The 72,089-nt window shown below is 33.9% G+C and overlaps 1 protein-coding gene and 1 pseudogene across 1 annotated transcript; both read left to right on the top strand.

The window, feature by feature from the left end:
- Positions 1-36,751: 36,751 nt before the first annotated feature.
- On the top strand, positions 36,752-39,306 carry LOC149544187 (protein DETOXIFICATION 32 pseudogene; annotated as a pseudogene).
- A 6,506-nt stretch (positions 39,307-45,812) lies between these two features.
- LOC149544186 (protein DETOXIFICATION 34-like) lies at positions 45,813-47,511 on the top strand. Its single transcript, XM_089795928.1, has 7 exons — positions 45,813-45,857; positions 46,005-46,045; positions 46,289-46,345; positions 46,539-46,777; positions 46,926-47,044; positions 47,221-47,307; positions 47,395-47,511. Exons 1-7 carry the CDS (start codon positions 45,813-45,815, stop codon positions 47,509-47,511), a joined length of 705 nt encoding a protein of 234 aa, XP_089652054.1.
- The last annotated feature ends 24,578 nt before the right edge of the window (positions 47,512-72,089 follow it).

The following is a 72,089-nucleotide window of genomic DNA, read 5'->3' as shown; positions in this document are numbered from 1 at the left end:
TTTGGGGATTTTTGACACTATGTCTTGACCACCCATTTTCATCATAACCTTCATTGATGACTCACAATTAAACTAGTCAATTTGTATAATTTCAACATGTGATAGTGTTTCTTACATGTGTTTGGGGTAGGTTAATATTTCATATTTTTCACCTCAATGAATTTGCCCACAACTTGATTTGACTTTGAGTGGCCATGATGTGGTTCCAATACCTAATTTTAATTTTGAGTTTTATTTTTTGTGACTTGAATGCAATTTTGATGCACTCCATGCTCATTTTATTCCCTTTTCAATTGTTGATGTATCCAGTATTGTCATCCTTGTCACTATATTGATGAATAAATGCATAGAGATTAATTTTTGAAATTATGGGTAAAGAAGGAATCGAACAAAATGGAACTTCCTATGAGAACATAAAAATGTAAACAAGAAAATGAAAACATTTGTAATATCTAAATATTTTTGAAAAAATAAGAAGACAATATCTATTAAGAAGGACCCACAAGGAATCTTGAATTAAGAGGCACACTCTTAAGTAGTCAATGTTTAGAGTGTGTTCAATAAGACTAACCCTTGACTCAAGAATAATCATTTGTTCAATTTCCATGTTTTGATATTATTTTTCTTTATTAGATTATTTTATTAAATGATCAAATTCATAATAAATTTACTTTTACAACTATTAAAATGTGCTCAATACTTATATCAAAACATTGAAGTTCCACCATGTATTAAAACAAATAAATTTATATTTATGGATGTTCAAAACTTTTAGAAATAGTTGATTTCGTGTAGAATTATAATTATATAACTATGATCATGTTTTATATTATACTTAGGCCAATTAAAATTTCATGAAGATCTATACAAATGTTCACATGTCATTCAAAGCAAAAACCACAAAGATTTTTTTTAATCTTAAATTAGGAACATAAGAACATGAAAGAAGTTGCGTAACTATCTCTTCTTATAAATAGGGCTCATTGTATTACTTCACCATTCGTAAAGGAAGAGGAGAAACATATTGATATTACTAATCATAAAATTAGTGTCAAAGAGTGTAATTTTAATAGACATGGATACTATGATTAGTTTCTAGTAGTGATGAAAGTTTGAGGAAGTCAAAGAGTTTATGGAAAATTACAGGGCCTACCATTTTTACTGGACTTTGTTAATATTGAATGATGTTAATCATGGATATTGTTGATATTGTGAAGGCCAACAGTCAAGTCTTCTTTTCCCTCCAATAATCGAGTCTCTTGGTTTCCAAAGACTCTTCATTTGTAATATTATTGGAGCCCTTTTATAAGCTGCTCCTGCTCATTTGTAACTTAACTTTTTCTTATTAATTCAATACTCTGTAGTCTGGATGTAGCCACTATTGTGGTGAACCAGGATAAATCTAGTGTTGTGTATTTCTTCTTATTTCAACATTTTCATTCTCTGTTTAATCCTTTCAATTGGTATCAGAGCACGAGGTGTGCAGGTTGGAAAATCAGTGTTGAATTTTTCAGAAAGGTGGAGGATTTGAAAATAGAGAAATTTATAGGCAAGAATTACAGCCTATGGAAAGTGCAGATGCGTTCCTTGCTGGTTAAGCAAGACTTGGCTCTTGCAATCAAAGGAAAGTCTAAGAAACCATCCACAATGACTAATGAAGATTGGCAAAAGATGGATGACAAGGCGATAGCATCCATTTTTCTCTCACTAGCGAAAAATGTCTTGTTCAATGTCTCAAATGAGACGTCAACAAAAGATATTTGGGACAAACTTCAGAATATGTATCAAATGGCGTCGGCTACAAACAAAATCTTCATTATGAAGAAACTCTACAAACTGAAAATGAAGGAAGGGATTGCAATGTCAAATCATATAAATGATTTGAACACCCTATTATGTCAAGCAAGCTCGGTTGGTATGACTCAAGATGACGAATCCAAAACAATCATCTTGTTATGTTCTTTACCTGATAGTTGGGATCCCGTAGTTACAGGTGTAAGTACTTCAAGCTCTACGAAGTCAAAGCTGGCCTATGATGAAGTTGTTGCCACTTTATTAAGTGAAGACATGAGAAGGAGTAACAAAGACTCCTCATGCGGTGATGCTCTCACTATGGTCAGCACTGAGAGAAGAGGAAGAAGCCATCATAGAGGAAATAATAATTACTATCAGCGAAGATCAAAGTCACCCAATCGTTCAAGGTCAAGAGGTAGGAATGGTGAATGCTGGTTTTGTGGTAAGCCTGGCCACACAAAGAGAAATTGTCGGACTTACAAGAAAGCACAAGAAAATGTGAGAAACATGGAAGCAAATACAGCCTATGAGAAAGATGAATGTGCTTTAGTTCTTTCTACAAGTGATACAAAATCAGATTCTTGGGTGATAGATTCCGGAGCTTCTTTCCATGCTACTTCATGTACGGATTGTTTCACAAACTACCATGGTGGTCAATTTGGAGAGGTATTTCTTGGAGACAACAAATCCTGAGAAATAGTTGGCAAAGGTGACATTTTGTTACCGCTGGAAAAAGGAGGGAAATGGTTGTTAAAAGATGTTCACCATGTTCCCAAATTAAAGCAAAATCTAATTTTGGTTAGTCAGCTCTTTGCCCAAGGATATTATCCATTCTTATCTCCGGATACTTGGAAAGTTACCAAGGGTTCGAGATTAATTGCCAAGGGAAACAAAGTTGGTAATCTTTATCTTCTTGAGAAGCCTACTAAAATAGGGGCTGCTATGACAGTCATGGGCAGCGATGCAACACTTTGGCATCAAAGATTAGGCCACATGAGCAAAAAGGGCCTTGAGATAATGCTCAAAAGGGATCAACTACTGGGTCTCCAATCAGAAAATTTGGAATTTTTTGAACATTGCCTTTACGGAAAGCAAAAGCGGGTCAGCTTCTTGAAAGATGGACATGATCTCAAGGAGAAACCATTGGAACTTGTACACTCGGATGTCTTTGGTCTGGTTGAGGTAAGCTCTTTAGGAGGTTCAAATTTTTTTGTTACATTCCTTGATGACTGTACTAGGAAAGTATGGATATATATGATGGCAAATAAATCTGAAGTCTTTTCTAAATTTAAAGTTTTCAAAGCTCTTGTTGAAAACCAAAGGGGCCATAAGATCAAATGTTTAAAAATGGATAATGGAGGTGAGTTTTGTTTGCTGGAGTTCGACAATTATTGTGCAAATAATGGTATTTGTAGAGTGAAAGTTGTACCCTATACCCCTCAAGAAAATGGGGTAGCGGAAAGACTCAATAGGACAATAATGGAGAAAGCTCGGTATATGCTTTCTAATGTAGGATTGGGAAAAGAATTCTGGGCTGAGGCATGTAATACAGTCGTATATCTCATTAATCGAAGTCCTTCTTCAAGGTTGAACTTCGGAATTCCAGAAGAGGAATGGCAAGGTAGAAGACTCTCTTATTCTCATCTTAAAGTTTTTGGTTGTCAGGCTTTTGCACATGTGCCCAAAGAAAAAAGAAGCAAGTTGGATCCTAAATCTGAGCCTTGCATATTTGTTGGCTATGGAGAGGATCAGTTTGGCTTCAGGCTTTGGAGCTTAACTGATAAGAAGATTATTAGAAGCAGAGATGTTGTCTTCAATGAGAAAACCTTTCGAGCATTAAATTCTCAGGAAATGTCTGAAAAAGAATTTGTGCCAATCGCTGCACAAAGGAATGTTGGATTGAATCCACAAATAGTTTCTAACACTATTTCATATAGTCCCACCTCTGTACTATTTCCAAATTTTTCATCTTCTTCCACTCCTAGGAACACAGGACATGATGATACTTCTACACAAGAGTTTTCTGATATCTCTTCTCATGACAGGAATTTGTCTCTCCATCACGATCAAGCTTGTGAAAGTTTTTCAAACCAAAGTACAAGGGATCCTCTTACTACAATGGGCTATCAGCCAAAGGACTATAATGCTCATCCACCAATGCAGGGTGGGCAAATAGAACTGCAGGACATCAATCTGGAGGATGAGAGTAATTCGCAGGCTGTGCCAATTGATATCCATGGCAATCCCGTCTATATACAGAGTACTCACAGTAAACATATGTCACTATATCCATTTGAGCACGGTGGAAACTCAAGCCACAATCTTGGCAATAAATGTGGGCAATTTCAGAGTGTAGGTCCAATTAATCCGCAGCCTACACATAATCTACAAGGGGCAAATGAAAACCAAGTTCAAACGCACGTAACAGAGGTGAATGTACAGGGTGCAAAACTCCATCCGCAATGTGTTAGAGTTGTTTCATAGGGTTTACAAATTGATTTGCAGGATGTTAATGTGCAGGGTAATCATGGTAGGAGCACAGACCAACATCTTGGTAATACCGGTTTTGAGGCACCCAATACAAATATATCACAGGGAGAAGGCACACTTCATAATAATCTATTCTCAAGCAGCAGAGAGGGCATTCAACATTTAAACCAGCAAACTAGTGTAACCAGTTCTCCATTTGAATTGGTTCAACCAGAGAACAAAGAATCCCAAATGAGAAGATCCACTAGAGAACGAAGAATGCCGGCTAAATTCTCTGATTATGAATTATTGTACGCTGAAGAAGCAGAGCCTTCAATTCTAGTTTCAGAATTTTCAGAACCATCTACATTCAAAGCATCTCTCAAAGATGTCAATAGTGATAAATGGCAAACAGTGATGCGTGAAGAAATGGATTCTTTACTCAAGAATCGAACCTGGGATTTGGTATCTCTTCCGCCTAATCGAAGACCACTTAGGAACAAGTGGATATATCGTGTGAAAGATGAAGCAGAAGGCAATAAATGCTTCAAAGCCAGATTGGTGGTAAAGGGATTTGATCAAAAATAAGGGATAGATTTCAATGAAATCTTCTCACCAGTTGTCAAAATGACAACTATCCGAACTGTTCTAGGATTAGTAGCTACATGGGATCTTGAATTAGAACAACTTGATGTGAAAACAGCTTTCCTACATGGTGATGTAGAAGAAGAACTGTACATGGAGCAGCCTCAAGGGTTCGTAAAGAAGGGACATGAACATCTTTATTGCAAATTAAATCGAAGCTTGTATGGCCTCAAACAAGCCCCAAGAAAGTGGTATGTAAAATTTGATCTCTTCATGACTGAGCATAATTTCACAAGATGTGAATCAGACCCATGTGTTTACTTCAAGAAACTTCCAAGCGGTGAGTTTGTCATCCTTCTTCTTTATGTTGATGATATGTTAGTAGCCGGCTCAAACAAAAGAATAGTTAATGAGTTGAAACAAAAATTGGCAAGCAAGTTTGCAATGAAAGACTTAGGGGCGGCTAAAAAGATTCTTGGCATGACAATCACAAGGGATAGGAAAAAGAGGGAAATCACTTTGTCTCAAAAACAATACATTGACAAAGTTGTTGAAAGATTTAGCATGGCTGAATCAAAAGTAACTCCTATTCCTCTTGCTGGTCATTTTCGATTAAGTTCTGAATTATGTCCTCAAACACAGGAAGAAAAAGAATTTATGGAGAAAATTCCATACAAATCAGCCATTGGTAGTATTATGTATGCTATGGTTTCTACTCACCCCGACATTGCTCATGCGGTGGGAGTTGTGAGCAGGTTCATGAGCAATCCCGGCAAAGCTCATTGGGAAGCCGTCAAATGGATACTAAGGTATCTAAAAGGTACTTCAGATTATGTTTTATGTTTTGGTGGAAACAAAGTTCAACTACAAGGTTACACTGATTCTGATCTTGCCGGAGACTTGGACAAACGAAGCTCTACCACTGGTTACACCTTCACATTTGCTGGAGCTACGATCAGTTGGGCTTCACGGTTGCAACATTGCATTGCTCTTTCTTCAGCTGAAGCTGAATACTTAGCTCTTTCTGAAGGTGCAAGGGAAATGATTTGGCTTCAGCGGTTACTTGGTGAATTGAAAGTTCATCAAAATGAATATAATCTATTTTGTGACAGCCATAGTGCGATCTTCATGGCACATAATCAGTCATCACAACGTTGCTCCAAGCATGTTGATGCACATGCTCACTTTGTTCGTCATGCAGTCGAAGAGGGCAAGTTGAATGTTGTCAAGATTGACACCAAGATAAATCCGGCTGATATATTCATGAAGGTTGTTGCCAAAGAGAAGTTCGAATGTGCTAGAACTTCTCTTGGGCTTGTGAAGAAAAGATAGATCATTCTTTGAGTAGGGTATTGGGTGATCAGTTGCAGCATTGGTTGTCCTTCAGGTGGGAGTTTGTTGATATTGTGAAGGCCAACAGTCAAGTCTTCTTTTCCCTCCAATAATCGAGTCTCTTGCTTTCCAAAGACTCTTCATTTGTAATATTATTGGAGCCCTTTTATATGCTACTCCTGCTCATTTGTAACTTAACTTTTTCTTATTAATTCAATACTCTGCAGTCTAGACGTAGCCACTATTGTGGTGAACCAGGATAAATCTGGTGTTGTGTATTTCTTCTTATTGCAACATTTTCATTCTCTGTTTAATCCTTTCAGATATATGTATAGGCCACTTGTGTAATGTTTAGTTGGTAGTTGTGGCTATTAAGGGCAATGTGTCCTATTTCATATTTTTTCCTCTAGATATATATCCGTATTTTTCCCTCTAGATATATAGATTTGAATATCTCCCTTACTATTCTTGTATATTCTCTCCTCCCCCATTACTGAATTTGGTAGCTTTTGAGTCTTCACTCATGTTCATAGTCTTTTCTCTCGCTATCTCTGTGCTTTGTATTTTGTAAGTTTGGGCGATTCCTCTTTATATACTAGGCCTCTATTATTACTTCTAGAAGTAAGTATATTAGTTTTATAATTCTAACTATATTTATAATATATTGATATATTTATTGATTGATTTATAATATTATATTAAATTATCTTGTATTATTTAATAATATGATCTATTGTTAACTTAACTGATTTATTTATTATTTAATTCTATGAAAAAATAAGGAACATGACATGATATTTTTCTATCATATTAAATACAATCATCATTTCTTTCTATTCATTCTTCGTCTGAGTGAGAGTAGAGTAAATACAATGAGGAGATTATAATAGCCATAAAGAAAGGTGAAACTATCAACATGAGATCAACCATTGGTTATTGGAATATGTCGAGTGGTAATGGGATTTTTGTGAGTTTTCTTTGCAAAGATTAGAATATATTTCATCTTTTAAATTTATTAAATTATATATTCTTGTATATTGAAGAATGCATGTTAAAATTGTTTAGATATTATTAATAAGACAACTTAAAATAAAATTCAATTGATTATCCTTTTTTTAAAGGTAATAGATAGGAGTTGATATTAATCTTAGACCTCATAGATGAGAAGCTAGTAACTTATTCATAACCTGAGGACTATTTTTCAAATCTATTACAAGATGCTATATACTCTATTGTCATTGTTGAAGGTGTGAAGATTTTACAAGAAAGACAAAAACAATGCTTCCAAAACAAGATTTTTTTTTGCCCAAACAAAGTAGAGTGGTGGATGCAAAGAGGTTATTGCTCTATATCCAACTATGTAGTAAAATTTATTCAAGTCAAATGGAGACAAAAATAAAAGTGTTGGAGTATGCAAAATATTATATTTCTTTCTACTATTTCAAAAACTAACTAGCACAACTGATATACATCTACAAAAAAAACTTTCCATTGCTATATAGAATAACATCTACAACACTGTAAGGCTTTGTATAATCTAATCTCACCTAGAGAAATCATCTCTATGGGGAAATAGATTCAACCAAATTTAATACCAAAATCTCTCTAATAAAACACAGTACAAAACAAACTAATTCAAGCTACAATTACAACTACTATTGTCCCATTTTAGTATGTTTTGTTCTTTCTGCTATATTGTCTTGGATGCGTATACATGCACCTTCTCTCTCTTCAAACTAAAATCATTTTTCTCTATTAGTAGTGTTGGAAACTTGACTACTAAGTTATTGAAATAGAAACTTCAAAATCTTAATCACTAAGTTATGGTGGAATGGGAAATTAGATTTTTGAACATGAATTAGTATTTTCCTATTGTCATCACTCAAGCTCCTCAAGCACTTGAAAAATCCTAAATTATAAATGAGATTCTTAAGAAAGAATTTGATGGATCTAGGTGAAAATCTAATTGATTAAATCAATAAATTCCAATATTTCCCCTTTTTTCCAAGCCAATAAAAACAAACAAAAAAAATATCATGCTTGATTTAAATAAAAAATACCTAAGTTCTTTCCCTAATCACTAAAAAATTTCAATGATTATGGGCTTGTTGAAGATATCTACTAGCTGCTGCTCAAAACTAGTAAACTCCATCTTTATTTCATCAATTTTAACTTGTTCATGAATAAAATCATATCTGATTTCTATATGCATACTCTTGCAATGAAAAATAGGATTCTTTATTAAAGAAATGGAAGAAATATTATCACAAAATATCATGGTTGCTTCTAGTTGTTCTTTCTTCAAATTAGCCAAGATCCTCCTAAGCCAAACCACTTGACATGCTGCTACATTTTCTGCCATATACTCTATCTTAGTTGTAGATTGGGAAACTATGGGTTGCTTCTTAGAAGCCAAAGAAATCATGCTAGAACCCATATGAAAAATATAACTAAGAGTACTCTTTCTATTATATAGACTTCCAACCCAACAACTATCTGTATAACCAACTAGCCTAAAATCAATTTTAGTAGTATATAAAATATCATATCCTTTGGTTCATTTTCCATACCTTAGGATTCTCTTACCATCTTACTAATAAGTGTTGTTTATAGTTTCCATAAATCTAGAATTTGCATAATGTCAGGCCTAGTTGTTTTTAAATACATCAAACTTCCAACCAAACTTTTATACATAGTTGGATTCACATTATTGGCGCAATCTTCCTTACTCAATTTGAGACCTACAATTGTTGGTGTTGGGGCTGCCTTGTTGTTCAACATTCTAAGCCTTTATAAAATATGACTTTCATACTTCTCTTGAGAAATAAAAATACCATCATTCATTTGTTCAACTTCTATACCTATAAAGTATCTCAAGACTCCTAGATCTGGCATTTTAAACTCATCCTTCAAATCTTGTTTAAAATCAACAACAAGGAAATCATCATCCTCGATAAATATGAGATCATAAAATCATCAATATATAAGACAACAATTAAAATCTTACCATCGACTGCCTTAATGTAAACAATAGACTTGTCGTCACTTTTTATGAAACTATTTCTTATAAATATGATCAATTTGATTGTAACATACTCTAGGCACTTGCTTTAGCCCATAAAATCTCTCTTCAACCTATATACTTTACCTTCTTTTCCCAAAACTTCATTACTATGTGGTTGATCCACAGACTTCTTCTTTCAACACACTATTAAGAAAGACATACTTCACATCCATTTGAAATACCTATTGGCCATTTGTCCCCGCATTTAGCCCATCACTAATAATCGATCTAAGAGATCTTCAATGGGCTAGATTCTTTGATGTGGGTTAACATGCTTTTTGGTTGGGTTAACATCTTGTGTTAAGTTAGTCTCTTGATGAGCTGAGTTAGCTTGGTTCCTTTATATACCAAGCTAGTTTAGTTCCTTCATTGACTGAGTTGACTGATTTTTCCTTCATGTATCAAGTTGCAGATTAACGTGCATTTTTGGTAGGGTTAAGTTTTTTTGTTAATAATTTTTTCCATTTTGGAGAATGACTTTGTTGCTCTTTCCAAAATCGCAAAATCATTGTTGCCTCTTCAACCAAACATTCAAGAAATGTGCCAACCAGCTAATTTCTTTCACATGGCAAATTCTTCTTGTGCTAGGCTACTTTTAATTAGATAGTGGTCATATTTTCACATCATTGCTTGGGTCTCTTGAAAATATATGATAGCCATTAGATTTTGAAGCATCTTTGGATATTTACAGATGCATCTCAGTTGTCCATGGTTATGTGGAGATCTTGGATCTATGGTTGCATTTTATTCATTTATTGGAGAGATTTTTACAGCATATGGGTAGTCCATATTCAAATGAAGATCTAAATCAATGGTTCACACCTTTTAGGGGAAAATCAAATTTGTTCCATGCAAGTCAACTCTATATTCTTGCGATGGGTTAATTAACATGTTATCCCATCTCGCATTTTTTGATAGTAGTGCAGATTTATTTGTTGCAACCATGACACTTTACAAGGACTATTCTTTAATGTTGAATGAGATTCTTTGTCTTGGTTTGCATGCCATCTATGCATCTCTATGCCTCATTAATGATTGTAATGATCAAATCTCATGGGATTTGATTGCTTACGACTAGGTGCATTTGTTTTACCCTTCCTGTCACTTCACTATAGCAAGTTGATTTTAAGATTAGATTTTACTCTGATATTCATTTATTGCTCTCTAAAACTCAACTCTACTTTGGTTCGGGTTTGAACTCCATATTTTAGATCTGAGTTATGCTTGATCTATAAAGGAAATTTGAAAATATTTTTTCCAAGTTCTTCTCTATTTGCATTTTGTGGTAGCATTATGCTCTGCATTTTTCCTTCAATTAATGAAAAAACCTTGTTCTTACCTATTCTAGTCATTCATTAATTTGTGCATGTTTATTGCCTTTTTTTGAATGTTACTTTTCCATTTTCTTGATTCATATGTTGTGTTAAGTCTGTTAGCAGTTGTTATATAGTAAAGTTCCTTTCCTTTCAACACTTCAACTAGTTCCAAACCTACATGTGGATTCTTGGAGATAGAACTGAGTCAAGACTAGTGTATTTGGGTGCTTTCATTGATGTGTAGTGCAGTTACAAGAAAGGTTGTAACCATTTTTCTATCTTGGTACATCACCCCCTTTCCCTTTTTGCAATTTTATTTTATGCATTCCTTCACCCTTTTCCTCTCAAGAAATAGTTTAGGCACACCCCGATAGTAAGGAAGTAGGCCTTCTCTAGAGATTTAGGCTCATAGTGCAAGCCCCACACTTGGAGGTTGTTTCCATGTTACACAAGGTTTCCTAAGGGTCATACCTCAAGCAAGGGTGCAAAATTTTGTGTCAACAATACCTTCCACTTATGTTGGGTTGCAATTTCTATGACAGTGCACATAGTTTCCATACTTGCAATAGGTTCATATGTCTCATCATAGTCTCTAGAAAATTGTTATTTATATCCTTTGAATGCCAAACATTCTTTATGCTTATATTTTTTCCTTCAGCATTACACTTGATCTTATACACCCATTTCACAACAATAACTTTCTTGTTGGGAGGAAATCAACTAACTCCCAATCTTTATTTCTCTCTCTATTGCATCTATTTCCTCATCCATGGCCTCACACAATTTTTCTTCTTTCACAAATTCTTAAAAGTAAACTAGATCACTATGAGAAAATAATATAGAATTACTATTTTCATCAAAATCATCATACCTTTCATCTTGATATATCTCCCTTGGACTTTTTCTTTCTTGGTAAAAAGGGAGGCAAGAGTAGTATCTGAACTCTCACTACTACTATTGTGTTGTACAAGCTAAATCCAGAGCTATCTGGAACTATCAGAAGCTCTCTATATATTACTCCAAAGTTGTCTAGAGCTATCTAGAGATTGAGTTACTAGTTATCTCTAGTTGTTTCCCTTTCTTCTTTTTTAATCATGAGCTATCTAGAGCTTTTTATGCCATCAATTTCTATTGTTACGTCATCTTGCTAATCATCCAACTTATTATCTTCATCAATAATAGGAACTTTACTTAAATTTCTAGATGATGCATCCATTGAACCATCCCATGACTCATTCTCTAATAACTCAACATCTCTTTAAATAATGATATTCTTGGTAACAAGTTTATACAATCTATATGCCTTAGATTAAGAACTATAACACGTGAAGATACACTTCACACCTTTATCATTAAACTTTTATCTTTTCTCTTGTGGTACATGTGCATATAGTATACACTCAAACACTCTCGAGTGTTCAAACATCTGCTTATGCCTTCCCATGACATAAGATGTATCTTATCGTAAACTCCCTTTATAGGACTTTTATTAATCAATTCAACTATTTTTGCTATATCCTCTCCCTAATATTTTGTTGGGAGACAATTTTCTTTCATCATACTTCTTGCTATCTCAATGATAGTTATGTTCTTTCTTTCAACTACTCCATGATTTTTTTGTAGAGTATAACTGGTTGTTGTCTCATTCTTTATACCATTTTGCCTACAAGATTTCACAAACGTATTGGAGGTATACCCTCCTCCTCTATCTAACCTTAAGAATTTGATGTAATGTCCACTTTCTTTTGTAGTGATGTAGGAGCAGCCTAGGTGTAAGAGAAATCTTGCATCAACCAAAAATATTAAAATTTTAGTTGTTTGAATAAGGGTTATCTTAATGTAGAGTTATTATCTATGGAGACTTTCTACTTATTAAGTTAGTCATAAGAGCTTGGAATCTCCTAATCTAGAGGTGGATATTCATCTTTGATATATCATCCTACCAGTTGAATCTCTGTGTCATATCATGAGTATTCATGAATCTATTATGGATAATTGGTGTCCAATTTTGGTATAAAAACTCCATGCTCATAGTTTTAGGACTAAACATGCCTAGGTGAGGCCCAAAAACTCAACAAATGGGTGATTGTGTAGATCTGAGCCTATGGATCAAAAGCTAAGGTTTTCAAAAAGTGGTTATAATAGCCAATCAAAGCAATGGTTCAAGAGTTATAGCCTTTCAAAGTTGGGCTGACCAAAATATCCAAAACAAATTTCAAAAATGTATTTGGCCGATTGTATATGTATTGTTAGGGTCTATCTGCCCCAGGTATTAATTTTGAGTTTCTAGAACCTTCTCGAGCAACATAAAATTTCCTATTTAAGAAATGCCCAAACATTGTTTAGGATACCTCTAGGTGATAGTTCACAACTTCATCTTATAGATTACTGTAATCAAGATGCTCATGTAGGTTAGCATATTATGATTATAAATTTTATATTTTCACATTTATCACAATAATAACAAGCCTATATTTTTTTCTTACAAATTGTTGTTGTTTCTTTATTTATGTTATGTATTTATAGAATTGAGGGGAGCACCCTTCATCAAGTGGTATCAAAGGTGGAGTCCTTGAGTGTGTAGATAGATAGTTGACTATAAGGTTTTTCACACTAGGAACATGGTTTGGGCTAAGCATGTAAATAGATCACTAATTGTAAGGTGGTTTACACTAGGGTTTCATCCAAAGCACAAAGATGCCTCCACGAATAGAGTGTGGTGGGAGATTTTTACGTGTTACACCTAAGGGTTTTGGAGCCCTCCCAAGGAAAATAAAAGCATTTCAAGAAAAAATGTGTAGAGGAATGAATCGTGTTATAGGCACTGATGAAAGTGAGAATGAAAGGGAAGAAAGAAATGTTGATCAAGTAGTAGAAGATGAAGTTTTGAACCCAGAGGGGGAAATACTTTTCAAGGCCATTTCTAAGATTGGAAAAAGACCTATGTTTGATGTTCCCACATTTTTTGGAAAATCTTAACCTAGAGGAATTCATCAATTAAATCAATGAATTGGAAGAGTACTTTGATTACAAAGATATTGATGATCCTGATAGGGTCAAGTTTGTGACAGAAAAACTAAAGGGACATGCAAAGATTTTGTGGTAGGAGATCAAATTGGAGAAAAATAGAAGAGGAAAAGACAAAATCACTAGATGGGATCAAATGATAGATAAAATGAAGTGTCAGTTCATTCCCATGGATTATGTAATGATCCCATCTTTTAGCAGTTGACCAAGTGTGTGTGCGTTAGCCTTGTTCTACATGGTCCCGAGGGCTAACGAAGGGTTTAATGGGATCTTGGAGTGTTTTGGCCTAGCCATTTCCAGTTTGGGCCAAAACGAAGTTGATTTACTCAGTTTCAGGCATACTTACTATTTTTAGTAAGTCGACAGGACACAGTGCAGGTCAATTTTGGTGATTGGATTCGATACTCCTCGGTGAGAGCTTTCCGATAAGCTATCACTCGCATTATTCGAAGTCCGATTGCTAATACATTTTAATGCCTGAAGTTTTATTAAAGTAACGTCTAATTTAATTGTAAAATATTAAAGTGTTACTTTAATATTTATTTTATGGTGATGTGTACCCAAAGGAGACATAAGGGGTATTTTAATATATATTTTATATTATACATCTTTTATCCCACATTGCCCATATGAGTTGAGCGGACCCGTGGGAATAGAATAAAAGGAAGCATTTGTGGCTTCATTAGGCAGGTTGAATATGAGAAGAAATTGGTGTGTGAGTTGCAGCTTTGTTCTTGGCATTTGAGGACGTCTATCCTCTCTTGTAACATTCTAGACGTCATTCCCTTGGGGTTTGGCCTTTGGAATTCTTTCTTATTGGCTTCATTATCAGGCAGTTTAGTTGCATTTCCGGCTACAGGCAAATTTGATATTTTGCTCATATCTTCTTCACTACTTGTTCGACGCTTATGCCGCTTGGAGGGAATGGTATTATGAAGGTAGTGGACTGATTGGAGGAAAAAGTATTGTAGCAGCAAGTTTGTAAGCATGGGCTGGAGTATTATGACAATATTTCTGAAGTAATTAGTGAGTTGATAAATCTGCCATGTATTTGGTTTTATGAATTCTGAAAATAACATTTTATTAGCAGCAGTTCATTTCCACTTTGCATATTATTGTAGTTTCTTTCTTGTTTATGTTGTATGATACCAATTCCATGCACGAAACACAGCAAACAAATAAATGTTTGATTTTTGGAGTTATACGGGGTTTTAAGAAGTTGAATGCAAACTGTTTGACATAATTCCTTTCAGTAATTTGGTTTAGTTTTTGGGACATCCAGGGGTGCCCATTACAGTGGTATTAGAGCTATAAGTCCTGCCATCCTGTGGAGGTCTTATAGGGAATTTGGAATAGCCGGATAGAGGGAAAAAGTAAGTAAAAAACACAGGCTAAGCATTTATGTTTGAGCATGCAACAGGGGCCTTATAATTTTCGCGATACCAGAGCAAGACAAAATAGGATTTCAGATTTGCAAAGCAAACAGTCTAGTACATCTGTGCAGGGGGACATTGAATCCAGCCATATAGACATGGAGGAGATATTCTTTGATCAGGACAACAATATGGGTGATCGAGACGACAGGAATACAGGATTAGGCAAAGGCGGGAATGCTGGTCCAGATCAGGGGGAGGTACTGTTCAGAGAGTTATTGGGTACATTAGAGAAGGGGCAATGTATGCAACAGGAGCAGAATAGGCAAATGGATATGATGTTGCAGCTTATGGCTAGACAGATGGGCATCAACATTGATGATTTGTATGCTGCTCCAGAGCAGAAGGTAGTTGATTCCTCAGGTGGGATCGAGACATGTATAGAGCCAACCAATTATGATGTTGGTGATGTGGGCATTTCGACAGAGTCAGTAGAGACATGCGTGCAAAGTCAGGAGACCACATATGAAGCCTTGTCAGGGGATGATGATGTAGCAATAGTGGAATTAGGAGAATGCAAGGGAACTGTCATATCAACAACCACTTCTATGTCAGTTGAACCATCCAATGAGGAGTTTGGTAATAAGCATGCAGTTGTAGATTTGTGCTCTAATGATAGTACACTTGTTATTGCTAATGAGGTGAGCAATATAGTGACAGAGTCATATTTTACTATCGATCAACAAAGTGTTAATGTTCACTCTTGGGATAGTACTATGTTCAACATGGATGCAACATTGTCTTATGACAATCTGATGTTTGAGGCTGATGTTAATCATTCACCTGAGTGGAGATGGGCTCAGTTTTCACTATCTACAAAGATTCAGTTTTGTGTTCCAGCAGTTGGGAGGAAGAGGTTTCAGAGATCTTCTATGGAGCCGCCTTCTGGTGACATCCAGACTTATACTTCATCAGCACAAGTTTTGGGAGCTAACTTGCAGGACATGTGGTTGGTCCTAATGATGTTCATTTGCAGTTTGTTTAATGTCTATATGGATATCACACATTACTTCAATTGGGATCCAAGTGGAGGTTGGAGTTCATTATGTTTCTTAATTGCTTGAGGACAAGCAATTTCAAGGAGGGCGGATTTGTAATGATCCCATCTTTTAGCAGTTGACCAAGTGTGTGTGTGTTAGCCTTGTTCTACATGGTCCCGAGGGCTAACGAAGGGTTTAATGGGATCTTGGAGTGTTTTGGCCTAGCCATTTCCAGTTTGGGCCAAAACAAAGTTGATTTACTCAGTTTCAGGCATACTTACTATTTTTAGTAAGTCGGCAGGACACAGTGCAGGTCAATTTTGGTGATTGGATTCGATACTCCTCGGTGAGAGATTTCCGATGAGCTATCACTCGCATTATTCGAAGTCCGATTGCTAATACATTTTAATGCCTGAAGTTTTATTAAAGTAACGTCTAATTTAATTGTAAAATATTAAAGTGTTACTTTAATATTTATTTTATGGTGATGTGTACCCAAAGGAGACATAAGGGGTATTTTAATATATGTTTTATATTATACATCTTTTATTCCACATTGCCCATATGAGTTGAGCGGACCCGTGGGAATAGAATAAAAGGAAGCATTTGTGGCTTCATTAGGCAGGTTGAATATGAGAAGAAATTGGTGTGTGAGTTGCAGCTTTGTTCTTGGCATTTGAGGACATCTATCCTCTCTTGTAACATTCTAGACATCATTCCCTTGGGGTTTGGCCTTTGGAATTCTTTCTTATTGGCTTCATTATCAGGCAGTTTAGTTGCATTTCCGGCTACATGCAGATTTGATATTTTGCTCATATCTTCTTCACTACTTGTTCGACGCTTATGCCGCTTGGAGGGAATGGTATTATGAAGGCAGTGGACTAATTGGAGGACAAATTATTGTAGCAGAAAGTAGTGGACTAATTGGAAGACAAATTATTGTAGCAAAAAGTTTGTAAGCATGGGCTGGAGTATTATGACAATATTTCTGAAGTAATTAGTGAGTTGATAAATCTGCCATGTATTTGGTTTTATGAATTCTGAAAATAACATTTTATTAGCAGCAGTTCATTTCCACTTTGCATATTATTGTAGTTTCTTTCTTGTTTATGTTGTATGATACCAATTCCATTCACGAAACACAACAAACAAATAAACGTTTGATTTTCGGAGTTATACGGGGTTTTAAGAAGTTGAATGCAAACTATTTGACATAATTCCTTTCAGCAATTTGGTTTAGTTTTTGGGACATCCAAGGGTGCCCATTACAGATTATGATCTTGATTTTCTAAAGAAGATACAAGGGTTGAAGTAGGGGAGAAGATCTATTTAGGAGAACCAAGCTCTAGCGATTTCTCATCAAAACTGGGCATGATGAAGCTAACAAGGAGAAAGTTGCTCATTATCTTAATGGGTTAAGGACAACCACTCAGGACAAGGTGAGCCTGGTTCAAATGACTAGTATTGAGGATGCATATGAGTTTTCCCTAAGTGTTGAGGAGAAGCTAAGCAAAAAGTTTGATAACAAGAATACTAGAGGAGGTTGTGAGAGAAGATCTAGTAGACAATATTATGGAGGCCAAAATGATGATCAAAAAAATAAGGATGAGGTGAGCAGTAGAAGTCAAAACCAAAGGGGGAAAAATTCCAATCATTTCTATTATAAAAATAATAGAGATCAGAGAGGAAGAGGTAAAGGACAAGGATCTAGAAGAGGTGGCTTTTGTGGGAAATGTTTTCACTATGGAGAAGAAGGGAATAGAGCATTTAATTGTTCCTAGTGCCAAGGAAGGATAGATCAGATACCAGAAGGATAGGCCATAGTTGCATATGTTGATGAAGATACATGATCATCACATTCTAAAGGTGTTGAAAGAGGAGAAGTCCTAGTTATAAAAGAGTCCTGCTAAGGGGTATGTGTAGGATCATGGTCAACCAAACTATACCCTTAAGTGGCAATAGAAAATTAGTAAATCAAGGTTATGTCAACTTAACATACAATTTTCAACTTGTTATGAACTTTTTATCAAAAATTTGAGAGAAAAATATCTCTAGGAAATTGAATTTAGTTTCTAAACTACTAAGCCTTCTCTGAAAAAACAAATTTTATTGGTAAATTTTTTAAATTTGAATGCATTAATACATAAATTTCTAGATAAAAATCAAAAGTATATGTATTTCTGACCACCTTAATCAAAATCATATGATAATATTTTTAAATAAGATTATAGATATAAGAATTAGACTCATGCTTGGATGTGACACATATTTTTGGGTATTTTTATTCTAAATAAATAATTAATTATGAATTTGATACTATAGTATTTTTGGAATAAAATAATCTTGTGTCTTATCACCTCAACTAATTCAAAAAAATGTAAAATTTATTTTTTATTTATTTTTTCTTATAGCAGAGGAAGCATATAATGTGATGCATCTTTTGGATTTCAAAAATGTTGTACCATTTGAAAGTTATAAAAAAAAATTTAATCAATATGTCAATCAACACTTTATATGTAACTCTATTGGAAAATAAGTAATAAATACTTACTCAACTTGTAATTTGATAGACATTACATTTATAGAAAGCTAATGACATTCTTAAGAAACCCTTTTCATTTCATCAAATCTGAGTGGAAAAAAAGTTGCTAGGTACATATTTGAACTAAAAAACACACAAGAACATGCCAAAAACATGTTTTGGGGATATTTTTAAGTTGAACATGTAGGGTTCATGTCCAAAGATATATTAGGCCTTGTAAAGGTATTAAGTTTTTGGTTTGGTATCAGGATGTGAGGGAAAAAAGTTTGAATATATTTTGAAATTCTTTAAGGCATTTCAAAACTACATATTTTTTAAATCACCACTTTTTGGCACACCATAATCCTTTACATACCCTGAGTGGTGAGGATGAACATGTTTAAAGAAGGATCTTGTTTGCACAAGCTATACATCTAAAGATAAGTGTTGTTATGTGATCATTGATGGTGAAAGTATTGACAATATGATGTCAAAAATGATGGTCATAAAGTTGAAGCTAAAGAGATAGAAACACCTGCATCCATACCATATTGCTTGAGTGCAAGATGACCACAAGGTCATGGTTAGTGAGAAATGCTTAGTGAAGTTCAAGATTGGAAAGTTCAAGGATGAGGTGTTTTGTGATATCATACCTATGGACATATGTCATATGTTGTTGGGTAGGCTATGAAATTTTGACATACATGCTCTACATGATGGGCAAGAGAATACCTACACTCTAGCAAATGATGGAGTAAAACATAAGTTGAAGTTAATGAAGGAGAAAAAAGAAGAGATATGAAGTGTTTCCAAATATGTTTTTTTAATGGAAAGGAGTTTCTCTAAGGTATGAAGCATGAGCATATATTTTTTTGTTGTAATCCCAAAAGATGGTAAAGAAGAAGTGGAGGAGATATCTACATAAATTGCAGATTTGTTGGTAGAATTTCTTGATATTATGTTAGATAATGTACCTAATGGATTACCCTCAATGAAAAAGATCAATCACCAGATATATTTGATTCCAAGAGCCAATTTTTTTGAACAATGCAACACATAGAATGACACTAGCAGAAAGAGAAGAATTGAATAAATAGGTTCATGAGTTGTTGCAAAAGAGGTTGATTTGAGAGAGTCTGAGTCCATGTGTTGTACCAGAAATATTGGCACCAAAGAATAATAGAGAATGGAGGATGTTCATAGCTTCTTAAGCTATCAACAAGATCACAATCAAGTACAAATTTTCCTTGCCAATGATGGATGATATTATGGATTATTTGAGTGGAGTTGTGTATTTCACAAAGATGGATTTGAAAAGTGGGGACCATCAAATTTGTATTAGAGAAGGACATGAGTGGAAGACTTCTTTCAACACAATGGAAGGACTATATGAGTGGTTAGTCATGCTTTTTGCACTAACCAATGCACCGAGCACTTTCATGAGGCTCATGAATGAGGCATTGAAGGAGTTTCTAGTAAGTTTTTTATTATTTATATAGATGATATTTTGATCTTTAGTAAGAAATTAGAGGAGCATTTGATGCATATTTGAAAAATGTTTGATAAGTTGAGGGAAGAAAAAATGCTAATAAACCTTAAGAAGTGCAGTTTTGTGAAGGAGTTGGTGTGCCTAGGATTTGTAGTCTCAACAGAAGGTCTAAAAATAGACCTAGAGAAAGTGAAGGCTATCCTTGAATGGCCTACTCCAAAGAGTGCTATAAAGATAAAAAAATTTCATGGACTAGCTAGATTTTACAAAAATTTCATAAGAGGTTTTAGCAGTATTTGTGGACCCTTGAACGAAACAATGTTAGGGGATTGGAAAGAATTTAAGCAGACCATAGGAGCAAATAAGAGTTTTAATTTGTTGAAATAGAAAGTTATAGAGAAGCTTTTTTTAGCACTTTCAAATTTTACCAAGGTGTTTCAAGTAAATTGTAATGCTAGTGGTACTGCAATAGGAGTTGTTTTGGGCCAAGAAGGCAAACCTATTGCTTATTTTAGTGAAAAATTGAATGATGAAAAAAGAAAATATTATGTTTATGATCAAGAATTTTATGATATAGTTTAGGCATTGAAAAAATGGAGACACTGTCTTCTTCCTAAGGAATTTATTTTTTATACTGATCATCAAGCTTTGTAATATTTGAATAGTCAAATAAAATTAAACCAAAGGCATTTGAAGTGGGTTGATTTTTTGCAAAGTTATACATATCTTTTGAAACACAAGAGTGGGAAGTCTAACAAAGTGGCAGCTGCTCTTAGTAGAAGATAGATTTTACTAACAAAGATACAGTTTGAGGTGGTTGGGTTTAAGGAACTCAATAATTTGTATCTAGAGGATCTTGATTTTGGTGAAGCTTGGAAGGCTTATGCAGAACCCATTACACTTGATAGGGAAAAGTGGTTGGATTTCATAATCTAGGATGGTATGTTGTTCAAAGAAAGCCAATTGTGCATTCCAAGAAGTTCCATGAGAGAGAATTTCATCAAGAAGAAGCATAGTAGAGATAAAACCATTGCTTTGGTTGCTAAGAATTATTATTCGCCACAATTGTTGTAAGATGTAAAGAAGTTTTTATAGAGTTGCAAAGTATGTCATATGGAGAAAGGAGTAAAGTAGAATTTAAGGTTTTATCAAACATTACTTGTACCAAAGAAGCAATGAGAAGATGTCACCATGGATTTTGTTCTTGGATTAATATGGACTCAGTGAGAGGATGATTCTAATTTTGTGGTGGTTGACATATTTTCAAAGATGGCACAATCCATTCCCTGCAAAAAGAGTAGTGACATTGTTCATGTGGAAAAGTTATTTTTTAGAGAAGTGGTGATACTACATGGTCTACGAAAGAATATAGTTTCAAATTGAGATGCCAAATTTGTTGGATAATTTTGGGGTACATTGTGGAAGAAATTAAAGATGGATTTGAAGTCCAATTCATCACATCATCCAAAGATTGATGGAAAGATAAAGGTTGTGAATAACAGTTTGGGAAGTTTGTTGAGATGTTTGGTTGGAGACAAGCTAAAAGGTTGGGATATGATTTTATCATAGGAAAAATTTACATATAATAATTGTGTGAATAAAAGTACTGGTAAATCACCATTCTAGATTATATATGGGAGTAGTCCCATAAATGATTCAAAACTAAGGCAATTGGATAAATGAAAGATAAGTAGTGTTGAAGCACAAGAATTTGGTGAACACTTGAAGAAAATCCATGAGGAGGTGAGGAAACACATTACAAAAAGATGAATACATGATACAAGGATAAGGAAGATGTGAAAAGGAGGTATAAAGAATTTCATATTGGAGATGAGGTCTTGGTTCGTTTGAGAAAGTATCATTTTTAAGTGGATACATGTATATATTTAAGCTAAAAATGAAGAAGTTTAGACCATGCAAGGTAGTGAAAAGACATGATTCTAGAAATGTCTATGAAGTGGTGTTGCATGTTGAATTGAATATTTTACCAATATTTAACATTTCAGATTTGAAAAAATTTTATGAAGGAGGTGATGAGGATAAAGTTGCAGAAGCACAATGGAGTATTCCAATAGCTAGTTCAACTACAAAGCAGATTGAGGAGATATTAAATAGTTGTGTTCAGAAAAGTACAAGGACTAGAACTTATAAATAATACCTAGTAAAATGGAAATGGAAACTAGTAGATGATTCATCATTGCTAGATCAGAAAGTGAGGCTTTCAAAAAGTGGTTATAATAGCTAATCGGAGCAACGGTCCAAGAGATATGACCTTCTAAATTTGGCCTAGTGAAAACTTCCAAAATAAATGTCAAAAATGTATTTACCCAATTGTATATGTACTTTTAGGTTCTGGCAACCCTAGGTATTAAGTTTGAGTGTCTAGAACCTTTCCAAGCAGCATAATAGTGCCTATTTAAGAAATGCTCAAATATTCTCTAGGATAGATCTGGGTGATAGTTCACAGCTTTGTCTTGCAGATTACTATAATGAAGGTACCCATGTGGGTTAGAATATTAAAATTCTAAATTCTATAATTCCACATTTTTGGCAATAATAACAAGCCCATATTTTGTTGTCACAAATTGCAATTATTTCTTTTTTTGTTATGTGTTTAGGTATTAAGGGAAGCACCCTTCATCATTTAGCTTGAGTTTTAAACTCTAAAAACTTATTAAAAGCTTTAGATTTATTTTCCAAAAAATATACCCATGTTATATACTTGAAATCATCAAAAAAGGTCATAAAATAAGTACTTCATCCTATGGAAGTAATTTGCATAGGGCTAACCACATTAGTATCTACCAACTCTAATTGTACTCTATCCCTTGTGGTAAACAAAGACAAATTCAATATTTTTCCTTCAATATTGATCCCAATATAGTGTTATCAATCTATAAAATTCTTCGATTCAATAAGGGATCCCTATCCTATAGATTGTTGGAAATATAAGAGGAGTAACTGAGAGGGTAGGGGTGAATCAGTTACCACTAAAATAAATCCTAAATACCTTTCGATGTAAGTACAAAATAAACTCTAAAAACTAAATACTGTTGATGCTCGACAAACACACATATAATGTTGTAACTTGGTAAAGACTAAATATGCTCAGTAAGTACTTAACATGCGAATCTTAGATGTTATTTTTGATTATCATTACTTTAACTTAGATGCAAACACATAAAAGAAAATAGCATTAACAAATTTGACACCAGGATTTAACATAGAAACCCAATTTGAGAAAACCACCAATTGTAACTAGTTATTATTTTCACTTTTTCTAAAATGAGCCATATTAGGAGCCAACTCTATTAAAGGCTAAAAAATACACTGTTAGGTGTGACCCTATTAAAGGATTTAATCACCCTATTAGGAGTGGCCTTGTTAGAGGTCTTTAGACAATTCAATAGAACAACCACCTTGTTAGAGGTTTTATATAGTTGTTAAGCTAACTCTATTAAGATATTTAGATCACTATTACAATGGTTAGAGAGTAACAATGAGATGACCTAATTTATGATGCAACTAAATTTCTTATTATAGATCTTTGTTCTGGCTTGTACTTGATCCTTCCTAATCAAATATATCTTTTTTAGCTTCACAAAAATATTTTTCTTATTGTTTTGGTTTGCTTCCTTACTACATCATTAGATCTTCAAACTCTTCCATGCATTCACACAATTTTTCACATTTTCAAATTCTTAACTTGACCTTATACTTATATCATTCATATTGTCAAGTTGGCTCATGTACAACTTGGAATAACTAATATTCATCACCTCAGTTGGCTAGAACCAATAGGTAAATTAATTAAACTCAATATGCCAAAATAATAAAATCCTTCATTAGCCAACCTTGCTCGATAGACACCAACTCAGAAATGATTCTCTTATGTTAACCAAGTGAGCTTGATTAACATTGGTTCCATTCAATATTTCCTTCATTAATCAAGTGAGCTTTTTTAACACTCATCTTCTATAAACTTTCCTTTGACGCCTAAGTGAACTTGGTAGACATTTCCTTTTGAACCAAGCAAACACAGGAATGCTTAGTAGACATAAAAAATTGTCTTCACTACCTGAGTGAGCTTGGCATACACTGATTGATAGTGATATGACATTTGTGTAATATCAAAGACAATACACAAGTAATCAATTGTATCCAACAATCTTCCTCTTTGGCATTGATGGAAACACAATGTGTCATAACATAATGAAATTTTTGAAACAAGAATAGAGTAAGGAACATATCCTTAGTTTCATTCTAATTCACATCTATGAGAACTTTTTTGTTAGTATGAACTCTTTCTATCTTAAGTTTCTCTCTCTATCAAAAAACTTCTGCCAAGTTCATTCTCCCTCATAGACATCTCTATGATAGCATACTTCTCCTTCTTATAGAAAACTTCTTCTTGTAATTAAATTTTCTTATGAGATATGATAGTAAACTTCTCCCTCTTTGACAACACATGTCAAAGACAACAATTTTGTTAGTATCAATGTACCTTAAGTACAAATTCACTTACAATATGCCCTTGTCAATATTGTACCAACTGATGGATCTTCAATAGGTTCTAGTTGATGTATCACTAAACTTTATTTAGGGAGCTTCAGATAGGGGAATGACTCATAGATTACCTCTTAAATACAAAAATGCATCTTTAGGTAATGGCTTGGTGAATATGTCTACAATCTATTCTTTTGTGTTTACATATTCCAATCTGACTTCTTTATCTTGAACCAATTCTCTTAAGAAGTGATATTTTATTGCAATGTGCTTTGTTTTGGTATGCATCACTAGATTCTTTGATATATTGATTGCACTGATATTATCAGAGTATATGGATATTAGATCTTTGATCTCTATCTTCATTCCTTCCAACAATTTTTTGAACCAAACAATGTTAGAACAATCAACTACTGCTATAACATATTTTGCCTCTGTTGTGGATTGAGAGATGCAATTTTATTTGTTTCTTGTCTAAGACACTAGTCTTTTACGAAGAAAGAATGCTCCACCACTAGTGCTCTTCCTATCATCAATACTTCATACCCAATCAGCATTAGTGAACACCTTTAAGTCCAAATTGCCTCCAAATTTGTATCATAAGCCATAGTCTTCAATACCTTTCAAATATCTCATGATTCTCTTGATTACCGTCATGTGATTTTCTCTAGGATTTGCTAAGAATGTTGCCACCATACCAACTACTAATGCAATATTAGGCCTTGTGTACAGTACATACTGCAATTTTCCAATCATTGATCTATATGTGGCCTAATCTACTTCCTTTGAATCATCATTTTTGGAAATCTTATGTCCAATACAAATAGGGGTTCCAACCAGTCTTGAGTCTTCTATTCCAAACTTTTTTAGTGTCTCCTTGATATATTTGGATTGAGTAAATTTTCAATCCAACAAAGAATTTTATCTCTCCAAACATAGACATCTTAGATTATTTACTCATTTCTTTTAAAAATACTTTGCATAAGTCATCATTTCCTATGAATAAGTTATCATCAACAAATATTTCTGCCAACACAATCTTCTTGTCTGGTCTTTCTTTGATATATAGAATATTGTTATCATTTGTTCTTTGAAAGCCAAACTATATCAAGTAATTATGAAATCTTTCATACCAACTTGTAGGAGCTTGCTTGAGACCGTATAATGCTTTGTGAAATTTGCAAACCATGTCCCTTTTCTTAGTATCTACAAAACTTTTTGGTTATTCAATGTAGACTTCCTTATCAAGAATTTCATTCAAAAATATAGATTTAACATCCATTTGATACACTTTAAATCCTTATTGTGCTACATATTCTAGTAGAGTTCTAACACCTTCTAATCTTGCAATAAGAGAAAAAGTTTCACCATAATCAATACCTTCTTTTTGAGAATAGCCTTTGCACACTAGTCTGCTTTGTTTTTGACAACTTTTCCATCTTCATTTAGCTTGTTTCTAAACAACCATTTAGTGCCAATTATATTTTTATCTTTGGGTCTAGGAATGAGAGTTTGGGTTTCCTTCTTCTCTATTTGTTCTATTTCTCTATTCATTTTTTTGACCCAACTTTTATTATCTAGAGCATCTTTAACATTTCTAGGTTCAAATTCAGCAAGAAAACATGTACCTTTTAATTTTCTTCTTGTCATTGTTCCATTATATTTATCTCCAATGATCTAATTAGGTGCATGATACCTTTTGACATATCTTGCTAACATAGGTTCTTTGGATTTGGAATGAGTTTCAATATCTTAATCATGAACTCCAATACCAAGCTTGGGTCCTACTATCTGTGACTTGGGTCTGTCAAACTTAGTTTAAACTAGCTTGGAAGGTTCTAACTGTGACTTGGGTCCTTTAGACTGTAACTTGGGTTGCATTATGTGGAACTCAGTAAATATTCTGGTGATTTTGGGGACTCAAGGGGCAAAGTTTCCTTAGATAGATTTGGTAAGGTATCAGGTTCATAGTAAACAAATCCCTCTGGCTCTTTGTTGCTTTCTTCTTCACTCTTTTCTACAAAATCATCAATTCTCCCATGTGCACTTTCTATGATTTTATGAGTAGACAATTTCAAAAATTTGTATGCTTTGCTTCTACAGGAGTATCCTAAAAATATGCCTTCATCACCCTTGACATCAAATTTTCCTTTTCTAGATTCTTTCAAGATATAACATTTTCTACCAAATACTTTCAAGTAACTTACATTTGGTTTGTAGCCATAACATAGTTGATAACTTAGAGTTTGATTTGAATCTTTCTTCAACTATACTCTATTCAAGGTATGAATTGCAGTACTAATAGCTTCGTTCTAGTATTTGATTGCAACATTATTTTCAATCATCAGTGTTCTTGTACAATCCATGATGGATCTATTTCTTCTTTCAGCTATACCGTTCTACTGAGGAGTATCAGGGGTTGATACTTATCTTTTGATACCTCTTTCAATGCAAAAAATATTGAATTCATTGGAGATGAATTCACCACCTTCATCTAATCTTCAATATTTCAATCTCTTTCTAGTTTTTTTTTCTACTCTTGCCAGACACCATTTGAATTTTTGAAAAGTCTTAGATTTTTCTTTTATATACATTATAGTGATCACTCTAGAATAATCATCAACAAAAAGAATGAAAAAAATTTCTCCACTGTAACATTCTATTCCAATAGGTCAACATAAGTCTGTATGCATAAGTTTTAAGACTTCTCCTAACTGATAATTCTTTCTTTTAAAAGTAGTCATTCCCATCTTACCAATTTGGCAATTTTTGTATAGACCCATATCAGGCTTCTTCAAACTAGGAATACCTCTTGCTCTTTTATGTTTGATTATCTTAACTAGATTATCAAAGTTTACATGACATAATCTTTTGTGCCATAACCATCTTTCTTTTACTTCAGCATTAAAACATGAACTTTCACTGAGATCAAGATAAAATGGATTACCTTTTGTTTGCTTGCCATATCCAACCACATTTCATTTTCCATCTAGTAGTTTGGCCTATCCATCCATTAATTCTACCTTGAATCCAATGTCATTCAATTGTGCCACACTAAATAGATTATGCTTTAGTCCTTCAACCCAATAAGCATTGTCATATATAAGTTTCTTTGTCAAAAAAATACATCTTTTTCCTTTTATATTACAAGGTTCATTGTTTCAAAATCTCACACTACCTCCATCATAGTATTCCATGTGCTCAAATTTTATTTTGTCTCTAATCATATGATGTGAACAACCACTATCAATAATCCATGTATCATTTTTGCTAACATGACAAATGTCATTTTATCTTCTTCTTCATCAAATTCATCCTTTACAACAATAAGCACCATTTCATCTTCAACGTTATTAGAATCTTTAGCCATAAAATGAGGTTTCTTACCTTTGTCCTTGTAGTTATTGTAGTTATTGGAATCCTTCTTTCCTTCATGCTTATTTCTCTTATTTTCATCTTTATTTTCTTTTTTTGGACACCTTGCAACAATGTGACCAACTTCTTCACAAGAAAAACATATTAGAGTAACTTTACCTTTGTACTTTCCTCTACCTTTGGAATACTTTCTTGCAAGTAGGGTTTCAACAACTTCAAGATCATTGTCTAAATTTTATTCTATTTCTTCTTCACTTCCTAATTAACTGGACTTTGATTTCTTACTCTTTTCTTCAGTGAGAGTTTGGCTTCAAATGCAGACTCAATAACTTTTTAACTAGGAACATAGTTATCAAAGTTGTCTAACTCAAAAGATATCAATCTTCCAACTAGAGCATCTAAAGATATTTTATTATTTAGATCACATCCCATCTCTTGAATAGTAGACACTCTAATTGTATAAATAGGAAGAAGAGTTATAAGTACCTTGCTTACAACTATTTTTTCTTGAATGTCTCCTCCAAATTCTTTGATTGCACTCACACTTGCTTTGATTCTTTCTATATATTTTGCAATATTCTCATCTTCTCTCATTTTCATCTAATCAAAATGACCTCTAAGACTTTCAACCTTAGCTATTCTTACATTGTCATCTCTCCATAAATTTCTTTTAGTTTTGTCCAAATTTCATGAACTATTTTACAATATTTTACTTCATCAAATTCAGCATAACTGAGAGTAGATTCAATATCAATCATCATGATGTTATGATTCTTCTTTTCAGTAATATCTTCAACTGATAATGTTCTTAGGAGTCTTCTATTTAACATCAAGATATTTAAAACCTAAATCACTAATAGTAGCTAAATATTATCTCATAAGTCCTTGCCATACTACAAAATTATCTCTATTCAACTTGGGAATCTCTCTTCTATAGGATATCTTGATCTTTAGCTTAGGTCCTTGAAACCTTCTCTACAAGTACCAAGTGCTCTGATACTAATTGTTTGAAATATAAGAGGAGTAACTGAGAGGGGAGGGGTGAATTAGTTACCACTAAAATATATCCTAGATCTCTTTAGATGTCAATACAAAATAAACTCTGAAAACTAAATACTGCTAATGCTTGGCAAACACAAATAAAATGTTGTAACTCGATAAATTTGGAATATGATCAGTAAGTACTTAACATGACAATCTTATATGTTATCTATGATTAATTCATTACTTTAACTTATATCAAAAACATAAAATAAAATAGCATGAACAAATTTGGCACTAGGATTTAACGTAGAAATCCAATTTGGAAAAACCACCAATTGTAACTAGTTACTATTTTCACTCTTTTGAAGTGAGCCCTGTTAGGAGCCAACCCTATTAAATGTTACAAAACACACTATTAGGTGTGCTCCTATTAAAGGATTTAATCACCCTATTAGGAGTGGCCTTGTTAAAGGTGTCTAGACAATTTAATAGAACTACCACCTTATTAGAGGTTTTACAAATAGTTCTTAAGCCATTTCTATTAAGAGATTTAGATCACTACTAATGGTTAGAGAGTAACAATGACATGACCTAATTTATGATGCTAAATTCTTGATTATAGATCTTTGTTCTAGCTTGTACTTGATCCTTCCTAATTGAATATATTATTTTTAGCTTCATAAAGATATTATGCTTATCCTTTTGATTCACTTCCTTACTGCATCATTAGATCTTCAAACTCTTCCATGCATTCACACTTTTTTCACACTTTCAAATTCTCAACTTGACCTTATACTTATATCATTCATATTGTCAAGTTGGCTCATATACAACTTAGAATAACTAATATTTATCACCTCAGTCGGCTAGAACCAATAGATAAATTAATTAAACTCAATATGCCAAAATAAGAAAATCCTTTGTTAGCCCACCCTACTTTCTAGGCACTAACTTAGAAACGATTTTTCTATGTTAACCAAGTGAACTCGGTTAACAATGCGTATTCATGAAGATCATTTGGTAACCAAGTGAGTTCATTTAACACTAGTTCCATCCAACATTTCTTTCATTAACTAAGTGAGCTCAGTTAACACTCATCCTCTATAAAGTTTCTTTCCTTTGATGCCTGAATGAACTCAGTAGACACTACCTTCTAAACTAGGAAAACATAGGAATGCTCAGTAGACATAGAAAACTATCTTCATTGCCCGAGTGAGCTCAGCATGCACTGACTGATAATGATATGACATTTGTGTAAGACTAAAGATAATACACAATTAATCAATTGTATCCAACATAGATATCTAGGGCTTGCTCTTAATTTGGGTCAAAATGTCTCTAAATTATGGGAACCATTAGTGGAGAAAATTAAGTTAAAGATGGCTAGATAGAAAGGAAAGTGGTTGTCATTAGTGGGCAAGAAGAAAATGATTTCTCTGGTTCTGTTAGCCCTGCCTATCTATCAATTTTCTTGTTTAGAACTTCCAACAAATAATTTGAACAACATAAATGGGCACCTAAGGACTTTTTCTAGCAAGCTACTATAGACAAGAAGAAGTTCTCACTACTTTCATGGGACCAGGTCTATATATCTAAAGACACGGCTAGGGTGAGCATTAAAAACATCAAGCTTAAATTTCTTTCCTTAAGGGAAAGATTGTTATGTCAGATGATTAGATCGCCTAATCTTAAGTGGGTTAAAACCTTATCCAATAAATATTTATCCTCCCCAAATCCTATAATATTTTTAGAGAAATTAATCCTCTTAGAGGATTGACATTTTGGAACTTCTTATTGAAATGTAGACCTATCATTCAAGATAAACATTCTCGGAGACTTATAGATAGCAGAGAAGCCTTATTTTGGGATGACTCATGGGGTAGCTATAGGGCCCTAGATTCCATAATCCTTCCCTTGGTAAAAAAAAATCTTATCTAGAAGCCAAGTAGGGTTCAAGGGTCAGTGACTATATAGTCTTTGAAGAGAGTGGAATGAATTGGAACTGGAGAGACTTTGACTTTGAAGCTCTCTCCCCTTGGCAAAGAAGTCCCTTCTCAAATCCATCCTTCAATCTTGGAATATCTGCTTCAAAGGAGGTATGTACCTCCTAATTTGGGATGGTAGTAAAGATAGTGAATATGTCTCTAAATGGAAATATGGGTATTTATAATCTCTTCTTAGATTCATATCATCTTTTTCTTCAATGTTCGTATACAAGTTCATAGTGGCAATGACTTTTCCTACAACTAGGTGTTAGTATGGCTTTCCTTAGCTCTATTATGAGTATTCTCTCCTCTTAGCCTTCACTCAAATCTAACACTATCTACCATAGTATTTGGGTTTCCTCCCCTTCCATAGTGGACTATGGGAACTATGGAAGTAGAGGAATAGGAGAATCTTCCAAGAGAAACATATGCCTTCTTCTCAACTCAAGATCAAGATTAAATCTACAATCATTGAACTTTCCAACAAGAGACTACTTAATTCTCAAGTTAAATCAGATATGATAACTAAGTGGGATGAAAAAATGTGAGGTAAATGAATTGCTTTAAAAATGTCACTTTCATAGGAGTAGGGGGGTCATTGGTTAAACTTATAAGAAAAGAATGTGTATAGATGCCTTCAAAAGATGGATGGTTTAAGCTCAACTTTGATGGAGCTTCTAGGGAAATCTTGGGTTAGCAATTATAGGATGTAACATCTCTAATGATCAAGGGAAGGAAGTGGAAAGTATATCTAAATATATAGAAGCTACTAACAACTAGGTAGAGTTATCTTCTTTAGTAGAAGGCCTATAAATAAGTCAATCTCTCAATATTAAAAATATGGAAACAAAAGGTGACTATACTATAATCATAAATGCTCTTAGAAAGGGGTCCCTATCTAGCTAGAGGCTAGATGAAAATTTGGCTAAAGCCTTAAAACTTTGTTAAAAAAATTAAAAGACTATTTTTTAATCACATATACCACGAGGGAAATAATTAGGTTAATGAGTTACCCAACTTACATATTAACACATTTCTAGCATCATAGGGACTTAGTTTAAATCGTGCCCTCCAACCACCCACCCGCCCCCTTTCCCCCCTCCTTTTTTATTAATTATGAGGTTGTCCTATGAACCTAGTAGAACATGGCAGTACTCACTCTCCTATGACTTATGATCTTTGTTGTATTCTCCAAGTCCCCATAAGATAGGAGATCAAGGCCACAATAGAGCTTTTATTACTACTTTTAATTCATCTCTCCTATATGTAATTAAAGGTATCTTTTCATCATTATGATGCAAGTGAGAGGATTTAATTTCTATTTTATGAAATTCATCCCTTCCATTTTCTATATCCTTTCTTTTCTAACAAGAACATTTAGTCTTTGAACACAAAGGGAGAAAAAATGCATACCATCTTACAAAGGTAAGGAAAGAAGCATCAGATGGCTCGTTGTAGTTCTGGTGATGTTAAATTCCTTTTCTCAGTTCATAAGGGTGATTACACTAACAATCTCATGGAAGCTCGGGCTATTTTATATGTTGTGGAATAGTGTTGCTTTCAGGGATGGAGTAAGATTATCTGTGAGTCTAATTCCCAAGTGGTGGTGAACTTGCTTTCCTCGTAGGAGCTTGAGGATGTTAGTTGGCAGCTGGCCACTGTTGTTAATCAAATTATTCTCTTCTCTACCTCTTTTCAGTTCCTTAGGTTCACTTATATTCCTCGTGAATGGAACAGAGCTGTTGATTGTTTAGCCAAATGGGCTTCTAGTCATGATCCGGGTTGGAATATTATGGATGGGGGCAACTTTCCTTTAAGATGGTCCAAGAATTTGATGATCTTGTTGCTCAGGATCGAGCTCCTTGTTGAGCTCTCCTTGTTGTATTCCTTTCTATCTTAATAAATTTTTACCCCTCTTTTTCCAAAGGAAAGAAGCATCAGATGGAAGTTAAGGATTTTGTCACCAAAGAGAAACATAGAGGTATTATGTGTTTTTCCCATTTCATTTTAATGGATGTCATCATGAGGATATTTGGGGAAGAATGTGTGGAGAACACTAACAGAACGTGGGTGGATTCTGATATCACCTCGATGTTCCAAGCAATTACCATGGTCTTAGAAAGGGATAGGGAAGTGGTTAAGAGTCTATGCAAGAACTTGTTCCACAAGAACTATTTGGTTAACATGGATACAATCTTGAGAAACATTGACTCAAATCTCACAGCCCCAAGAGCGAAAACATTTGACAAAGAGGCTAATTGGTAACCAGTCCCAAAGTTCTCTATCCTGGCTATAGCTGACTGGGGAACCTTTTGGGAGAAAACAAAGATCCGAATTAGGAGTCTCAATTTCTTGCTAGATCTCTTCCATGTTAGGCACCCAGATGACCCGAATTGGTTTGACAAGTACCTAAAGGAAGAAGGTGTAGAAGGATATGAAGATGTCCCAAATCTACATTAAATGTGTTAATTCTTGATTCCGAGGACGAAGTGGATGAATAAGAGGAAGAAATTTGCCCAGGCAAGCTGAAAATTAAGACAGATGGAGAGGGAACATCAGCAAACAAACACTCTGGAGGGGTCGGCTAGGGCAAGGGACTAGCGGTGGCTTGAATTAGTTACGCAATTCCATCCTCCAATTTTTGTGGTAGTTAGGGGTATGCCCCTATCATTATCAATATTTAACTGTGAAATGTAGGGTTGGGTCTAGGTTCTAGTCTATGCTATTAAATGTTTATATAAGGGTCATATAGATACTTCTTGAATCACCAAAAGTTAAAATAATATGGTAAGATTTTGGTCAGGCCTCAGCCTCTCGAGTTTTTTCTGGTCAATTTTTACTATTAAAACTCTTCATATATTAGATACTGTGTTAGGAAGAATATGTTGAGTTCAGTATGGTAGTAATGTCATGATATTCTCAAATTTGAATACAAAAATGGAACTTGCGACACTTTAAAATCTAATACAAATATTGATGGGCTTTTTAGAATATTTTCTATCAAGGATTTTAGTATGGTGCCTTCTCTTTATTGAAATTAAATGTCATGTGTGAATCTAGTCTTATCTGCACTCTAATTATTGCATTATGGGAATTCGTATTGAAGGTTTGGATTCAATATTTTTTTCAATACTCGTCCCCTGCTATGTTTTTCAGTATGATGGATGGCTCATCAGTAAGTTGAAAATTTGTAAAAACATATATTTTTTAGGCTCAGTAGATCTGGGTAATTTCTCTAGTTTTATCCCTGTGTGTTATGTTTTATTTAGGTTTCAACCTATTTTGGCTTCACCTTTTGTCACAATGTAAGGCAAAGGTCTGAAGGAATGTATAATGCCAAGTAGGTACTGAAAAGTTGGATTTAAGCTTTAAATAAATAGAAAACATATGGTCTCTAGGCAGGCTTCAAAATGGATACCATCATTAAACTCAAGGGTCCCCCTAGCCATGTTGTCTTTGATGAGCCTATCATGGGAATTTGTCTTAAAGAAGTCCTTCTTAATACACATATTTTAGTAGTTAGGGTTGTCTTTAGAATTCTAGATAACGAATTCATTATGAATATCAACCGGTATTGTGTACTCAGTGATATCTCAGCTATGTTCAAAGCCACGGCAAGCCTGGTAGAAATAGAAAAGGGTAGCATGAATATTATGGTCAGGTGCCTCTTTAAACCTGAGTATTTGGGCAATTTGGAGAAGGTTATAACCAACTTGAGAGAGGATCTTTTGATGTGTCACCATGCCATAATAACATTCCCCAACTTGGCAAATAATTAGTCTTTCTCTTCTCAATTTTGACTTCCTGTGATCCAGCTAAGTTTAGGAGTGGTTCCCCATCATTCAAAGGAATGTATGTTTTCTCCCCTACTTTTTTGCATGTATAAAGAACTGGGGCAAGAAACTAGTTAGAATAATGTGTAGCTAAGGAGTTCATTGGGACTTGGGTAAATGATAATGAAGTAATCTTGGAATGGCTCTAGAACTCCTGTTGCCTAAAGTAGAAGATATCTACAAGGTAGAGCATCCCCCATCTCTGTCTTACATGCCAGAAGACTAACTATTGTTTGTTTATTTCAGTCTTTATCTTCTTATCCTGAAACAAGATGGAATCTCCTTTATCATTATTTCGTTGCATGTTTGAATAGATACAAGGATTTCCCTATTAGTTTGAATGTATTGGTCTATTGGGCATTTAAGTTGTATTGAAGATGTTATTATGAAATGATATTATTCAGCTATGGGTGTGATGTTGTTTTCTGACTTGATACATATTTTCATGTTTAAGTCTTCTTTAAAGCTTTATGGGATATGCTCTTCAATACCTTGTTTATAGCTCCTAGAAGCTTTTGTTACTATTTCATTGCAAAAACATCTATTGTAAAGGTTTCTAGTTCCCTAACTGTAAAACATGAGTTGGGTTATTTGTTTAGTATTATGTGGCTTTTAGGTACTTCAAGACAAAAAATGGATTTATTTGTGAATTGGAAAATTATGATTCTTGGATATTTGGACCTATTTGTAAATTTGAACTAAACTAAAGGACTATCACCCAACTTTGTCCTTTCAATACCAATTGGACTGTACATTTTTATTTTTAATATATGCCCTTGGCCTCTTATATTCTTTTATATATATATATACACACACACACAAGTTTCAATATAGTGTAATATTATTATGTACTATTTAATTAAATATTGATAATATTATATATATTCTAATGTATTATAATATACTATTAGTTATTATTATTATTATTATTATTAGAGAGAGGGTGCAGGGCTAGGGAAGGAGGAAAATAAAGAGAAGAGGAGTTTAAGATGAGGAAAACTAAAGAGAGAGGGAGAGAGAGATGAGATAAAGATCAAGAAAGATTAGTATGGATCATAATAGATAGTGACACTAATAAGGGAAGGAAAATGTGAGAGAGTGAGTGGGAAAGAGAGGGGCATGCATTTATAATGCATATATCTATATTAATATATGTATATTAAACTATAGTTATGCATATATACAAACATAGACACGTATAATATACAAAAATGTAATGTATTCTTAGGACTATGTGTTTTGATGTATTTCTACCTGTACAGGCTTTATAAAATAGAAATTCCTAGCCTTTACATCTGCAAAATAGTTACTGGTTTTGCAAAACTTGAAATGTGTTTCTTTCCTTTTCAAGTTCTAAGTGGGTTACAATGGACACCAAAACTGTACATTTATTTTGACTTCCAAAAGTAATTGGAAAATGACCCAGGTAAAGCTTGAAAATCCACTTTCTCTCCATTTTAGTTCTTTTATACCTTTTTTTTCATCTTTTTAACCATATAACTTTTTAAATTTTTAGACAGCATTAACATAATGAAATATATTATATAATTTCCTTTAAAGTGCCTTAACAAACTTCATAGAATATGTCTACCAATTTTTATAATAACTTTTGATCTACATAACCAATTGTAATAAAAAGATATTATGTGCAACACTTGAATCTATACATTTTTTATTATTAATAATATTTCAATGTGTTGATATTATTTCCCTCAATTATAATCTATTAAATGATCTTAGAAGTTCTCTCACAACTATTGAAATACGCTCAAGTGCTCATATCAAAACATTGAAGTTCCACCGCGTAGAAAAATCAAAATATTTATATTCATGGATGTTGAAGTCTTTTGGAAACCGTTCATTTCGTGTGGAATTATAACTGTGATAATATTTTATATTATACGTGACCAACTCTATTTTTCACGTTGATCTATACTAACGTTCATCTGTCATTCAAAGCGAAGACCGTAGAGAAAATATATATCTTAAATCAAATCTCAGTTTAGACTGGAACATAAGAACATGAAAAAAGTTGCATGATTCTCTCTGCTTGTAATCATGGCTGATGGTCTTACTTCACCATTGTTGAAGGAAGATGAGCAAAATAATGATATTACTCATCATGAAAATAGTGGCAGGGAGAGTGTAATTTTAACAGAATTGGATAGTATTTTTAGTTTCGAACAGTTGATGAAAGAGAGTTTGAGGGAGTCAAAGAAATTGTTGAAAATTGCAGGGCCTGCCATTTTTACCAGAGTCTGTTCATATTCAATGATGTTAATCACCGCAATATGTGCAGGCCACTTGGGTAATGTTGAGTTGGCAGCTGTGTCGATTCAAGGCAGTGTTATTGGATTCCTGCCTTTTGGACTCTTGGTAACTAGAATGTTTCCTTATCTAATGCAACATTTGTTTTCCTGAGATACAAGAAAATTGTCTATGTTTTAAATCTATATATGTTGGGTATTTTATACTTGCTGATATAAGATAATAACAAGTAGATTTGATTGGTGAAGAATATTGGAAGGCAGTTGTTTGTAGATTTGGTAAGAATCTAAAATAGTAGAAAAATGTGTTTGAGTATTCTAAAGCCTTACAAAGAAGGAAAGAGATGACTTGTAGTCAATCTACAATCATCCTTTCTTACTGTTCATTCTTTGTCTGAGTGGGAGCAGAGTAAGTACAGTGAGGAAATTATAATAAGAAACTTTCAACATGACATCAACCGTTCTTTATTGGAATATGTAGAGTAGTAATGGGATTTTTGTCAGTTATCTTTGCAGGGATTAGAATAAATGTTATCTTTTCAATTTCTAAATTGTATTATTGTATTTCGAAAAATGCATGTAAATAATGTCTCCACATTATCATAAGACATTTAGTAATGGGCAGGAACCCATATTAATCTTAGACCTCCCAGCTGAGATCCATGACCTAAAGAGTGTTTCCCAAATCTATTGCAGGCCTTCTATATACTCTACTGCCATTGTTGAAGGCCTATCCATATAGTTAATTAAAAAATCAGAATATAATATTTTTTATTTTTAGTTAATTAAAAATACAGGCTGATTTCTGAATAACCGATCTTAGATTTTTGTTGGATAATTATTTATTTTAACTTAAATAAAGAATTAATAAATAGTGAAGTCCCTGTCTTATTTGGAAATATTGTGATACGTTTTAACCTTGAACAATTTTTTAAAATAGGTCCTGGATTATTTATTATTAATTTTTAAAAGTGGTTGGTATTGTTGCAAGGTAAACCAAATATTTTCCATGATCACATTGTGAAAGGAAAAGCATGAGCCATGTTAATCAGTTATTTATTATGCATATCTTTTGGATTGAAAGAGGTTAGACAATGAAGAGTAGATGACAACAATCACAGCAGTGGTACATTTAACATATACTTTCTCGTTCAGAAAGTAAATATTTGAAAAGGAAAATGTTGATGCCCAGTGATTCATCTCCTTATTAGATGGTAGAAGCGGTTATTTTAATCATTTTAGTTTTTGAATTGCTAAAATCAGATGGTTGAGGGTTATTATCAATCGATTGAGAGATTTTTAAAATATTTTAATATATTTAAAATGATTCTAAAATCAGATGAAATCAAATCAATTGAAATAGTAAAATCTAATTTTATTTAAGGGATAATAATTAATGCAAAGTATGTAAGTGTCTTAGTTATTAATATTAATCAACAATAAGACTATATACAAATGAGAATAAGAAAAAATAATCTATATAAAAAGAAATATTTTTAGAATTTTACAATATTGAAAATTAGATTTGAATATAGTGATATTGCATTCAAGATTCAATTACTTACTTTTCAAGTCAAATTTATTGATTTATATTTCATAAATAATAGTTCACAAGAATCCATTCTTATGTAAATGAATGAAACAGTTCACTCATTACTTTATATTTAAGTGAGAATAATAGAAATGAAAATTTAAATACTTCAATTGATATAAAAGTTTAGAAACTTTATGATCTAATATATATTTAAATAATTTATTTTTTTCATATAATTTTTTTCTCTTTAATTTAATTCATATTACAATACACTTCTTTTTCAATCACTCTTGTTCTATTTTTTACTTTTTTATAGAATTTTCACACTTCTTTTTCAATCATTCCTGTTTTATCTTTTAACTCGGTTATACACTTTTCAAATAGTGAATCCGTTCCACCATATGGCATTTTCAAAACCAAACTTTCTACTTAGTTCAATACAGTCGAATGCATCTATGAGTTTGTTGCAATGCCCGAAACCATATCCTTTTTAGTTAAATTCATCATGGAAAAAATCCCAACCGGTTTGTGTACAGCTGGGAATGGGTAGTGCATTGGAAACCCTCTGTGGTCAGGCTGTTGGAGCAGGAAATCTTGAAATGCTTGGAGTGTATTTGCAGCGTTCATGGTTAATATTACTGGCTACAGCAGTTCCTTTGAGTTCTATTTACATATTTGCAACTCCAATCCTGAAGCTACTAGGGCAGGAGGAGGATGTAGCTGATCTATCAGGAGAATATGCACTTTGGATGCTACCTAAACTGTTTTCCTATGCATTAGGTTTCCCAATGCAAAAGTTTCTTCAAGCATAGAGAAAAGTCATGGTAATGGCTTGGATTGCCTTGACTGTATTGATATTTCACGCATTTCTGAGCTGGTTATTAATCTTCCAAGTGGGTTTAGGTCTAGTTGGAGCAGCTATTACATCAAATCTATCATGGTACATTATCAATATTGTGAGAAATATAGATTAAAATTTAAACTCAAACTCACAATCATAACCATAAAAACTTCACTCGGCACTTAAAAGTTGCTCGGCACATGAAGGTGCCGAGTGCCAGTTTTACTCGGCACTTGATGGTGCCGAGTGGCAGGTTGCTCGGCACTTGAAGAAAAGTGCTCGGCATAGGAAGGTGTCAAGTGCTAGAATTACTTGGCACTTGCTCGGCACAAGAAGGTGCCGAGTGAACTCGACACAAAGAGGAGCTCGGCACTTGCACAGGAAATGCTCGGCACCAATGGATGCCGAGTGAGCTCGACTCCAACTGAGAAAGAAGATGCCGAGTGTTCTGTATCAAACTTAAGAAATATAACTTAGGAAATATTTCAACGTGAATGCTTTCACTATTAAAACTAGAGAGCCGAGCTTTGACCTTTCAACCAAACTTGTCAAATGCAATGAATAGAAGATGAAGAACAATAGATTAATTATGCCGCTTGCTTTCTATTCAACTGAGATTTAAACTATTACAAAATTTGGGAGCATTCGGCTTCAACCAAAAAAAATCCTAAAATGTTAAAACTTCAAACTTCAAACAACTTCAAAACTTGCAGCTCTAATGGCTGCATACATGAATGCCTAGAGCAATCACTGCTTCAATAGGACGAATCAAACAATAACGAAAACTTACAAGGTAACCAGCAATTAATCACGTGCAACTGCAAGCACGAAACAAACAAACTTTCTTCTTCTTCTTCCAACGACTGATCTATTGATCTTCTCTGCTCTGTTTGCAACTTCTCTCTGATCTGCTTGATCTACAAACTCTACTGAATGAATGAATGTAGAAATGTCTTCTGACCTAAAATGTTTTTCCCTCTCATTTCCAAATTCAAAAATCTCACCTACGGCATTCATGTTTTCTATCTGTTCTGGGTCGTTAGGTGGTAGGTGGGCGTTTGGCTCAAGGGAAAAATGTCAACACTGCATTAAATTTTTCAACACTCCCCCTTTGTCCCAAGCCAAACAAAATAAGGATCACAACTGATCCAAATCAACTACACCAAGACTCTGTCTTAAGTGCACAAATCCAATGCCTAATGGCTTTGTGAAAATGTCTGTAAGCTGCTACTCTGACTTGCAGAAATTCATTTTGATATCCCCATTCTCCACCAACTCTCTGATGAAGTGATATCTGATCTCAATATGCGTGCTTCTCCCATGGAAGACTGGATTCTTGGACAATGCAATTGAAGAGGTGTTGTCACAATAAATTGTGGTTCCATCCTCTTGCCTTTCATTCAAATCTATCAAGATCCTCCTTAGCCAAATTGCTTGACATGCTATTGCATTTGCTGCTATATCTTCAGCCTCTGCTGTAGATTGAGCAACAATAGGTTGCTTCTTGGATGCCCATGAAATTGCACCCAATCCCATATGAAACATGTATCCGGAAGTGCTCTTCCTATCATCTAAACTTCCATCCCAATCACTATCAGGTAACCCACCAACTTGAAATCATCATTTGCAGTAAATAAAATCTCAAATCCCTTGGTATCTTTCACATACCTTAGGATCCTCTTTCCCACTTGTCAATGGGAATCCCTTGGTGTTTCCCTAAATCTGAAAATCAAACTTACTGCATGCATTAGGTCTGGCCGAGTTGCAGTCAAATACATTAGACTTCCAACCATACTCTTGTATAGTGTTGGATCCACTCTCTTGCTAGAGTCTTCCTTGCTCAACTTCAGACTTACTGCTATTGGTGTGGGGGCTGCCTTACTGTTCTGCCTTTTAAATCTCTCCAAGATCTGCCCTACATACTTTTCTTGAGAGATGAATATGCCATCATGCATTTGTTTTATTTCTATGCCTCGAAAGTATTTCAAGAGACCCACGTCTGTCATTTCAAATTCACTTTTCATGGACTCTTTAAACTCACCAATTAGAGCCTTATCATTACTAGTAAAAATCAAGTCATCTACATACAAGACAACAAATAATACATTACCATCTTCTGCCTTGATGTAAAGAGTGGGCTCACCATTGCTTTTGCTAAAGCCATTGCTCATCAAATATGAATCAATCCTACTCTACCATGCCTGTGGAGCTTGCTTGAGCCCATAAAGAGCTCTCTTCAATCTATATACTTTATTCTCTTCACCTACAACTTCATAACGAGGTGGCTGCTCCACATATACTTCTTCTTTCAATATACCATTAAGGAAGGCGAACTTCACATCCATTTGAAATACCTTCCACTTGTGTTGGTTTGCAATTGCTATGACAGCACACACTATTTTCATTCTTGCAACCGGGGCATAGGTCTCATCATAGTCTCTTCCATATTGTTGTTTGTAGCCCTTGACTACCAGTCTTTCCTTATGCCTATCAATCTTGCCTTCGGCATTGCATTTGGTCTTATAGATCCATTTCACTCCAATCACATTCTTCTTGGGAGGCAAATCAGTTAGCTCCCATGTCTCATTCCTTTCTATGGCATCTATTTCCTCATTCATGGCATTACACCATTTCTTCTCCTTAATAGCTTCCTCAAAATATATTGGATCACTATGAGAAAATAATGCAAAATTAACACTCTCATCATAATCTTCATAACCTTCATCTTGGTATATCTCCCTAAGACTCTTGGTCTTTCTTGGTAACAAGGAGGAGAGTTTGGGATTAGAATCTTCATTGTTGCTGCATTGCCGACTAGCTCGGTCTTCACTGGTACTCAGCATTGACACTCGATCATGTCTAGAGGAGCTCAGAAATGACTGAACATGCTTTTATTTTCTTCTATTTGCTCCTTCTTCTTTCTATTCATTAGCATCTTCTTCACTCATAATTGGCACTTTACTTGAAGTGCTTGGTGACTCATCAATTGAACCATACCAAGACTGATTTTCAAGAAATTCCACATCTCTTGAAAGCATCATCTTTTTGTTCAGTGGGTCATACAATTTGTATGCCTTTGATTCTGGGTTGTACCGTGTGAAAATGCATTTCACACCTTTGTCATCAAGTTTCTGCCTTTGCTCTTTAGGCACATGTGCATATGCAACACATCCAAACACCCTTAAGTGTTCAACTATCTATCTTATTCGTGACCAAGCTTCCGTTGGAATTTTGTCACTGACTGCCTTTGTAGGACACCTATTAATTAGGTAAACTGTTGTTGCCACAGCCTCTCCCCAAATTTCAGTTGGGAGACCTTTTTCTTTCATCATGCTCCTTGCCATTTCAACAATGGTCTTGTTCTTTCTTTCAGTCACTCCATTCTACTGTGGTGTATAGCTGGCTGTGAGCTCTTTCTTAATGCCATATTTCTTACAAAAATTTACAAAAGAATTGGAGGTATACTCCCCTCCTCTATTAGATCTTAGGACCTTGATATAATGTCCACATTCTCTTTTAGCCTGGGCCTTAAATTCTACAAATTTATTAAATGCTTCAGATTTATTCTTTAGAAAATACACCCATGTCCTACAACTGAAATCATCAATGAATGTCATGAAATAAGTACTCCCCCCAATGGAAGTAACTTGCATAGGACTGACTAGGTCGGTATGCACTAACTCTAATGGATATCTAGCCCTCCTAGAATTTCCAGAATTAAAGGGAAGCCTATGTTGCTTACCCAAAATACAAGCCTCACACTTGTCACATGAATTTCCTATACGTGGCAAACCTTCTACCATTCTTTTACTTGACAGTAAATTTAAACCAACATAGCCAAGATCACCATACCTGAGGTGCCATAGCCATGAGGGGTCTTCAATCACACTCCTTAAAGCTGATTGTGTGGGAGGTGCAGCACTAACTTGAGATGAGAAACATGTTTCAATCTTCAAGGGAAACATTTTGTTCTTTGTCATTTGAACTGTCGCAAGTAAGTTCTTACTCCCATTCTTTTTTTGAATGACACATATGTCATTCTCCATCAGCACTTTGTATCCATTTTGAATGAGCTGACCAATGCTCATCAAATTGTGCTTCATACCAGGGGAAAAATACACATTTTGTATTTCTCTTTTCTCACCTTTCTTGGTGTGGACCATAATAGATTCTTTGCCCACAATTGGTAGGGTTCCATTGTTACCCATTTTAATTTCAAATTTGAAACTCTTGTCAATAAATGAAAACAAGGTTTCATTACCACTCATGTGGTTGCTACATCCACTGTCGAGGTACCAAACCTCAGGGCTTCCTTCTTCACCAACATTACACATGATGAAGGCAGTGTTTTCACTTCCCATATTCACATCAGCCGCATTTTTTTGTCCTGACTGATTTTTCTGCTTCTTCCAGCATTCATTTGCATAATGCCCATGTTTATGACAGTGGTAGCATTCTACATTACTCTTATTTGACTTGTAGTTTTTCTTACCTCCTCTTGAAGTATTGTGTGAGCTACTTGCTCCATCTGCTCTTCCTGAGCTTTCTGCTGCAGCATTTCTTTGTCCTCCATTACCTCGGCCTCTATCTCTAGAGTTTCTACCTGAGCCATTTCTTCCTCTCCCCCTTCCTCTTGGATTTGACTGAGCCTTGAATGCTTTCCCTTGGGTAGAAGAAGATGTGGATCTATTGATCCTATACTCATGGGTTTGAAGAGAACCCATCAACTCATCCATTGTCAAAACAGTGAGGTATTTTGCCTCTTCTATGGTCATGACCAAATGGTTATATTTATGAGGTAAACTCCTCAATATCTTTTCTAGTATCCTCTGCTTTTGATGGTCTTCTCCATTTGACTTCAGTTGGTTAATCACATTGGAGGTCCTTGAACTGAAGTCTGCAACTGATTCATTTTCCTTCATCTGAAGGTTCTCAAACTCCCTCCTAATGTTCTGTAGCTTTACAGTATGGACTTTATCAGTCCCCTTGAAGTTGGTCTCAAGGATATCCCATGCTTCCTTTGCATAATTTTCTGCTGCAATCTTTGGGAATATTGTCCTTGTCATTGCTACTTCAATCAAACTTAATGCCTTAGCATCTTTCCTCCTTGACTCTTTCAAATGAGTCTTGTGTGCATTTGTGAAGGCAGCATACTGAGTTGGATCAGTCACATCATTGAATCCATTAACCACAAACTCCCACAAATCATTTGCAACCATAATGGTCTTCATCTTCTTTGCAAATGTATCATAATTCTGTCCATTAAATGATGGTGGCTACTGCCATATCTTTTATGCATCTCCTGCCATGATAAATATCCCAAGAAAAGACAAATGCCCTAACTCACTTTGGATGTGGGGCCTCAAAGGTCTGATACCATGTGAGAAATATAGATTAAAATTTAAACTCAAACTCACAATCCTAACCCTAAAAACTTCACTCGGCACTTAAAAGTTGCTTGGCACATGAAGGTGCCGAGTGCCAATTTTACTCAGCACTTGATGGTGCCAAGTGGCAGGTTGCTCAGCACTTGAAGAAAAGTGCTCAGCACAAGAAGGTGTCGAGTGCCAGAATTACTCCGCACTTGCTCAGCACAAGAAGGTGTCGAGTGATAGGCAACAGGTGCTGAGTGAACTCAGCACAAAGAGGAGCTCGGTACTTGCACAGGAAATACTCGGCACCAATGGATGCCGAGTGATATCAGCTCAAACTGAGAAAGAAGATGCCAAGTGTTCTTTATCAAACTTAAGAAATATAACTTAGGAAATATTCCAATGTGAATGCTTTCACCATTAAAACCAGAGAGCCAAGCTTTGACCTTTCAACCAAACTTGTCAAATGCAATGAATAGAAGATGAAGAACAATAGATTAACTATGCTGCTTGCTTTCTATTCAACTGAGATTTAAACTATTACAAAATCTGGGAGCATTCGGCTTCAACCAGAAAAAACTCTAAAATGTTAAAACTTCAAACTTCAAACAACTTTAAAACTTGCAGCTCTAATGGTTGCATACATGAATTCCTAGAGCAATCACTGCTTCAACAGGATGAATCAAACAATAACAAAACTTACAAGGTAACCAGAAATCAATCACGTGCAACTGCAGGCATGAAACAAACAAACTTTCTTCTTCTTCTTCCAACGACTGATCTGCTGATCTTCTCTGCTCTGTCTGCAACTTCTCTCTAATCTACTTGATCTACAAACTCTACTAAATGAATGAATGTAGAAACATTCCTTTTGTCTTCTGACCTAAAATGTTTTTCCCTCTCATTTCCAGATTCAAAAATCTCACCTACCGCATTCATGTTTTCTATCTATTATGGGTTGTCAGGTGGTAGGTGGGTGTTTGGCTCAAGGGGCAAATGTCAACACTGCATTAAATTTTCCAACAAATATTAGTCATCTTTTGTATATTGTTTACTTTTTCCAAGATGCTTGGAAAGGATTCTCCTAGCTTGCTTTTCATGATCTATGGCCTTTTCTTCGACTGTCAGTGGCTTCAGGTGTTATGCTCTGGTTAGTAGCACAATGATTGTTGTTATTTTCTATTCTAAACTCAATTTCTAGAATAAACCCTAATTAGGATATACCAATAGCAACATCTCTCATGAAGAGAAACAATCTGTGTTACTCATATTCATTTTTGGTTTTTGGCATTTTCAGTTTGGAGATCTGGTATATGATGCCACTCATTATTATGACTGGTAATTTTTAAAATGCAACAATTGAAGTTGATGCGCTATCTATCTGGTAAGGAGGTCCTCCAAAAGTCTATTTTAGAAAACCCAATGTTTTTCCTTAAATGCAACTTATCTAGTAGCAATGGATATGGGCATTTCATGGGTGAAAATGTTTGTTAGTAAATTGGGCGTCTCATGGTGTAGTTAAATGTTACAATAAGTAGTAAAATGTTCTCCTTTTGAAAGTTTACTCTGTTCTATTTATAGCATGATTTTGAATGGATGGGAAACCATGGTCTTCGTCGGTTTCAATGCTACCATTAGGTAGGATTTTCTCTTATACTATATCATGTTATTAGTTTTGGATTATTTTGTATTGCAACTATTAGTACAAATTATACAGAGATTAACAAATAAGAATTTTGTTCAATTTTTAATGGTGGTTGCATCGTTATCTTTAGTATCGTTAGCTTTAGTAAGATTACAAGCAATTTTTTGTTCCATTGAGTCTATGCAGTGTGAGAGTATCGAATGAACTTGGAGTTGGTCGTCCTAAAGCTGCAAAATTTTTAGTCATCGTCATAGTTGTAATATCATTATTCATTGGGCTTATATTTATGGCCATCATTCTTGCAACCAAAAATGATTTTGCAGTACTATTCACAAGTAGTAAAGTGGTCATAGAAACAGTGTCGAATATGGCCATATTACTTGGAGTTACAATGGTTTTAAATAGTATACAACAAGTGCTATCAGGTAGAGTGTACTCACCCATTCACACTTGATTTACATGACTCTAGTTATGGAAGCTGAGCAGTTTATAACTATTGATTTGTTTTTAGGGGTTCGATCTGATGTATCATATCTTTCTAAGATTCTATTTGTTTTTGTACAAACAACTCAGGTGTGGCTTTAGGGGGAGGTTGGCAGGCTTTGATAGCCTATGTAAACATAGGGAGCTATTATTTTATTGGATTACCCCTTGGACTTCTTATGGGATATAAGCTCAATCTTGGAGCTAAGGTAGATCTAAGTGCTAAGTTACAATTATTTTTTATTGACATACTATTATAATAAGTTCAAATTCTATGTCTCTTGTTACCATATTCAGACACAAAAAAGATGGTTGATATCGTAAACTATTAGAAATTCATTTACTTTTCTTTCTTTTATAAATTTATATTTGTATGTTTAAACAGGGCATTTGGACTGGCATGATTTGTGGAACATCCCTCCAGACTGCCATTTTATTGCTAATCACATATTTCATCAACTGGAATCTAGAGGTAAAGTATATTATCATCTTTAGAGGCTTTTGGGACCATTACTTCACCATTGTTGTAGTGAGTAAGTTTTTTTTTTTTTTTGTGCAGGCTGCTCAAGCTGAGGATCGTATGAGGTTGTGGGAAAGATCGGTGGAGTCTCATACAATTCGATCATTCAAAGTGAGTGAGTGCATGTTAGAGGTAGATTACTTGAAAAACACTTGAAAAAGTTTGATTCAAGTGAACTAAACTTTTATAACATTCTCACTAGCCCTCCTAAATTTGAGTTACAAGGGGAAGACAATGTTGAGAACATTCCTTGAATATCTAGAAGACAATCCACAAAAGCCCTCTAGTAAATATTTCTCTAGAGATATTATCTAGGAGATAATCTTCTGGGAAGAAGAAAATTCTACGATAATCAAACTGTAACTACAAATTTGGAGGGTTCACATGGCACATGCTCAAGAAGGTGGTTAATTTATGAGACTGATTGATGTTTCATTTTGTTGCTTGAGTTCGGTAACAAGAAATATTGGAAATCTTTGGTGAACCAGCTCTACCATCAATGTAATTTTATGGTGACATTATATAACTTATATTCAAAACATTTGCTACAAAATTAAGTATCTTATTATTTTTGTAAGGAAGCAAAGGTGCATGGAATCACTTTCTACGCTAATCTTTTAGAGGACAATTATGCAAATTCAACTAACTATTGCAAAGATCCCAAGAAATGCATAATAACACTATCAAAATAACAATGAATACATAATGCAATGATTACCATGGGGAAACCCTTTCAGGAGAAAAACCCCACCCTCCAAAACTGGCACAATGTATTATCAAACCAATATGATTACAATACACTTGCAATGCAAGTTCTTATAGAAGTGCATCACCACAACTCAAACTAAGAGAGACTCCTCCTAGCATCCAATCTTGCAAATTGAACCCAATTACAAACACCTCCCCAAGCCCTCCTTTTATAGTGATTTTACAATCTAGAAACCACTTGTGATTTTACAAAACCATGGGCAAAACTACCATGCCACATGTTACCCAATTTTGACATTTACATTTCCAATATGGAAAAACAACCAAGTTAAAATAGTAATCCCGTCCATAATTTTGTCTCTTAGTTTAGACCCCCATAAAAGTCATAAAAAAAGTTAACTATGCCCTAAAAATGGCCCTCCTATATTCTACTATGGACAGGGCACCTTTTGGTATTTTATACACTCTTTTTCAAGATATAAACAAATGGAAAACTTTCACAAACAAATTCTGGAATTTTTTTAAAAAAAGATTGCAAAGTTGAGACATATGTTCTCAACATTCTCCCACTTGTTGAACACCTTACAAGAGTCAGGGGATCCAAAATATCATGAACTTAATTGCTAGGGGCTAAGAGACCCATAGACTCTGAATACGATCTGAATTTCTTTGTGCTCATGGGCTTAGTTAATGCATCAGCAACATTCACCAAAGTCTCTACCTTTTTCAACTTCACCTTGCCATCCTCGACCATCTCTCAGAAAATGATATTGTACATCAATGTGCTTGGTCCTGGCATGAAAAGTCAGGTTCTTCGCTAGGCAAATTGCATTCTGGCTATCACTATAAATTGTCACTACACCCTATTTGAACTCTATATCTAAACACAATCTCTTTAGCTAGATGGCTTCCTTGCAGGCATGTGTAGCTACCATATACTCTACCTTAGTAGTGGACAAAGTGACCACAGCTTGTGGCTTGCTCATCCAACTGATTGCACCAACAAATAATGTAAACATATGTACTAGTGGGTCTTCTTCTATCAACATCACCGGCCCAGTCTGAATCCACATAGCCTTGAATATCCAAGGAATGTTCATTTTTTATTCTATGAAAACATATTGAGTACTCTAAGGTACCTCACAAGTATTTGAAAACTCTTTTTACTGCATCCCAATGTGCTCTTGCTAGATTAGACATATAACAAGAAAGTACTCCCACTACTTGGGCAATGTCTGGTCTTGTATAGACCATAGCATACATCAAAATTTCAATAGCACTCTGATATGGTACTCGACTCATCTCTTCCATCTCCAATGGGGATGTGGGACACTATGAGCTAGAAAGATTTTTTCCCTTAGTAACAAGAACACTCAATGGTATTGAATCTTGCATATTAAACCTTTTCAAAATAGTACCAACATACTTACTCTGGCCTAGCCAAAGCTTTCTGTTCTGTCTATCTCTTATAATCTCCATTCTCAGAATGTGCCTAGCTGCACCAAGATCTTTCATTTCAAATTTTTATTAAGAGTTGAGATTCTAACTCTGAAATCAAACATTTTCCTTTGCCAATAAACAATATGTCATCGACATACAAGGCAATAACTAGGAAACCATCACCATCAAATTTGAAATATATATAGTGATCAGATTTAGATCACACAAATCTCAAACGTAAACCATATGTATCAAACTTCTAGTACCACATCTTAGGACTCTATTTTAAACCATATAAAGATTTCTTCAATTTATAGACCAAATGACTTTCACCTTTCACCACATAGTGCTCTAGCTATGACATGTAAATTTCTTCCTCCAAATCTCCTGAAGAAAAGAAATTTTCACATCCATTTGCTCGATCTCTAGATCATAAGTTGTTGCAATAGAAACCAAAAATCTAATGGATGTCATTTTGGCTATCGAAGAAAAAATCTCACCATAATCTGCTCCCTCAACCTAAGAGTAACCTTTTCCAACCAAATGTGCTTTATACTTCTCAATGCTTCCATCTAAACCCATCTTCCTTTTGAACACCCATTTACAACCAACAGGCTTCCATCCTTCAGGCAATGGTATAAGGTCCCATATGTCATTCCTCTTAAGAGCTACCATCTCTTCTTCCATGGCTATTTTCTAGGACTTTGAATCATTCATACCAAGAGCCTCTTGTGCAGGTCTTGGTTCATCAATATTAGCATTCAATGCAAATATGCATCTCCAATCATCAAGAGAATACCCATACCTTTCTGGTGCTTTCCTCTGTCTACTAGACCTTCAAACAAGATGACATTCAAGTTCAAATTCATGATTAGGTTCTCCCTCTTCCTCTGATGATTTAGAACTTGTCTTTCTAAGGGCCTCGAATCAACTTTCTCAGGCATAGCAAGAAGTTGAATCACATCTTTCTTTTCTTCTATCCATTCTAGTTGCACTATAACAGAAGAAGGCTTAGTTTCTCTAAAAATAACATTTCTAGAATAAAATACCTTTTGTGCAATAGGATCGCAAAGCTTGCATCCTTTCACACCATAACTATATCTGATGAAGATACATTTGACAACTTTGTTGTCCAATTTTGTTTTATTCTCCTTTGGTACATGAGCATATGCCTCACAACCAAACACTCTTAGATGTCTAAGTGAAGGCTTTTGGCCCAACCATGCTTCCATTGGCATCTTATCAACAAGAGCTGATGTAGGAGACCTATTTATCAGGCAACAGGCAGTGGCTATAGCTTCATCCAAGAAATTTTTTTCTAGTCTAGCACCACTCATCATACTCCTAGCCTTCTCCATCAGGGTCCTATTCATTCTTTCTGCAACTCCATTCTGTTGTAGAGAATACAGAGTTTTCTTCTCTCTTTTAATACCACAATCTTTACAAAATGTGTCAAAATCATTGGAGCAAGATTCACCACCATTATCAGTTCTTAAACATTTTATTTTCTTTCCAATTTGCAATTCAACCATTGCTTTAAATTCTTTGAAACAATTGAAAAAATCAGCTTTACTCCTAAGAAAATAAACCCATGTTCTTCTACTGAAATGATCAATGAAAGAAGTATAATAAACTAATCTACCAATAGAAGGAACATCAACTGGACCAAGTACATCCAAATAGATTAGATCCAAAATATATGAGGACTTATGAGAACTCGAGTAAAACTGAATGCAGTTTTGTTTACCATAGATACAATGCTCACAAAAATCAAATTCAAGATTGCAATCATTTAACCCATCAACAAGGTTCTTATTTTTCAAAGTCCATAGACCCTTCTTACCTATGTGGCTGAGTCTCTAGTGCCATAACATGGTCTTCTGTACAGGAAACTTTGATTCGGTAGAAAAAGCACCCTTGGGTACCCAAAAACCATGACAATCTATCGAAAGAGAAATCTTTGCCTTCTCTAGCTAAGTAGTTTTTTTCACAATCTTATCAAAAGTACTATTGAACTCAACCATGCATGCATCAATAGTACAATGTACCCAATCTACTTCCTCTTTCTATTACCATAGTACCTCTTACCATTTTTACACCTGCTTTAGAAAATTGTACATGCATGCCCACATCTATTAGCTTACTAACGGATAACAAATTCTTCACTGGTCCTAAGATATGCAAGACACCATCAAATCTTCTAATTCTAACATCAAAAAAATTCACACAAATACTTCCATGACCAACAATATCAAGTACTGAGTTATCACTCAAATACACCTTACCACCATCAAAATTTTCATACTTACTAAACTAGTTTCTATTAGGATTCATGTGGAAAGATGCACTTGAGTCTATTAACCATGCATTTTCACCTACATGAGTGGCCAAGGCTATGATGAAAGCATCTCCATCTTCCTTTTCGGACTCAAAATCATAATCTTGCTTCTTCTTCTTTTTCTTCTCCTCTTTGTAGTCCTTTCAGAAGTGACCAAGTTTGCCACAATTCTAGAAAATTGCTTGGACTTACCAGGAGATTTAAATCTCCCCTTATTTTTGGACTTAGAATGGCCATGTTTCTTTTTGTTCTTTCCTCTTTCTTTTGGTCTTCCTTGAACACTCAAAGCCTCTTTGGCATTCAGAGAGACCTTCCTTCTCATCTCCTTAGAAAGTAGAGAACCAACAATGTCCTCTATCTTCAAGACAACTAAAGTGTTCCCTATAGCCATCACAAGATTACTCCATGAGTCTGGCAATGAACATAGCAAGATTTGACACCTTTCTTCATTATCCATTGGCACCCCTCCTGAGGTCAACTGAGTCACCAACATATTAAAGCTTTCTAGATGCTCAGAATCCACCTTCTTCCATTCTCAAAGAATATAATTTCTTCCTTAAGAAGATCTTATTCACAAGTGATTTCACTTGATAGATCTCACTTAGCTTTTTCCAAAGCTTCTTTATAGTAGATTCATCATGGACATTTATCATAATAGAGTCTACAAGACACAATTTGATGAGACCTTTAGCTTTTATGTCTGTCACATCATATTGTGCAGCTAAGGTTAGATCTATGGGCCTCAACTTTTTCTCATCAATCACATCCCATAGATCCCAATCAATCAATATATCTTCCATCTTTAGCTTCCACATCTCAAGGTTTTTGCTAGAAAACTTTTCAAAATTAATTATCCCTGACATGCTTGCCATCTTTTCAATCTTGCAACACAAAAATTAAATACTCTACACAAGCTCCTACTCAAACCTTAATTAGCTCAAAAAACCCTATACCCAAAAAATAGAACCAAAACTAGCCAAGCTCTAATACCACTTGTAAGAAAGAAAAGGTGCATGGAATCACTTCCTACGCTAATCTTTGAGAGGATGATTATGCAAATGCAACTAACTATTGCAGAGATCTCAAGAAATGCATAATAACACAATCAATATAACAATGAATATATAACACAATGATTATTGTGGGAAAACCTTTTTGAGAGAAAAACCCCACCCTCCAAAACCTGCACAATGTATTATCAGACCAAGATGATTACAATACGCTTGCAATGCAAGTTCTTACAAGAGCGCATCACCACAACTCAAACTTGAAGAAACTCCTCCTAACATCGAATCTTGTAAACTAAACTCAATTACACAAACACCTCCCCAAGCCCTCCTTTTATAGTGATTTTACAACCTATAAATCACTTGTGGTTTTACAAAACCATGGGCAAAAGTACCATGCCACATGTTACCCAGTTTTGACATTTACATTTCCAATATGAAAAACAACCAGGTTAAAAAGGTAATCCCGTCCATAATTTTGTCTCTTAGTTTAGACCACCATAAAAGTCATAAAGCAAGCTAACTATGCTCTAAAAATGGCCCTCCTATGTTCTACTATGGACAGGACACCTTTTGGTATTTTATACACTCTTTTCCAAGATATAAACAAGTGGAAAACTTCCACAAACAAATTCTAAAATTTTCTGGAAAAAAAAATAGCAAGGTTGAGACACATGTTCTCAACAATTTTGTGAGTCCAAAGCATTCATCTACATAAAATCAAAATAAATTATAGATAGAATAAAAAAATATGTAAAGAGATTTAAACCATCACAAGGTATATGCAGAAACTTTTCTTTGTAGTAGGAAAAAAAACTTAACTTTTAAAGAACTAAAGTTTCCATTAATCTTTTTAAAACATTATGTCAATCCAACTTTTTTTCAAAAAATCTTTGAAATGTTTTATTACTTTTATAACTTCCAAATTAGCATATTCTCATATTCTTCCTCCTTTAGGTTTCAATTATAGACAAAGATAGTAAAGGAAACCATAGGTGATTTTTCATACAATAGACTCAATCTATGAGCCACAAAGTCTATATCTAAAATATACTTCAATTTGTTTTAGACTTACAAGCATGATTTTAGTGTTTTAGACTTATAAGCATCATTTTAGAATTTTCATGATTTTTAGTTCTTGTTGTAGGCTATAATTATTGGCAACAACATAAACTTAACTAGTGATTAAACATTTATATTGCCACTAACCAGAAGTGAGATATATTTTATGTTTTAAAAATATTTGACATAACAAACAAATAATGGATCTATACTAAAAAAAATAGCATTATGCATACATAACATCCATATTTGACATAACAAATAGAGTAAACAGAAAATAATTTGTCAATGAAAGCTAACCTAACTTCATCCTATATTAATTCATCAAATACATATTGCATAATATCTTTTATAATTATATTATTATTAAAAAAATTCAATTACTATTGTTTTATATTATTATTATTTTCTCATTTTAAAATTATTATCTTAAATTGTGTGTTTTGACATTGAAGGAGTTTGGCTTATTGTAGGAAAGTTTTATTACTCTTTCAACATGAGCGCAAGCCAAAATTATTCTCAAGCACTTAAAAATATTGTGTTTTTTTAGCATCACAACATCGAATGAGAAAAAAAGGCTTCCTATAATAAGCCAAACTCATTCAACAAGCTTTTATGATGTCTAAAAATGCACAACATTGTAAAATGAAATCCCTTCTTGCACAAATGACTTGTGATGTCACACAAACACAAAAATACACTATAGTTTTCACTTGCATAACATTGCAACATCGAATAAGAAAAGAAGGCTTCCTACGATAAGCCAAACTCATTTGAAAAGCTCTTACAATGTTCAAAAATGTAAAACATTTTTTACTTGTGCAACATCATAATATGAAATCGCTTCCTGCACAAATGACCTACAACATCATGCATGCACAAATATACATTGCAATATGAAATCCCTTGTGCACAAATGACCTATGATGTCACACATGTACAAAATATACTGTAGTTTTGGCCTGCGCAACAATGCAACATGAAATCCCTTCTTGTAAACATACTTGTGGTGTCGTGTAAGAATGAAAATACACTATAGTTTTTGCCTACACAACATCATAAAATAAAATCCCTTCTTACACAAATAACTTACAATGTTGTGCCACCATGAAAATACATTGTAGTTTTGGCTTGTGTAACATTGCAATTTCAAATGAGAAAAAAAGGCTTCCTACAATAAGCCAAACTCATTTGGAAAGCTCTTACAATGTCTGAAAATGGACAACATTTTTAACTTGCACAACATCACAACATGAAATCCCTTCTTGCACAAATCACATATGATGTCGCACATGCATAAAAATACACTGCAATTTTGGCCTATGCAACATCGCAACATAAAATCCCTTCGTACAAAAATACATGTGATGTTGTGTAAGCACAAAAATACACTAAAGTTTCAGCATGTGCAACATCACAACATGAAATCGCTTCCTACACAAATGAGTTGTGATGTCACATGAGCACAAAAAACATGTTGTTACTTTTTCTTACATTACATAGGTCAAAACTGTTGTGTATTTTCAGGTGTGCATTTACTTTTTATGATGATATTGTAACATCTTAAATCTAATTATATTGTTTGTATACTTATATTAATATTATTTATCAATAAAATTAATCATTCCTAAAAAGTTACATATATTTTTTCTTTAAGAGCTTATTAGAGAATATATATAGTAGAAAGAATCAAATATTTAACAGATTTTTTTCAAAATAAAGTTTTCTTATTATATTCATATTGATAAATATGATAAATTATTATTGATGCAATCTTAATTTTATAAAAAAATAACTTATATAAATTTGAAAAATATATAAATATCTTAATTCTCATTTTCTTTTTTTATATTCATATTTATTAATATAAAATGATAATTTTTATGTGTTTCTAATTTATTGTCATCAAGTTCTAGAAAGTAATAAAACTAAACTTAAAATATAGAAACATCTTTACTTTCATTTATTTTTAATAGAACTCTAAAATGATTATAGGAAAAAAACACCCAAACAAAAATGAATCCCAAAGTTAAAAAATGCAAAGGCAAAATAAATTTATTAATATGATGGTGGAGAAACTTATAATAATTATTTGAAAATAATATGAAATAATTAAAATTGAGCAATCACATTAAACATCACACAAATTTCAATAAATTTAAAATTAGTGTTGGTTTTTTCTTTGTTGTAGAATGATTTCTTCCCTCATAGAAGAATCCATGACTTATGCTTTTATAAAAATTGATAAAAATATTCTTCACAATTTAAATGAAGATCTCTTTATTTACAATATAGCTAAAGATTACTTATATAAATTGTCCATTAAAATGATATATCTTGAAACTTATAGATAACAAAATAGATGTAGTTTATTTCTATTAATAAATAAATGATTACAAAGACCTTACAATTTATATCTCCAAATACCCTTTAAACCTAAACCAAAAGCACTAGACTTGAAAGCCATACTAAGAATGCATTACAAAGGTTCTAATCAAGCAAGAGAAAGGCAACAATTCCATAGTTTTGCTTATATTCCACATCGTCAATGACATTGAAGACATATGAATGAAATAGATATCAAGCCTTCATTCCTTCATTGATTCATAATCCACCTTTGAATAGCTTTAACACTAAAACCATCTCCATTTGACACATGTTTGTCCTTCTACCTTTGTCTCTGCACTTCTTACCAATGCAATTTCTTTAGTAGATCTTCCAATGACTACATGCACTACATCAGCCTACTAAAACTTCTACTTGAATGTTCATGTTCTCCACCATGCCCTCCAAATATTCATAACACAAGCATTTAGAGTCCTCTTTTATTTCTAGCAATCAAACAATATGTATTACCTATACTCAAATCTAAATCTATAAATTTTAGAATCTAAATGAAGATGACATAAATATTGATCATCTCCATGAATGAGAATCACATATAAAGGTGTGGTGATTTCCTCTCATAAGTCTAGTTTTACATTGTCCATTGTCACCAAACTAAAAAATATATCAAATATTGATTCATCTCACTACATGCAGATTACTTCTTCCATCGCTAGATTTCCTACAAATATTCCTAAAATTTAGAATATATTTTCAAAATAATCCTTCATAAATCATCATAGAAAATCATATTATTTCCAATAAAATAAACAATATAATAAAAAACATGAATAACTTACTCTATCTACATCAACATAAAAATTACCAGAACACAAAAAAATACATCTCAAAAGCACCAAAAGGAATAGAGTGCAAATGGAGGAATGAGAGGGGCAAAAATAGGATTTGAAACTATAGCGGGGGGAACTGGTTTCAAATTTTTGATGGTAGATTAGTTTTTTAAAAATTAAGACTATCCAAAAATTTTGTTCCATTAAGTCCATTTGTTTTGTCTCTTGCATCATCACAAATGAGATGGGTATGGATATGGTAGCATGTCTTATACATGTATAACATGCATGATTTGTCGAGGGATTAGTTTCTCCCATTTCTTTACAAAACATATTGAAAAAATTAATTATTTATAAATTGATTGGTAGAAAAATTAATTATTTTCACATTTTCATCACAATATTTATAATATTTGATTATGTATCTTTTCCAAAATCCTCCATCTACATTATGTGCATCAATATCAACATTAATAAAAGGTATGTTCCAAATTAAAATAGATGGTGTAGCTCATATTAAATAAATACTAAAAAAAAAAAATCTTTACAACTTTCATATTATACATACATTATATTTATAGAAATTGGAAAAATAGAAAAATATATAAATTTTGTTTTTAATTAATGCAACTTACGATAAGTTGTTTGTATCGCTTTCGTAATCTATTTACTAGTTCAATGAAACTTTTAAGATTATTGTTACAACATTTCTTTTAAATTACTGATTTTTATATTTCATTAGTTCTATCTTTACATTTTCTAGTCAATTCGTAATATTTAGCACTAATCATAAGCCCATTGCTTACATCTTCCCTATTGCTAGTTTTGGATTATTCTTTTATGAATTGAGTGTTTCACTCCATTGATTTTAATACATTTAACATGTACAACCTACATGCATATTTCATTTTTTTGGCAAGATAATTATGATTGTGCTTATTTAATATTTTTCTTAAATCTCCTTTCTCACATACTTCATGAGGAGGGCACAGCCCAAGACAAAATGAACACCATAGGAAAAGGAGAATTTTATTATCAAATATCATATGTTGTTACATTTAATTCAGAAAATATAGACTCAACTACACGCCCTATGAGCTTACAATGCTATCAGATTCTAAAGAAAACCCTTCTCACAATACCTTCTCCCAAACTCCACAAAAATGCCATTACAATGCAAGGAATGACCTTAAGTAACCCAAATTAGGTTTAGGGTTAGGAATAAATTTTAGAATATTCCATTAGGCATCCACCACCAAAGTAGAAGGTTCTAGAAGACACATCAAAAGCTGGTGCAAAATTAGAAGAATCCAAGAATGGTAATCCGACTTCCGAGAGACATAACTTTTGATCGAGGACTCTGATTAACAAATCATTTACATTTTTAGAAAGATCTCCAAGCATCCTATATCTATTTGGATGAGCTTATCTTGTCTCCCATTTTTTGGGCCCATACAAGGTCATTTAGTGCCTAAAATCTTGCTTTGAAGCATTCTTAGGGGGTCTCCAGGTAACTTAAAACTATAATAACTTTCAAACCGTAAAGCCTTTTGACCTTATTCATTTTATAGAATGCTTTAATTAAAATACATGTACAATCACCTCTCTAAATTACACCCTCGAACTCATCATAATTATGGTTCAATTAAAAAATAACTTATTCTTTACACTAGCACATATTCCAAGGTGCTAAAAAATACTAACCCAAGAAACTAATAGTCAAACTATGAGAGGTGGAATATCTATTTGGCTCAAATGGGTATCTAGAAATACAAACACATTAAATAGAAACTAAAACTAAGCATATTTTTGGGTGCTAGAGGATTGCCCTTACACCACTAGATGCTCCTACATCAAACACCTAAGGTAAATTGAAAAGTGACCCTGTCACTTTATAGCTGGGAGAGGAAAACCCAAATAGGAAACCTCTATCTAGGATAACCAAGTCAAATCTTCTAATGGTTGTCCCTTCCACTTCACTAAGTATTCCTCATACTGCATATTTCTGGTGCTCTAGCCCACATGACTATCCTAAATTTCTTCAATCTCCTCCTTCTCAAAAGTAGGAATTAGACATGGCTTCATAATCAACTCCTCCTCTACACCATCATCATAATATTTTGTTAAGTCTACAATATTGAAAATAGGGGAAATATAAATCCCATCTAGCAACTCCACTTTATAGGCATTTAGTGAGTCATGTTTCTTCAAAATCTTGGAGTTACCAAATTTATTCATCTTCATCTTCTTGTAGGTTCCCACTAAAAATAATTTCTTCCTCAAGTACACCATAATGAAATCTCCAACTTAAAACTCCTTATATCTCCTCTTTTGATCTACTCTATCCTTATACTACAGGTTCATCTTGGTAATATGTGCACATACCTCCTCATGCAAGTTCTTGACATAATCAGCAAACTCTTCTACCTCAACACTAGTCATGTCTCCTTGCTCCATCTTCCACATTTTTTTTGTAGTCCTTGGACTACTTCCATACATAATTTGGAATGGTGACCTACCAATACTCCTATTCACAGACTTATTGTAAGAAAATTATGCTTGTGATAGAATTAAATCCCATCCCTTAGGCTTATCTCCTACTAAACACCTCAACAAATTTCCCAGACTTCTATTCACCAATTCTATTTGTCCATTAGTCTACAAATGATGTGCAAAACTAAACTTCAATTTTGTCTTCAACTTCTTCCACAAAGTCCTCTAGAAATACCCAACAAATTTTATATCTCTATCGAAAATAATACTTTTGGTAGACCATGTAGTCTCACCACCTCTTTGAAAAATAAATCTACAATATGCACTACATCATGAGTCTTGTGGCATGGAATGAAATATGTTATCTTGGAAAACCTATCAACCACCAGAAATACTGAGTCATTACCGCTTTGTGTCCTTGAAAATCCAAGAAAAAAATCCTTACTTATGTCCTCCCAAGGCTTTGATGGAATAGACAATGGCTGATAGAGTATAGTATTTTGACTGACTCCTTTGGCTATCTAACATACTCAACAACTCTGTACAAACTGCTTCACATCCTCTAAGAATTGAGGTCAAAAATAGTGTTCACTAACAATGGCAATGGTCTTATCGCAACCAAAGTTTCCTACCATCCCTCCACTATGTTTCTCCTTAATCAAGTTCTCCCTCATGGAACTCCTTGAAATACACAGTTGAATGCCCTTGAATAACATACCATCCTAGACCATGTAATCTAGCCACTTGGTCCTGTCTAGAGTAACAGGTTCTTTATAAACCTTCCATAGCTCTACAATGTCAGGATCATCAGGGTATAGATTCTTGAGTTCATCAAACCCAACCATTTCAACCTATATTTCTATTAGCAACAACTATCTCCTTCTTAATACATCTCCAACCATATTAGACCTTTCACTTCTATGTTTCAATATAAATGTAAGCTTTGCATGAACTCTACCCATTTCAAATGTCTCTAATTCAATTTACCTTGTCTATTTAGGTACTCAAATGCCTTATGATCAGTATACAAGAAAAATTATTTAAATGGCAACAAATAATGCCTCCATTTCTTTAAGGCCTTAACTATTGCATAGAACTCCTAATCATAAACAAAATACTCCTTCATTGCATCATTCAATTTTTCACTAAAATAGGCACCAGGCTTACCTTCTTAGCTCAACATAGCCCCAATAGCACTGCCACTAGCACCACAATCCACCTAGAATACTTTGTTAAAATTAGAAAGTGCCAACATAAGTTTCTCTATTACCTTCTTCTTTAGCAACTCAAGACACCTTGTAGCTCCTGTAGTCCACGTGAACTCTTTTTTATTCCCTCTCATTGTTTTAGTTAGGGGCGCAGATATACTACTGAAATTTTTAATGAACTTCCTCTAAAAACTAGCCAAACTATGGAATGACCTCACCTCAGTGGCTGACCTTAGAGTAGGTCATTCTAGGATGACGTTCACCTTCTCTACATCTATTTTGAGACCTTCAACTACTACAACAAACCCCAAATAGACTAACTCCCTTTTGACAAAGTTACACTTCTTTAAATCAATCAACAATTTCTCTTCCCTCAACCTTTCAAGGATAGTATGAATGTGCAACAAATATTCATCCAGAGACTTACTAAAAATCAAAACATAATCCAAATAGACAATAACAAAATTTCCCAAAAAATATTTAGTACCTCATTCATAAGATGCATGAAGGTGCTTGGCACATTGGTTAGTCCAAAGGGCATGACTAACCACTCATATAGACCCTCCTTGGTCTTGAATGATTTCTTCCACTCATGTCCCTCTCTTATCCATATCTGGTGATAACCACTCTTGAGATCTATCTTTGTGATGTACTGAGCTCCACTCAAGCAGTAAATAAGACAATCTATCCTTGGCAAAGGAAACTGGTAATTGATTGTTATCATTTTTACAGCTTGAGAGTATGTACATATCCTCCACTATCTATCCTTCTTTGGTTCCAATACTATAGGTATTGTACATGGACTCAGGCTCTCTCAAATCAAACCTTTCATCAATAGCTTCTAAACTTGTATGTTCAACTCTTTGGTCTTAGTAGGCGTCATCCTATGAGAAGCCTTTTTAGGAAAAATAGCTCCAGGGACTAAATCTATTTGATGACTGATTTTCCTTACTAGTGGCAACCCTTCTAGATCATTATCAAATATGCCATCTCCATATTCACTTAATAGACTTAAAAATTCAACTGGAACTTTGCTACTATTGTCCTTATCCTTTTTAGGAATTAAAGCATAACACATATGTTGATGTTTCATGCCATCCATAAATTTTCTTCCACCAACAAGACATACCATAGCAATACTACATATCTTTTCACCCTCTTTAATCAAGGGCTTCAACTTCTAACAAACTCCATCCTTCATCAGAGAATATATATTTTCATGACCATCATCTATAGCACAACTATCAAACTACCATATCCTTCCCAACAACAAATGGAATACATCAATCAAGATGATGTCACAAAGAACCTCATCATAGTAACTCCCAATCTTGAACTTTACCAAACATTGTTCACTAACCAGGGTCTTATGATCATCCTTCATCGAAGAAATTTGATATGGATGGGGGTGTTTCTTCCTCTTGAGCTTTAGCTTTGAGATCATCTCCTCTGAAACCAATTTGTTAGTGCTCCCACCATCAACAATTACATCATAGCATTTACCCTCACACTTACAAAACAAACTTCTTCTTTTTTCCAGGTTCAATCTCACCACTCAACAAGACCCTTTCATCAACTAGAACTTCTCTTTCTGCATCCTCTAAATGTGATGATTTAGCATCATCATCTACATGTGCAACCCTTCCTTGACCATCATCTCTCATATGATCTATCCTTCCTTAGCATTGAGGGAATTCATTGGCATGATGACCTTCTTCATTGCCATGAAAATAGGTACCATGGAAGTTTCCTCTTCTTGAACCTTTTTTATGTTCTCTATGTGAGAACTAGATAATACTGAGTGGGGGAGTGAATCATTATTCTATAAACTTTTTCCCACAACTGAATATTGTTAATTACTTTATAACTTTCATATGAAAGTAAACCAACAATGTTCAACAATAAATATAACCATACACATAGAGAACTCATAACACCATTATTTTTTAACTAGGGAAACCTTTGCCAAGGGAAAACCCCAATGGGGATGATACCCACAAGATGATCCACTAAACAATAGAATAATGTTAAGGATATTGACTCTATTAGGAGTCTATGAATTACATATAGTGTCATGAGTCCTTGTTAGAGGACTAGGCCCTATAATTAAAATCCTCTACCCTATTAAGAGATGCTTCAACCCTAATAGGAGTTGGTAGATGAATTGCAATGTATGCAAGAAGAGCCCATTGCCCTAACATATAATTATATAATAATATTCTTCACAAGAATAGATATATATACAATACTTTCTTACTATTGTAACTCACACTTTCTCTAATCATACATTAGATCTTGTATTACATAAGACTTTCATAGCACATAATATTCCTTCACAATAGTTCACATCACTTGATTCACTCACATTATTTGCACAATATAAGATCTCCACTTATACCTCACAAATCATAAAACCTCTGCTTAGTTGGCATTAGGTGTTTTCACATACTTGACTAACTTAGGGTAAACATGTAGGACATCAACCTATTTTAACCTATTAATTATTTTGTCACCAAAATAATTCCTTAAGTCATACAATCCAATTCTCTAATATGCTTTGTTCTTATCTGTTAAATACCAAAACTAGTAAATTAATTATAACTTGTGTTTTACTAACTATCCACATCTGCACACTTAGCTAGATCATCATTACATTTTCATTAAGCTATCCTCAATTGTGCCTAAGTTAAATCAAAGTGTGTCATCAACACGCAGCACATATATCTTTGTACTACTCCAATCTATCTAACACTTAGACAATTTTCTAACTTGAAATGTATAAATAAAATGTTAAATACATGTTGCCATAAATGATAACACTCTGGACATCTTTATGACCATATTTCCAACAATCTCCCTCTTTGGAATTCATGGCAATATTTGGAAAAATTGGCTAAGTCCCGAAATGATGTCATACAAAACAAAACAAATAAAAGTAACTACACAAAAATTGCCTTCAAAACATAATAATTTTATTCATATTTTGATGGATCATTACATTCCTTATCACTCGTTGCATTGATACATAAGGGTAATCCACCTTACATATACAAATATAATTTTACATACATATATTAATCCCCCTTTGACATCAAAGGAAAAGGTGTCAAAAATTATATACAAAACTTTGTGGTAGGAGTTGTTGTTGATCAACTTGATATTCTAAAAAAATAGTTTACATAAACAAGTTTCAGTCACTCAACTTCATTTTTCTAGTTCTCGTTCACTGTATCATATATACTAATGAGTCCACAAAGTGCATAATATTTCACTTCAATTGTGCTCAACAGTATAGGAAAATTTATCATAGGAGGCCTTGGCTGCAAGACACTCCTCCAATTGCCTCTGTAAAATGTTGATCTTGGGTGATAAAATTTCTCTAAGAGTAGAGAACCTTTTAGTTACCTTTTCCTTATGAGCCTTTGTGCCTCTGATTGCATTGTGAATCTTCTCAACTTTAGATGTAAAATCTTCAATACTAGCCTTAGGCAACTATAACCTTGTAGAGAGTGTATGAAGTTCACTCATCTGACCCTTTATTTGATTTTCAAAATCTATCAAGTATTTGTATGACAACTCACACTATCCATACAACTTCTTACCTTTTTCATTGTTCTTTCTTAACTTCTTGATACATACATCAAGTACCTTCAACTCATTCCTCATGTTCGTACACACTGTATCAAAAATTAATGCATCATGTCTCACTTGTGCTTGTGCTAAAGCAACTATAGAGAAGGCTGTGAATTCTTCATCAAAATATTTCACCAATTCCTTAGTCTTTGATTACTAGTCTAGATTGTTTATAGTTGGAATAACTATCTTCTACATTATTTCCAAGACTTTAGTTAATGTCTTCTCCAAAGACTTCATAGATTTATTCTTTTCAAATAACATTTTCAATGATCTCATTAAACCTTTCTGATCATCAACATCATCAGATAATATTGTCAATAGCTTGAGTCTTGATGGTGGGTTAGCTACTGGTGCTGCAATAGGTACAATTATTGGAGTTGCATAAGGTATGTCAGCTTCATCTTGAGACACTACCTTCCCAAGTTCTAACTCCACATACTTTAGATTGGGTAAGAATGCTAATTCTTGCATCACAATCTTCCACTTCTTCTTCTGCTTAGAATCTTCTTCTATTTTCTTCCTTTTCTCTTCCTCTTGCTTCTTCTTCTTTTCCTCTTCTTTCCTCCTTTTCTCTTCTCTTTGTTTCTTTTCTATTTCCTTTCTTTCCTCTTATGTTTTCCTCTCTATTTCTTTCTTCCTGGGTAAAAGCACAAACCCATGTCACCCTTTTGTAAAAGAAAAAACTAACAAAAGTATAAGTGTTCACCTTCAATGATATAAAACTAGTATTCTTATTTAGAATTTGAAAATGAAGTAAACTAATGAAATGTACAGAAATCGATCAAGTTTAGTATTATAATTTTTAATAATTGTTTGGAATAAGAATTGATATATTTTTATATTTTTTATAGATAGTTACTAAAAAATGCTAAAAATTAGTGGTTTAGTTCCCACCACAAAACTATATGGAAATAAACTTATTTCCCTTTCATTTCAGACTATGTTATAGATATCATATATATCTAGAACATTCAAAAATAAAATTTGACTTAAGGCCTATACTTTCTCTTTTATAATTATTCAAATTTCAATTCACTTGAAATTGATATTTTTCATCTCCCACCACATTTTTTAAAACAAATCTATTCTAACCAACAAAAAAAAGTATACATTCTAGAATAGGAGTCTCTCCTCTAGAACATCATATAGTTTTAAAAAAAATTTAATATGATTTAAGAAAAAATCTTTCTCAAAATTGACATCTTTTTTAGTGTTAAAATATATGCTTTTATGATTTTTTAATTACAATATAGTATATCTAATTAGAACACTATAAAATTTATATGAGAATATTCTTAACTTTGAACTCTATAAAATGGTGTTTATAAATTATTAAAAAAATATCATAAAAAATAGTAAGAGTTATTGAAACATAATTTTTTTGAAATAATTATATTTATTTAGTAATTGGATACAAACTAGTATAAAACATGAATTTAATAGACATTTCCAATTGGAAAAGTGTGAGACCATATATAACTTAGCTAGACTGAATTTATCTAGATTATGTGTTTAAACAAATCTGATTTTTAGATAAAAATACTAAAATTTAGTCATTCTGATAAGTCAACCTAAAAGGTGACACAACTTTGTAATTTTACCCTCCTTTCTTCTTCTTGCTTCTTCTCTTCTTTTCTCTTTTCTTCTTCTGTCCTCTTTACTTCTGTTTTATCTATCTATTTCTTCTTTTACTCTTCTTCTTCCTTCTCCTCATTAGAGCTAGTGTAGGTAGTGATTTTCCAACAATAGTTGTTCCATAAGATGCAATAGGATTCTCCTTTGCATTTACTGTTATGTGTGTCTATCTAGTTGCATGGATTCAATACCCATTGTTAGAGTAATCAGATATTTCCTAATTAACTCTAGTTTGCTTAAGCTAAACTTTATGCATCTAATAATTAATTCTTTTATTAATTATTATGATGTAACCTAAGTTAGATCTTAGTAGGGTTTTGATCTTCTTTATAAGGATGATCTCTCTTTATAATTAAAAAAGCCAATTCACTTTTGATAATAGCAATCTCTTTTTTGCTCATCAAGAATGTCTGATCTATAGATATGGAAATTCCAACCTCCATAGTTTGTTCTTCTCTCTTTTTGTGATAGGTGTTTGCATGTAGATGATCCTTGGGAGGCATGGGTTTGATCTTACATAAACTTCATCATGGTATTAGAGCTCCATATCTACATGCCCCTATTCTATTCTCGAGAGATTTGGCATCAATTTTCAGATATGTGGCTTTCAAAGGATTTTGTATTGGATTTTGGGGCACCTATTTTTTGGAGCACTCTAAGCCTAAATAGACATCACCATTGAGCTCAAAGTGCTTGAAAACCCCCATTTCCATATAAAATACATCCAATTTTGACATTGTTGACTTTTGAGGCAATTTTTTTTGCATCTAGGCCAATTTGACCTGGGCTCAAAAATTAAGAGAGTAATTATTTTTTATTTTTCAAAAGATATTCTAGAGGCTATAGTTTTTTTTTTTTTTTACAATGAATTTTTTTTGCATGCTAAGCACATGAAAAATATATCACAAAGGATTTTTTTTTGTGAAAGAGGCTTATTTTAAAAGCCTAGGCATAGATTTTTTTTAAAAAGTGGACCCTTGTCTGCATTAGCTCTCACAGGCCCATGTCTTCTCTACCTATAGATGGCCCAACCAATATTTGTCAGTCCTTGTCAAACCTTGAGCCATGATTTTGTACTTGCTTGTGGAGTATGCAACCTCCACCAGTGTCACCGTCCTCTTCCTTTGGACTTCACGTCAATGCCTTGTTGTGGTTTTGGTGTTTCTTGAATAGCATGTGACTTATTTTTTGTGTGCCATGTTTGGTGGAGATCATTTATTTTTTGGGTCTCTCTCATGGAAACAAAAGCCTCCAGCTTGGGACACATGCTCTTATCCCCTTGCATTTTGTTGGGAGATTGTGCTCATAGTTTGGCATGCTTATATCTTTGAGGGCACAAGTTTTAGTGCCTTTGCATGCATGGTCACCATGTGTTTTATGAAGTGGATACTAGCTTTGTACCCTACTTTTCTCTCTGCCTCCTTCGCTAACATGTTGGACAATTTTTGGCTAGGAGGACTAGTGCAAATTTTGAAGGGTCGTTCACACATCTATAGCGGATGCAGAACTTTTAATTTTTATTTGTGAGCACATTCCCATACATAGTCATCAGGCTTCCCACATTGTATTCCTAGTCATCATAGTTCATTTTGGACCCATGCAATTGGAGCACTTTGTACACAAATGCCTATTTGAATGCATCATCATTCAAGCCTCTGACATAACTTCTCCCCAACTTTTTGGAATTGATGATTGGCTTGGAATTTTTGGGAATGACCCTTGTGATCACCTTTTTTTGTCCACACATTTTGGAGGGATATTTTATCTTTGATAACTTCACAAATCATTGGCTCATGGGCCAGTCCCACACATTTTAAGGAAGGCTAATTGGGCACCTTTCACGGGCTCTCCACTATCAAACTTCAACATGTGTCATGTCCTTGTTGTAGTTTGAAACCAACTATGAGAATCTAGGCACATTAATGATAGGCATGTCCATGAATGCATTTTATCAAGATTTGGTATGTTCATGAACCCTCCATTTTTTTGGTCATTTATGTCTTGCACTCCTATGGTGGATTTGAAGGCATTTGGCAGTGACTTTTCTACTACACCTAGTATGAACACTCTACTAGTGATGGTTTTATCATTTGATTAAGGTGGTTATTTTCCTTTTTTTTAAATAATTTTTTTTAAACACAAGCTTTGGCATTGGCCACCAGTTTGTTTCCAGCACCAACTCTTTTTTTGGAAAAATTATGACATCTCTATCTTATTTCTAGTGGTTGGATTTGTGTTCCAGCTGAGGTCATTTTTAGGTATTTTTTGCCTCGACAATCATTTGACCATCAAATTTATGCTCATCACATGCTAATGTCAACATTGTACCAGCTATCTTGTCACCCCTTCAAGCTATGTTTGGACCTACCTTCACATTTTTTCTCATATCTTGGGCATATGGACTCCATTTTCTACAAACAAGATATCACCAAAAAGTTGGTTCCAAGCTCATCACAATGGTATAGTTAGTTTTTAGTTTTGATGTTTCTTGTATGGCTTTTACTGTTGTCAAAATTAAGGGTATAGTTTTGCACTATGGGAGACATATCTTGAGCATTTGATCTTTGATTTGGGAATTCTTTATATCATTGGAAAGGCCTTTCAAGAAACTTTCTATTGATGTCGGTTGTTTTCCCAGACTCTGCTCCAAGCACATTATATTCAGTCTTTTGCATTTTTTCATTATAGTGGATATCTTGGTTGTTTCATGTTTAAGGATCAATTTTCTTGCTACAAATGATTCTTCATGACTTGTGCTATCTATTGTATTAGTATTATGTCTCTTCTAGTCTTTTTAGACATCATTTGTATGTATTCTTGCAAACACATTAAGATAAAGTGTCATACTACACCTATATTTTCATTTCAATAGTTTTTCCTTGTTTAGCTTTCTAATTTGATTAGTTTCATCTAAGGAAACTCATACAAATTATTGTATTATTGGGATTCACCATATCTTGTGCCTTATTGTACATGCACTACTCATGATTAAAGTGTCATGGGGGGTTGATGTGTTGCCTATGTTTTTCATCTTCCTTTGTCCAGTGAGTGTCCCTTTTGTGACATTAGCCTCATGATGTGTCTGAGATTGATCACCTTAGTACACACATATGTACTATTTTGTGCATATTGATCGTGGTTCATTGACATGTAGTTCTTTTGGTGTACTTTTTTAGTTGCTTGTCACCTCACCCTTCTCTGCATTAGGGAGGTTTCTTCTATTTTTTTCTCATTCTTCCTTGGTTCAATAGAGTGAGCTATGTATTTAGCATTTTTTCCTATGTACTAGATAGATGTAGTGGCTGGATACCTAGATACATTTTCGTGAAATGGTTTATTTACCATATAGACACTCTTCTTTTTTTTCCTACTTTGGATGCATCCTTCCATGTTTGATTGATCAATTCTTCAGGCTTTGGTGCTTCATACCATCTTTTCTTTAAGTTTAGTTGTTTTCCTTTGTGTTCCTCCTAATTCAATGCAAATTATAGTCTTCTCTACCTAGTCAAGTTCTATTTCAATGGAGGTTCTTTAGATCAATGGCTACTTTTTGACAAATCTTTGCAGCTTCTACATACTTTGGTGGTGTTCTTCATGATCATATTTTGTTCCTATCTTCTCAAACATTCCCTAGTTTGGAGACTTCTTTAGTCCTTCACTAGTTTCTTTTAACATTTTTTCCATCCCTTTTTGGAGTAGGATTTTTTCCATGTAGTTTTTTGTATTTCTCCTCTTTTCAGAGATTTGGTTGTGCTTGGGTTTCTCATCAGGCTTTGTTGTTGGGACCCAAATTTATTTTCAATAGTAGTTTCTAGGTTTTTCTAGATACTCCATAAGTTTATCTTAAGGGTAGTGTTACAGTAGTTGGATATTTCCTAATTAACTCTAGTTCACTTAAGCTAAACTTTAGGCGTCTAATAATTAACTCTTTTATTAATTATTATGATGCAACCTAGGTTATACCATTTTAGTATTTTGATCTCCCTTATAAGGATGATCTCTCTTTGTAATTAAAAAAATCAATTCACTTTTGATAATAGCAATCTCTTTTTTTTCTCATCAAGAATGTCTCATCTATGGATATGGGAATTCCAGCCTCCATAGTCTTTTTCTTCTCTCTTTTTGTGACAAGTGTTTGCATGCAGATGATTCTTAGAAGTTGTGGGGTTGATCTTTCATCAACTTCTTCATCCATAACTATATGAGGAGGTGATGTTACTTGTTTTGTCTCCTCAACATATTCCTCGTCACTAGATGGTGTACCTACTTGTACAAATACTGGATCACTAGTTTTGACTGCGCACTCACCTTTGGCATGGAAGTCATATGTTTTACTATTGCTTCTTTAGTTTCCTTATTAAATTCTTCATAATTTTCTCCCATCATAAGACTTTCTCTTCTTTTTTTCCTCAGCAAGGGTTCAATACCCTTCAAAATTTTGTCTTTATCCTCCTTTGTGTTGACTTTACATAGTTTGTTTATCATATTTTCTCTCAAATTTGTGTCTTCTACTACAACTCTTTTCTTCATGTTTAACAACCTATTGTATAAGTCTTCTATAATCTTAGTTTGAATGCTATCAAATCTTTTGTTCCTTAAGATCATATTTCTTAATATGGCATTCTCTAGTTACCTTCTATTCATATTATTATAGAAGCTATAATATTTATTTAACTCTACAAAATTGTCATCATTTATAATCTACATGTTTAGGTTTTCTACCTTTGGTTTCCATGTATTCTTTCCTACTAGAGTTCTTCCTTCTTATGTGGCTTTCTCCACTAGCTTTTCCTTAGTTTCATCCTCTGATTTATCTAAATCACTAATTTGCAATGTCTTTCTTCAATTTCTACATCCACTAGTAATCTTATTGACCCTTTTCTTTGAAGATGGTGTAGGTTCTTGCTTTACCTTTACCAATCTTTTAGACATCCTCTACGCAACTAATGGTTCAACCTTTGATTGCTTCCTAGGTTGATCATGTTGGACTCTTGTTGGTTACACTTGTGCAACTTTTGCATAGGGTGCACTGGGTGTCTGCACATTGGGTTGTACAATTGTTTCACCCTCAGAAGGTGTTGCAATAGCAATTGGTGTTTCTATTATAACCTCATGTTCTCCACTTTCTTTCATTCCCACTATAATGCATTTTTATTTCATTGAACTCCTCTCGAGTCATGACAGTTCCTTGAGAATGGAATCTCTCTTTGCCTCTACACTCTAATTAATTTCTTCACTATGAAGTTTAGAATGAACTTTCCTCAGCTTTTCTTCATAAGTACCCCATCTAGGGCACTCAGTGTCCTTTTCTAACTAGAGTATGATCTACACATACCCTTCAATGATTTTTTCACTCATCTCATATCCCATGAGCTCAATGAATTTCACCTTGGGTTCTATTTCTTCCATGCATGTATTTTCAGTTTCCACCATGAAGCATATATCATTTATGTATTTTTTCACCATGGAAGGAGGGATTTTGTACCTTTCCTTCATCTCAGTTTGAGAACTTTTCATCATCCTATCTATGTCACCATCTCTAACATTTTCCATCCTTTCTCTATAGTGTTGTGTCACTAACTCCATTGCGCATGAATTAATTTCCCAATTTGTCATTCTTGGGAACTTCTTGATTGCATAGAAGAATAAGTGTGTCAATAAAGACTCAAATCTAAAGAATGCATTCTTAGTCTTCTTCAACTTTGCAATATTTTCCAATAGCTAGGTTCTAACTATCTTGCATAGGTCTACTTTTCTTCTTTCAACTTCCTTCACATAGGTTATATGCAAGAATACTACTAGTATTGAGTTAACTCTTGAACTATGGTTAAACTTATACCCTAAAATCTTACTTAATACTTGAAATCCTCAATCCTAAATCATATCTATCATCATATTTCTTCCATTAAATCTTGTATATAGATTTGTCTCAACCAACTTCCTTACATTTTTTTCATTTGTATGGTTGCATCCCTCATTGCTCAAACTTGTGACCTTGTGAATTAGGTCATTATCAATTGTAACTAGTACA

This window comes from Cupressus sempervirens, chromosome 8 (assembly GCF_028749045.1).
Source record: "Cupressus sempervirens isolate cs-2001-9-10 chromosome 8, ASM2874904v1, whole genome shotgun sequence".
Lineage (NCBI taxonomy): Eukaryota > Viridiplantae > Streptophyta > Pinopsida > Cupressales > Cupressaceae > Cupressus > Cupressus sempervirens.
The sequence above is the reverse complement of the archived record's forward strand: the minus strand, read 5'-3'. Positions and strand labels throughout refer to the sequence as shown.

Coding starts and splice junctions, on each gene's coding strand:
- LOC149544186 (XM_089795928.1), top strand. CDS start 45,813: ATGGCCTTTTCTTCGACTGTCAGTGGCTTCAGGTGTTATGCTCTG. Junction 46,046..46,288: donor GCCACTCATTATTATGACTG/GTAATTTTTAAA, acceptor TTCTATTTATAG/CATGATTTTGAATGGATGGG. Junction 46,346..46,538: donor GGTTTCAATGCTACCATTAG/GTAGGATTTTCT, acceptor GAGTCTATGCAG/TGTGAGAGTATCGAATGAAC.